This window comes from Frieseomelitta varia, unplaced genomic scaffold (genome assembly GCF_011392965.1).
Source record: "Frieseomelitta varia isolate USP_RPSP 00005682 unplaced genomic scaffold, Fvar_1.2 scaffold_214, whole genome shotgun sequence".
In the NCBI taxonomy this organism is placed as follows: domain Eukaryota; kingdom Metazoa; phylum Arthropoda; class Insecta; order Hymenoptera; family Apidae; genus Frieseomelitta; species Frieseomelitta varia.
Window position 1 is genome coordinate 401836 of NW_025109906.1, and position 70514 is coordinate 472349.

The window sequence follows — 70514 nt, forward strand, 5'->3', positions numbered from 1 at the left end:
TAATTATTATTTGCAAACGAAAGTGTTTAATTTTTCAATCGTGCAGTTGTCTGGAAAGTTCTCGTTGCATCTTTGAGATCAATATTCTCAATTTGAATGGCAAACAAATTTCAATTACTGATTTTTTTCCCTGGCTCTAGCAATCGTAACGTTCGATTTTGAAAACTTTTGACAATAACTAAAATAAGACTGACGAAACTCTCAAAAACTGTAGTAAATAATTCCTATCAAAATCAAACGAAGCTCGCTGATAAATTATATAATTTACTGCAAGTATGTATATATATATATCTTTTTGGGGAAAAATTTCACGGACATCGTATATTATATTTTCGTAGAGTACGAGCACAACGGTGTGCCGTTAAGTCGAGGCAGACGTAGAAACGAGACGAAAATATATAAAAAAAAAAACAACTATCCTCGACGAAGATAAGAAGAGTGAATCACGCGCGTTTCTCCTAATAACAAATCTCGTTTCATGCGCATCGTGTGGCCATGGATGGTAAAGTACAGCTTCGTGACTCTTCTCTACGCGGTCAGGTACCACCACCGGCCAGAGATATAATTTATTACGGTGTATACGTATCACTTGGTCCGAAGGGATCAAAACGGTAGCTCTCGCAACCACTTTAACAACATCAGCTGATGGTATTAGCCACAAGGGGACATGCTCTTATGCACAGTTATTTCTCAGAAAGATTAACTTTTCGAATGATCCTACATATCTCACGCTGTAAGTTGCATTTACTATATTACATATGTGCATGTCTCGTTGAAATTTTAGAGTAGGAAATACAATATTAATCACACGGGCCAGAATGAAAAGAATCATTTGTTCGATTACAAAACATTACAATTACATAATTTAAAATGTTTTTGATTGCAAGTAGTGATCATAAATGGAAAAATTTTTTTCGTTTCTTTTTTCTCTTTTTTTTTTTTCTTGTCAATTTGGTTACCATTATTGACGAGAGAAATTCGTTTCGATTGCTCGTGACAATGTTATCAGTCATAATTTAAATATTTCCAAAACAAGTAGCTCTATAGTTTTTACAACTTATGATTTCCAATCGTGTGCAAACTAATACTTTATACTTTACATTACAATCGAAATTTTGAGTTTAAATTGGTAACCAAAATTTCCTTCGTCGATAACGGTTATCAGCAACGAAAAAAGAAATGTTCGATCGCTAGTACTACAAATTAACATTCGTAAAATGTTTGACTTTTCAATCGTAACTTTTTTTGAAAAATTTCTTTTTGAGATCAACGATACCTCGACTTCAATAATAAACAGCTTTCGGTTGCTGACTTTTTTTACAAAAATTTTTGTGATTAATTAGAATATATTAGAATATATGTACGTGTTCAAAGTGATCCGAATAAATCATCTTTTTACGCCTAGTATCTGTATCAAGGACAGTTTCAAGTCATTCCTCGTTCGAGTAACAGGAATCAATGACAGAAGCGAAGATTGTCGTATATTAATTGCGTCTACCTGTATCATGAACATAATGGCGTACTTTACAATTACAAATGGCACACTTTATATCACGGCCAAATAAGGAAGACATTTAAGAACTGCTTAACGTACAGTTTACGTATGACAGAGTACGAAATAAACAAGATTCCACTTAACACAGCGTGAAGATTATTCTCCAAATCTGTTTTCAAAACTCTTGCAAACGACAGAGAGAAAACCTTAAGAACTGCATTTCGTTTTTTCTTTTTTTTTTTCCAATCTGATTTAACTGATTAAGCAAATTATGTTCTCAAGCTGTGCTCGAGAAACGATCATAACGGAAAGCTTCTCGTCAGACGAAATTTTCAATTCAACTTAAATTCTCAATTCAACAGAGTTATGTTACGAGGCGTGAAAAGTTAACGAATGGAACGCAGCGATTTGAAATTCTCGTGATAGAAGTTTTGCAAATCCAACGGTCCAAATGACAATCTACAGACCCTTTCTATATACACGTTTTCCTTAGTGATTCAGCACAACCGATGAACAAATCTCGAATCTCCATCATCGCTGGAATTGCTTTACCGTAATAGCGAGTGTTATGCTACAAAATTGACACTGATAGAGAAAAAAAAAAATGAATACCTACGGACCACACGCAGTTTTAGACACGTTATTATCACCTCAGCCGTGTAATTCGACAAATTTTCTACTTTTTCCTCGTCTGTCGAGCATCAGACAACTTTTTCCTTCGAATTCAAGCCAAAAGATATCGTTCTCATTACGAAAGCCTCCGAAGATGCTTTAAAATGCTTTATAAATTGTAAATTTGTTGTTTTGTAATTGCAAACAATTATAGAATTGTAATTGTAAAATTGTAAACATGTTTCTGTATTGTATCTCTTGGGAAATTATTATAGAAGATTGAAATTTATCGCACGATCCCCCTCGGAAATCTTAACGCTAGAACTACCGGTGATTAAAATTTCCATCAGAGATGTTAAAGTGAAAGAAAAATAGAGAAAATTAAACAACAAAGTAGACAAGTTTTTATTCATACATTTTGCGACAAATTATTTAAATCTCTGAAAATACATTGTTTTACATCTGTAAAATTATTGGAAAATTATTGAAGAATTGGTCCTTTTGACCATTTTGGTAGTTTCAATGTTCAATAACGTGAGAATAAGATAGAAAGTCCAGAATCAAACGTCAAAATTATTAATTGAACACCAAGAGGAATATCAAGAACATTAATTAAGAATATTATTGATTAATTGATCATTCAAATCTCTGAAAATACACTGTTTCACATGTGTAAAATTATTGAAAAATTATTGAAGAATTGACCATTTTGACCATTTTGGTAGTTTCAATGTTAAATAATGTGAGAATAAGATACAAAATTTAGAATCAAACATTGAAATTATTAATTGAACACCAAGGGAAATATCAAGAATATTAATTAAGAATATTATTGATTAATTGATCATTCAAGTCTCTAAAAATACACAGTTTCACATGTGTAAAATTATTGAAAAATTATTGAAGAATTGACCATTTTGACCATTTTGATAGTTCCAATATTAAATAACGTGAGAATAAGATACAAAGTTTAGAATCAAACATTGAAATTATTAATTGAACACCAAGGGGAATATCAAGAACATTAATTAAGAATATTATTGATTAATTGATCATTCAAATCTCTAAAAATACACTGTTTCACATGTGTAAAATTATTGAAAAATTATTGAAGAATTGACCATTTTGACCATTTTGATAGTTCCAATATTAAATAACGTGAGAATAAGATACAAAGTTTAGAATCAAACATTGAAATTATTAATTGAACACCAAGGGGAATATCAAGAATATTAATTAAGAATATTATTGATTAATTGATCATTCAAATCTCTAAAAATACATTGTTTCACATGTGTAAAATTATCGAAGAATTGACCATTTTGACCATTTTGGTAGTTCCAATGTTAAATAACGTGAGACTAAGATACAGAGTCTAGAATCAAACGCCAAAATTATTAATTGAATACCAAGAATATTAATTAACAAGAAGAATTAATACGAAGAATATCAAGAATATTAATCAATCAATGTGAAAATATCGCAGACCGAAGCTTCTTTAAATTCGAAAATCGTTGAAAATTATCGCCTGGAAGCAAACGAGCGGTTTCGTTTCAAGGGAGGCTGCGGTACCCGGCGAACAATCCTTCGGCTCTAAATTGAGGGACACCGTCAGTAACACCGGATCCCTTCCGATCAATCCCTTCCAAACGGAGGGCGCGCACACACTGTTTACAGTGCGTGTACCTGGAAAGAAACGAATGCGTGTCGAGCGTGTGTCCACGACTTCTATCGTGATCCAACCACCGCCAAATACAAAACGCGGCGACGAGGCGGGGGGAGGGGAGAGGGGGGGAAGCTGTATACGCGATATACGCGGCGTGTGTATAGCGAATCATTTGAAAAACCACCGTGACGACGGGGGCCTGCCTTCCTTCCACACACGAGACACGAAACCGCATCCGAGGCGCGTGACGACGCACGGGAAGAGCCGAGAAAACGAACGGAACGGGATAGACGTAGAAAAAGACCGAGGGGAGGAGGGAAAAAAGAGAAGAAAGGGGAGAGAGAGAGAGAGAGAGAGAGAGAGAGAGAGAGAGAGAGAGAGAGAGAGAGAGGACGGCTGATGATGAAGATCGGCGACAGACCAGAGAAAATGAACCGACGAACTATAAGAAGAAGAGAAGAGAGAAGAAGTGCCTGCTGCTGCTGCTGTTGCTGCACCTCGCCCCGTTCTTCAAATCGTGCGCGCACACAATCACCTCTTTCGCGGCGGACTCGAGCCGGGGTGTCGAGCGAGCTGGCCAACTCCTATATTATTATCTGCTTCTAATGCCAGCGGCATTGTGTCAGCGGGAGACAGTGGCGCGGATGAAAGGAGACTTGTCTGCGAAAAAATGGCGAAAAGAAATAGTAGCGTCGAACTGGCGGAAAAAAGAAAAATGGGAATACACAGACGCACACACACGTATACAACACCGTCACTCTCGACGTCCTTTTCAACTTTGGTACAACTTCCTTTTCTTCCTGTACACGGAACGATTCGATACAGAAACCCGCGTTCTACGTTTGTTCTCTATCAGAGAGGCTTCGCCTTTGTCTTTTAATTGCGATCTTTCCTCCGTTTTCATCCTGACACTTAACTGTTCCCACTGACCAGGCTGTTCTAGTTTGATTTGAAAGTGAAAAATCTAGCTACAAAATCTGGTATTGCTTAATTTCGATCGTTTACTTTGTCACGATCCACTTTTACATCTATTTCGCGACCCGTTCCGTATATAGAATTCCTTTCAGAGAAAGGATTCGCGAACGATATTCGCTCGAGAAAGTCATAATTTTCCAATAGAACGAACTCTTAAGATTTATCAGTAAAATAAAAGTGATAAACGATCGAACGATGCAGGGGAGAATCGTATAGCACAACGTGCAAAGATAGTTTCTACATTAACAGAAAAAACAAATTAATAAAAAAACTGTCGCTCTTGGCAACATATTTCGGCATCGTTCTTTTTCTTTTTCCAATATTACCAGAGACATTATACGGTTAGCGCTGCGACAAAAGTTATTTCTCATAGCGGATTTCTTAACTTTCAGATAAATAATTTTATCAGATCATGTACATTTCTAAACATAAATGCCTATATACGCCTTTCTTCTACGTGCCTACCAAATTATCTCATAGTCGTTCGAAAAAATATTTTTCTATGATTGAGATTCTTCTTCTCCGTTTTTACATAGAAAAGTGTTTGAAGTTTAAACACAGAAACAGAAAAAAATGGACGTGAAAGAGGCTTTGGAAATGCCGCACGATGAGAAAATGACTGTTTTCCGAGAAAAAAAAAAGGAACGTCGATTGTTTTGCTTGTGCTACTTGCAAGCACATTTAAATAAAAGTTTTGTTCCAAATGTCTTATTAATTAATTGTACAGAGACTGAAAGTTTTGTTCCAAATGTCTTGTTAATTAATTGTACAGAAATTAAAATCTATTATTGAAGAGTTATGTCCGATATGTGCGAATTACGACGAGTTACAACGATTTATTTACGACAAATTTCTTTTTACTTCTTTAAGTTTGATTCTTATCGAGAATCGGCCAAGTTACAATGAACATGAACGCGAAATGAATTCGTCGTTTGTAAGAACATATCACCCACCAAATACGTTCGACGCGTTTCAAACGAAAAGAAATTTCAATTATCTATGAACCGATCCAACGAGATATCCGACCTCGGACAGTACACGTAAATTAAGACGGAACAAGAATCCAGGCGAGGATTTTTTTCCAACTCTGGAAATCTCGCCGCCTTCCCTCGCCCCGTGCAATTCAATTTCGATTACGTTACAAGTATCTTGAAATGATCAATAACGAAGCATCAATCTCAATCCGAAAGACAAGTGCGAAGAAAAGGCACGGCCGGCGCTTCTTGATTGCTCGTGATTGTATACAAATCAGGCACGACAATACGCGCCACACTTACAGAGAAATATTATTCCACTGTGCCTGAATGAAATGTCATTAGCAACCGTTGTGCGTAGCGAAGATGCACGCCGGTACGAACCGGTCGATAATCAATGTATCGACAATTTCGCCGTAATTTCTATTAGCCTCGTGATTATTTCCGCGACGTGGACGAATAAACCTACCTAGATGTACTATGCGTTACATATGTACATACGTTGGACTTCGTCCATCATTTTTTCATCGAGCTCTCCCGACCCAGGGAGAGCTGCACTATCAAGTCGTGAAACGAACTCGTTATTACACTACGTTCTTTCGCGACGTTGTTAGGAATTAGTCAGGCATGAGTCGTACCTAAGGTACTTTGACCAGGATCGATAGGATAAGATATATATCTTATATAAGCACAACAGAAAGGGTACCACAGACAGAAATAGTTTAGTACTGCAGCAAGCATAAGTTTATTATATTATTATAATATTATAATATTTAATTATTATAATATTATGTAATAACTATTTAATTTAATAATAATTTAATTATTATAATAGTATATAATAGTTATTTACCTTAACAATAATTTAATTATTATTATTATATTATAATATCATATAATAATTATATAGCGTAACAATAATTTTACTATTATTATGTTACATTATATTTGTTATTATATTTATTACTATTATTATTATATTGTAATATTTAATTATTATAATATTATATAATAATTATTTAACTTAACAATAATTTTATTATTACTATTATTATTATATTAAAATATTTAATTATTATAATATTATATAATATAATAGTAATTTAATTATTATTATTATTATATTGTAATATTATATAATAATAATTTAACTTATTAATAATTTTTTTATTATCATTATTATTATATTATAATATTTTTGTATCTACAAGTTGCGGAATGGAAGTCTCCTTTTGTTCTAATAAATATACTGCTCACAAAAATTAGGGGATATTTCGAAATGAATATGAAGAGATTAAAAAAAGAAGCATTTGATTTTTTTTTTCTTTTTTTTTTTTTTTATTGAACAAGAATATCAGAAAAGCAAACGACAAGTCAAATGTCTGATGTTTTTATTTAATAAAAAGAAAAAAAGAAAAAATATCAAATGCTCCTTTTCTTTATCGCTTCATATTCATCTTGATATATCCCCTAATTTTTGTGAGCAGTTATAGTTCTGTGAAACTGTAAAGCATAATTCTTAATTATACCCTTACAACGTAACAACGTCCCTCTTCGCAAAACATTCAGCCATACCCGGTTATCAAAAGGGAATTATGCGGCATATATCGCGGGGAGGATCTCTCCTTCTTTTTTCCTTTTTTTTTCTTCTTTTTGCAACTCCGTACCGCGCGCGCACCGAAGAAAACTCGTCCTGTCTACCGTCAAATCGAAATGTCAACACGCATGTCCATATCCTTCGAAAGAAACTTCGAAGGAAACTGACGTTGAACTGACTTCGGACAAAACCTCGTGAGAAAAACTCTTCCCTTGCTCTCGAGCCGGACATAATCGAATGGAATTAAAGAACGCCAGCAAGTACTTGCTCCGTACTGTTTTATCCTACGCTGTACCACTTCCATCGTGAAACATCGTTTTCCAACCATCTTTCTAATCATCTTCATTAATCTGCGACGCGCAGATTCAGCGTATAAATTCAGTTTCAATCGTACTGCGACTCCGTTTACAACAGATGCAAATGCAAAATCCCCGAAGCTTAACTCCCGAGAGAAGCTCTCCAGTCTCAGAACGATCGCAAATTAACAACGTACGCGCGGGTAGGTTTCGCTCGCAGGTGACCGGTGGTGAACGTACGATGCATGTATTCATCGTACGGCGAGGTGGAGCGCGTCGGGAGGGTGGCAGAACCCGGTAAAGAAGAACGGAAGACAAGAGAAGATGCATCGGGGCCGACAAAACGAAATGTTTTGGCCCGGGGGAAGAAGAAGCCGGCGGGTATAATGGATATCTTTATTATCGGAGGGAGAAGGCAAAGCCGACGAAGGGAAGTCAAGTCTTCCAAAGTGGTCGTGGTATCGCGGTTGCAACGAACGTAGCGTTCCGCTGTGGCAGGCCAACAGAACTTCGGTCCAATTGGTCTACCCCTCCTCCCCTCCTCCCCCCCCCCCTCACCACCCGACATAAATATTGATGAAAACGATACATTTATACGCGAACGACAAGTCCGTCCGCGGAGAAAAAGCCGAGAGATTTATTGGGACGCGGGCCCGCGACGACAGCCATTTCTGCGCCGATCATACATCAAGCAGAGAGCCTCCAGGCCAATTCTCGTCGATGGCGAAGAGAGGTGCCCTCCACCTTCCCGACCCCCCCCCCCCCCCCCCCCCCCCCCCCCCCCCCTCCAGGCCGATTCCATCCGATGCGATTCCTGTTTTCTAGACCGAGCCGCGCACCGAGCCGATTCGTTAAAGAGTGTCGTTTCAGGCAGCATTTTTTTCAAACGCTCCCGCCGGACGAGACTCGACGATCGTTTACCGAGCTCTAACCTCCCTTTCTTTCGCTGGTCGAGCCTCGGGGCCCCCTGAGCTGCACTTGCGAGCTTGAGCTTTTTGCCACGCGCTAACGCGTCCCGTTTAAAAAATTTTTATCTGCCGGCTGATTATCAGCCGCGTCGTTTGTATTCGATTTCGAGAAGAAACGATCGGATTCTTTTGGGCGGGGCTCTGCTCCGAGGAGGAACGGTCGGACGAAATTAGAATAAAAACTAGATAGAAACTAACGAATAAAATAAATATCGAGTTAAACGATTCGATTGTTAGCTGTGTCGCATTGAACGTCATAACGACGGCTATAAAAAAAGGGAGGCGAAACGAGCCGGCGATTGTGTTTGGGAAACGCTTCTTTTCCATCACTTGCGTGAATGTTTTGTAAGCATCATTAGAACCGGTTCCCTTGGACGCGTGGCGTCGAATGAAACGTGCCGGGGAATTATTTAAGGCCATAGTCTTGCTAATTTAATAGCGAGGCGTGCCGCAAAAAGAATATTTAGAAAGGAAGGACGGCGCGAGCGGAAATCAACCAGCGCACGCGTTGAATTTGATTTACGTGCATCGACGATGTATCAGTTTCGTATATCGCCGATTGATAATCGCCAAGTAAAAATCAGAAAACTCTCTGTATTCGAACGTTTCATTTGTATAACTCTTGTATCATCTCTGTCGCAGATTTTCGTCGAAATTTAAATTCATATTTTATTTATGAAAATAAATACAAATTTCAAATAAATTAGCAAATAAGCAATTCATTTTTTTCATGAAAATAAATACAAATTTCAAATAAATAGCAAACGCAAGATAAATCCCGATAAACTCTCGATTTTTAAAATTTGCCAAATTTCTTTTTACAGAATGAACAATATATAATTAAGATCGTCAAATTTCAAATAAATACCAAACGCAAGATAAATCCCGATAAACTCTCGATTTTTAAAATTTGCCAAATTTCTTTTTACAGAATGAACAATATATAATTAAGATCGTCAAATTTCAAATAAATACCAAACGCAAGATAAATCCCGATAAACTCTCGATTTTTAAAATTTGCCAAATTTCTTTTTACAGAATGAACAATATATAATTAAGATCGTCAAATTTCAAATAAATACCAAACGCAAGATAAACCTCGATAAACTCTCGATTTTTAAAATTTGCCAAATTTCTTTTTACAGAATGAACAATATATAATTAAGAGATCGTCAAACACTTCAAACCGAAGTAACAAATCTTGCCTTGGAGGAAGAAAAAATAATATTACGATCGAATAATACATATATTGCAATGCCCTGTACGCGATTGTACATATGTATAAATGATGAAGTCTTCAACGCGCCATCTCTCGTAAATACATCATTGATACCGATTACGATTCAACCGATCACCTCACCGAGAATGTTTTCTTACATCGTTGGATCCTCCGGACAAGCAGGGGGACCAGCCCCCTTTATTGGATTTAGTCCCCTAATGATTTTGTCAAGCCAGGATGAAAAGAACCTGCCAACATTCCGTCGTGACTCGTTCTGCATTCGAATTTGGCGCTGTAGCCACGCTTGGTTAAATTGACGGGGGATCCCCTCGTAAATTATGCCTCGCGGATCGTAACCCATCACCTAACGCAATTAACCACCGAAAATTAGCCGACAGAAGAAATAATTAATAAATAATCACAATTAATGTCGTTAACAATTTCAATCTTATCTCATGCACGATTACTCTTGCAAGTTGCTTATTTTGATTTACGATTACTCCAGTTGCTCATAACCTATTCAGTGCACACACTCGAATTTAACCAATCAAATAACCGAGATTTATTCGAAAAGCTGAAAGGCACAATTCTTATTCAGAAGAAATAGACAGACATTAATCAAGATATAAAGGTCCAATTATTTCCTCAAATAGCACGCGCTATCGTATCGTGTGCACATGTTAGCACATGTATGTATCTCGCTATTTCGCGAAACCGATAAATCTCTCTCGCTTAGATAGATACGCATTGCGTGTCGTTTTCTTTATATAGCGATGTTCCCCGGTTCCAAGAACGGGACCCTCGATCATACACCATTAATTATCAACACAATGCATGAGGATTAGGTTTTTCTGAGTGGCGGGCCGCCGAAAACGTACATGCGCCCACCGATGCATCCCCGCACGTCACCCGGACGTCAACTTTAAATGGAAATGTCTTAATTATCAGAGCACGTAGCGGCCAACAAAAACCGCTTGCCCGCTTCTGAATCGTGCTACATGCACGCTCGCAACGTGAAGCGGCGAGGTAAGATTCTCGTACGTAAGGGAGGATGCTGGTGACATTTATTAATAGCGGCGAACGCAAAGTGAATATAGCAAAAGGCACTCACGAATTGTTGAATTGTCAAATGTATGATGGCTGCCCGTCCCCCCTACCTTCCAGTCTCGCGGCGTCTGTAATTTTCAAAAACGTTGTCTCTCGTGCAATTTGAAATTCGAACAAAGAAATCCATCCACACTTACCTAGTCGTCTCGAAGTTAATCATCGACATCACGTTTGCAACATATACGACATTTAACAATTAAAACGATATAATTCATAACTTTCGGTTACACGATTGAATCGTAACGACCGGACACTACGACGTCACATTTTCAACCGAACGCGCGCTGAAATAACTGACACGCGCATGCGTAGTCCGCGTTCGGTGTCTCTTTTTTGAAATGATTTGCAGTGATTGGTCGAATCGTTTCGACGTTTGTACAACCCGTGCGGGAAACATTAGCTGCTTTGTCAGAACGACGAGAATTGGCCAATGATCGTCACTAGTTTTTGCGCAAGTGCAGTAAGCGGAGTCGATGCGAATAAACCTAATGTCGACCGACGTGGATAGACGAGCAGCAAGTAGCACGGCGTGCAAATTAATTCTGTGCAGAGTTAAAGGGATAGATTCATGGCTGCTGATTTATTCCATCGACAACACTGCGATAACATGTGACATACAGGAAAATGATAACGGTTGAAAGTCTGCGATCAGCAGCAAAAATGAGAATGTTTTAAACACTTGTAGCATCATCTTTGGATCAGCTGTCATAAGCAGACGATACAGAGGTAAAGTTTACCTTTCAACACTCAATCTCGTTTTTAATTTTCATTCTTACTTTCCGAATACAACGCGCACTTCAATTTTAACCGTTTTCATTATTCGGCTATCTTTGAAATAAATATATCCCAAAAATTATCGTGCGTAAATTTTCCGCCTATCTCTACTATTCTGTTTACCTTTAAAATATTTCAGTGTCTAATGGCATTTATCGGATTGTAAGGTCATGGAATTGACTGAAACTAGTGTGCAAATAAGAGATTGTTCCATAGACTTTATTCCTGTTTACATTAAACAAGAGAATGACGAACATGAAACGGATTTCAATGATATTGAAATAATCAACGCAGCTCAAAATTTCTGTGCTATTGAAATTAAAGAGAGCAAAGGATGTGCTACAATCAATAACAACGAAGACTCGAATGTAAACAGCAAAGACGACACAGAGAACACAAATAATCTAAACAATTCAAACTCGACGTTGAATATCTCGCAACAGAGTGAAACCTGTAACATCAATGGTATTTTAAACAGTTCAGTCTATCTGCAAAACTTGGACTACGAAAACATAAATATAGAAATACAAAAACCAACGAGTCAAATAGCTGAAGTTTTTATTGATCAAAATGAACAACTACAAACGACCAATTACAATGTCTCGACAGTTACTATACCAAGTGAACTGTTAGGACTGAATCTTAATATAAAGAAGGAGAATGAATTAGATCAAGAAACGGTTTATACCACGGAATGGTTGTGCAATGTAAATAATGAAACTGACCTTCGATTGAAAGTCTCAAAAATCAAGGACAAAATTCGAGAAGCCCCTACTAATATTGATGATACAATATCATCAGAGAATGCTGGTAATGCAAAGACCAAGGAAAGTAAATCTGAAAGACCTAAGAAACAATTGAAAGTAAAATCAAATTCACTGCAAGATTACAAAGAGAAATTACGAAGGAAAGCAGAGTGCATGAGAGAGAAAAGAAAGAAATTGTACGAGCAAGAAAGTGAAGAACAGCGTCAACAAAGATTAGCAAAGGAGGCAGCAAAGAGACGAGAAATGAGAATGTATTATGAAACACCAGAACAAAGAAGAAAAAGGTTGGACGCAGAGGCTGCAAGGAAAAGAGAGTATAGAATGTACAATGAAACGCCTGAAGACAGAAGGAAAAGATTAGATCGTGAAGCAGAAAGAAGAAGAATGAAAAGACTTTCACTATATGCTAGTGAAACTCCTGAACAAAGAAGAGAAAGATTAAATAGAGAGTCGGCAAAAAGAAGAGAGGCTCGACTCAATCAGTATGCTAAAGAAACGCAGGAAGAAAAAAAAGAAAGATTGAAGAGAGACGCCTTGAGAGTTAGAGAAATGAGATTTACTAGATCTGCTATTGAGACAGAAGAGGAGCGCAAACAAAGGTTAGTAAAAGATGCTCTTCGAAAAAGGGAGGTAAGAATGCATGGACGTCATTCAGTGAATAATAATTTCACTGAGCTTCAAACGGTTCGCAATTTTGAAGAATTAAACAATGTGCAGATAAAGGAGAATCCTGATAATCAATTGGGAGGTCATTACTTGAGTAACTGGATGATGTGGTTCCAAAATTCGTTAGTCCAACCTGTTCATGTTGGAGAACAAATCATCAAATCTCAATCAGAAAATAATGGATAAAAAATTTATGTAATAAATTTTGAATACTGTACATATTCTTCCTAGACATCTATATATAAAACAAACATTTATCTCAATCATTTATGATGATTTGTACATACTATTTATACAATATTTATGCTTGAAATACAGTAGCAAAATATAATATATTCTATAGCAACTACATCGCATAATGTTTGGAATGTTCAACATATGTATGTAATAATTCTACACTGTACAATTTTATTATTAATATTTATATATTTTACAATCAAGTATGATTATGTTATTAAATACTGTCAAGAATGTAAAAGCTTATTGTTTAGTATATTTATTTGTTAATATAAAAAAAATTCGCTGAATAATGAAATGTTCAATACCATTGAAATTTATAAATTTATAAAATTACAAAATATTCGAAAATTTTACTATTTAAAAAAAAAATGTACAAAGTGTGAAATTATTAAAATGTTATTATTTATATTTAATATAAATAGAAGGAAAATTTGTTAAGGCATTAAAATTGTAAGGAATTAAAATGATACATTTGTAAGAAAAAAAAAATATATATATATAACAGTGCCTTTTTGTTTACTGTTTACAAAAGCAATTTCTAATGTGATTCAAACAATTTATACATATGTACATATCATTTATCTATGAATGAATGAATAGTTCTGATGAAAATGTGACTGTTTCTTAAATTATACTTACATACATTGTCATTCAACTTTTCCTACAAGTTCCTTTATATGGAGTAAAATAAAATAATACGTTATCGTACAATTTTGTTAATAATAATTCTACATTAATCCATATATTTATATTCTGTATCCTATCCTTCTTTAATCTCTTTTTCCTCCTCTAAGTATTAAGGTACGAGATCATTTTTTAAAATCCTTTCATTCTGTAATATTTCTTGAAAGTAATTGACTGTATGTTAACCAATCATGGTTTTTTTCTCTAGTTGTACGTGTGTGGTAGTAAATGCTAACCACGTGAGTTTCTAACCTAACTTCTGAAAATAGAGTTTTCCAAATTAAACAGTCAAAATTGAATTGATATTTTGAAGAATAAATTTGGATGATACAGTAAACACCTTAATATAGTAAAATTTATCACAAAATATTAAATATCGTGCATTTGCTATATAAAAAACAAAAGATAAAAATAAGTAAATAAATGTTTGATCTGACATTTCTTTATAGTTCAATTTGTAGAATTAATGTATGTATATAAATAAAAAATGGGTATAACAAAACAGTATTTAAGATATGTACCAGCCGGGAATTTAAATATAATTGTCAGTTCTTCATGTAATATTGTTTTCGTAACTTTACAAGAGCAAGAAGGTAGATTTGTAGCAGTTGGAGCATGTGAACACGTTTTTATATGGGATTTACGCCTTGGAGAAAAGGTAAATTGTGATTTATTTTTTATTCTTCTTCTTACAATGAATCATAATATAATTATTCTAATTTCTGATACTTTAGGCACAAGTATTATCAGGCGATAAAGTAAATGTAACATATTTAACTGCATCTCCTAATAAGCAACATATAGCAGTTGGTTATGCAGATGGTACTATAAAAACATTTGATTTAAAAACAGGAGAAAATATTAGTGTATTTGTAGGCCATAAATCTGAGATCACAACTTTGACGTATGATAGAGAAGGACATAGACTAGCTTCAGGTTCAAAAGTAAGATAATTTAATAGAAGAGACAAAACACAAGTGTATGAAATAATCACATTTAATTCCATCTTTTTAGGATACAGATATTATTCTTTGGGATGTCGTAGCTGAAACTGGAATATGTAGATTAACTGGGCATAAAGGTGTAATAACAAAGCTGGCATTTATGAAAGATCACAATATTATTATCAGTTGCAGTAAAGATACATTTGTCAAATTTTGGGACTTGGATACTGAACATAATTTCAGAACACTTGTTGGTCACAAAACAGAAGTAAGTGTAGTTGTAAATGTGTATAATAAAAATTAATTTTGTCATATTTAATTATAAATTAACTTTGTCATTGTTTAAGGTTTGGAGTTTAATCTTGGCAAAAGATGATCAATATTTAATAACTGGTTGCAATGACAATGAATTACATATATGGAGAATGTCTTTTATCGCAGATGACACTGCAGACTTCAATACTAATTTACATGACTTAAATATCGACGATGCTGAAATTAGTGATGTGGTATATTAATTTTCGATTTAATTAATTTATACTCGCATTTAGGATATGTTTGTCAGATTAATGCTTAATGAAAATATTATATTTTAATAGAAACATCCTTTGAGGTGTGAAAAAGTTGGAAGTATATTAAGAAGTGGTCATGGAAGAGTTGTGTCTCTTGAAACTGACACCACTCATACTATTATTGGATGTTATGGTTTGGACAATACTGTAGAATTATTTCAAGTATTATCTGACGATAAAATAAAAGATAATGTTCTTAAACGATTACGAAAAGAAAAGAAGAAGGCAAAAAAGTATGCAAAAATATTTTTCTACTATCTTTATAGGAACAAGACATTTAATGAATATAAATATTTATTTTGTAAATAGAAGCGGAGAAACTACAGAAACAAATTTCTCGGAAACACCAACTGTAAAAGACGAAATTATTCGTCTACCTTTTATTAAAATATCTGCCAAGGTTAAAGGATTATGCTTAGTTATGGGTAGAAGTGGCGAACTTAGAGTAAGTTAATATGAATATCTTTCTCTTCTTCTAATTAATCTAGTCAATTAATTTTTACGTGTCATTATTATAGATATGCACAGGATTAAATAACAATTCCATTGAATTATATTCTTTATTTATACAAGAAAAAGATGCCGAAGTAAAACATTTAAGATCAATAACAAATTATGGTCATCGCTCAGAAGTTCGTGCCGTTTGTTTTAGTTCTGACAATTTAGCCTTTGCAACAGCGAGTGGTGATTCAGTGAAATTATGGAACAGGTATTAAAGTAAAATTGATGTTAACTTGCGACATAAGTTAGCGATTTCACGAAAGTTTCTATTATTCTAGACCAACTCTGGCGTGCTTACGCACCGTACAATGTGGTTACGCTTTGACAGCAACATTTGTACCAGGAGACAGACATTTGATTGTAGGTTTAAAAGATGGTAAAATGTTAATCATTGATATTGCTTCAGGTGATATTTTAGAGGAAATTCCTGCACATTCTAAGGAACTTTGGAGCGTTACGTTACTTCCTGATAAGGTAATTTAATAATATTCTTTGTTATTTGCAATGATTTCATAATTCATGATTATTTTTATAGAAAGGAGTAGCTAGTGGCGGCGGAGATCAAACAGTAAAGTTTTGGAATTTTGAACTCATTCAAGATCCTGATAGAGAAATAAAGGCGAAAGTTTTATCTGTTTTACACTCTAAAACCTTAAAACTAGAAGACAGTGTATTATGTATAAGAATAAGTCCTAACAATAGATTTGTTGCAGTTGCATTACTCGATTCTACTGTAAAAATCTTTTTCCTTGATACATTTAAGGTAATTACATTTAAAAAAAAAGACGCGCTATTATTTGTGCTATTAAACAATATACGATATCCCTAAAAACTTTATAATGTCATTTTAGTTTTTCGTTTCTCTGTACGGGCATAAATTACCAGTTTTGTGTATGGATATATCGAGTGATTCAACACTTATTGCTACTGGTTCTGCTGATCGAAATATAAAAATTTGGGGTTTAGATTTTGGAGATTGTCATAAATCACTATTCGCTCATGATGACTCTGTATCAGGACTTTCATTCGTACCTAATACACATTATATTTTTACTTGTGGAAAAGATGGAAAAGTAAAACAATGGGATGCTGATATTTTTCAAAAAATTGTGACATTACAGGTAATAAATATCTTTCAAGATTATTTCGAAATTATAAACTAACAGCTATGATATTTAAAATCTCTTTATTCAGGGACATGCAGGTGAAGCATGGAGTTGTGCTACTTCACCAAATGGAGTTTATGTTATTTCTTGTGGATCTGATAGGGTAGTTAGATTGTATGAACGAACTTCAGAACCTTTAGTTCTTCAAGATGAAGAAGAAGAAGAAAGAGAACATCAAGAAAATGAGTTAGCTACTGGAGAGAGCACTGCTGTTCCAGGACAAAAGCAACAATCGTTACCTTCAAGAAAAACAGTATCCAGTGAAAAAGGGGTAAAAAGAAATAAATTAATTAAACATAAAAATTGATTTATTTAAGTCATCATGTATGATTTAATTTATATAATTTTCAGGCTGAATTGATATTAGAATGTTTAGACGTATCCAAAGAATATAATGAACAATTATCAAAAGCAATAGCAGATAAAACACCTCCTATTCCTTTGCAAATGCAAGCTTATAATTGTACAAATACAGAAGATTATTTATTAGAAACGGTTAAACGAATTAGAGGAAGGTAAGAAATATATATGTGTTATATGCGCAAAAATTTTGCTCAAATATAACAAAAATTAAATATACGTGATGAAATTATTTTACAGTGATTTAGAAGAAACATTGTTACTATTACCATATTCAGCTGCTTGTGAAATTCTGAAGATGCTTCCTAAATTATTGCAATCAGATTATCACACGGAATTGATTACAAAACTAGCATTATGTTTAGTACAAGCTCACCATGGTCCAATTACAACTACAAAAGAACTTCTACCTATCTTAGAAACTGTAAAAACACTTGCTATTGAAAAAATTTCTAAACTAAGGGTAAGAGCAGTTTTATTATAATAAATTTTATTTAAGTAAATATTGAAAGAATGTAAATTCAAAGCTAATTTCTTTAGGATATAATTGGATTTAACTTACACGGGATGATGCATATGCAACGAGTTATCGAAGAGAAGGAGGGAGTACAACTTTTCAGAGATGCAACCCAAAGTAGTAAGCGTAGAAATAAAGTTAAAAGGAATAAAGAAAAAGCATTAAAAAGAGCAATTATGGCTCTATGAAATTTTTTACTTAATAACAATTTATTATTTAATGATTTGTAAATAAAAATTTTGGAAAGAAATAATATAGTATATAATGAAATAATAAAAATTTTATTAATATACAACATGTTTGATGTTATCATTCAAATAACTTTTGATTCTTTTCTTCTTTACAATCTTTGGTGGGATTTTAACATTTTTTAAACATATCTATATAATTCTTCATTTTGATAATTTTAACGATTCGTATATTTTATTACATCTAATTTGCATGCACAAGTCTGTCATAAACGATGCTATATGAGTTTCTTTATCCTTTTGTTTACCACTTTCAAATACAGTGACTAAAGTCATTCTAGGATCAGTATTATACATGGCATATGTACATATTTCCTAAAAGAATATCAATTTATATTGAAATGTAGAACTTAGCAAAAATAGATCTATTAACATACTTTTACATTTTTACAATATATAATTTTATCCATAGCAAAAAGTTCCGTATGGCGTTCTTTAATTCGTTTCTGTATATTATCTAAGTGAATTGATGGCTTTTGTATAAATACCTAGAAGGTAATATTTTTCTTAGAAAAAATTTAGTAAATAATAGAACCGTGCACAAAGTGATCAATTTTTTTGTATCAATCATTCATACTCAACATAGACTTACACTAGGACAACAAAGAACAACAGGAAATTGTTCAAAAGTATTTGGTTCTCTACATGGATGTCTATAACCTGAACCTGCATCTTCAACACCCCTAGAGTCAAATATTATTAAGACTGCTAGGACATCGTGTTTTCGTTGGAAGCTTTGTATTCTAAAATAAAAAATGTATCAATACCAATTCAATAGCTTTAAATTATTGTAATTAAAGTGATTAAAAATGTTACTTGTGGTAGTAATCCACATTTTGCTTGCTCATGATACTTCTCATTTCTCCTGGACTAGCCTGCTGACTTAAAGTAGTATGAAAATATAAAGAGCATTTAGCCAATATGCTACCACGTAATTTCACTAACCATTGATACAATGCTGGTTGTTGATTTGCTTTTAAAAACGAAGCACTGAAACCCAGTTTCCATGACTAAAAGTATGTTGATTAATTAAAAAACATTTAGCTTTTACCTTCTATATCCTATCCGCACTTTTTACCTCTTTATTTTGTAAAGTTCTTTCCCAAGCTGACATTCGTGTTTGTGCACCATAAAGAGCCATTAACGTTGACAAGAATCTCCAATGTTGAAGTTCAACTTGTGCCTTTGTCAATTGCACTAATATTTCGCACTCTAAACTGATCAAAACATATTTTAATCTTAAGAAGAATGTATTGTCCGTAATTTCTGGCTTTCAATAACATTTTATTTTTATTTGTACCTACGTTAAACTTGTTTTAATAGCAGTTAGTGCAAGATGAGAACAAGACAAAGAATGAATTTCTACTATTCCTTCGATGTATTGCAATAGTTCCTGATATTTCATAGTCTTACTATTGATACTCATATTGTACATTTTTTCATAACTATAACAGAATAATATCATATGAGACCTCTAACAACAAGTTAAATTAACAACATACTAACAAATCTATCAGTTGTATTTTTGCAGTAATATATTGACACAGCTGATTAGAAACCTCGGCAACTGTTGCACCAATTGAATTAGTTCCTCTGGTCATTTCCTCTACCCTTTTAATATCAGACTTCAAAGATTCATATACTGTTCTTAATGAATTCTAAAAAAAAAATAATTAAATAAATGTCACTGTTATTTCTTAATACAGTCAATCAAATTAAATTAAACATATTTACATCTTTCCTCAAAAATCCTTTATTTTTAGTATGAAGAAAACCTAGATCTGCATAAGAATGTTCTGCCACTGCTATTTGTGGTAAATGCATAAGTAACATTCCCCATGGACCCATTTGTGTTTGACGACATGATCCACGTTCCTTTTCCTAAAATAAATCATTAAAAACATATTTTCAGGAAGGTATTTAAAATTTTACTAAGACATAAATAAAAATTTCAAGTTTATATATTTAAAAATCCTACATATTTACGAACTATTATTGCAATTTTTATATATTTCTCATCATACATAATATATTCTAGAGTAATGTATGTTATTAGAAGAAATGTTAATACTAAGTTTTACATGTATTATAACTTTACATTCAATTGTATTCATGTCAGTCGAACAAATTTTCATTTCATACTACTAATAAATTTATATATATTTTATATAAATTACTTACAACTAACTCTTTAGCTTTGTCAGTACATAATTGAGCAACGTGAGTAAAAAACATATTAAGAAATTCTTCTTCACGATCCATTTTTTTACCTGTTTCTATTCTGATCGCGACAAGATTGTTTACATTTATTTTCATTACGCATGTTTTTAAAGGTTATAAAATCCTAAAATAACGTACGTCATATCACTTCGATGCAGACCATTCTGATACTAATTTATGATCGTGATGGCCTCTAAATTCCGCAGAGATAACCTAAATCCGTGCCGAAAACCGATTATCTAAAGTCTAAATGATCTTAAGGAAAAAAAGATAATATATCAATGATACTATTCTCAACAAAACGTTAAGCTTACATTCATGTAACACAGATCTCGTAATATAACTATTCTTATTCTAAAAGTATTCGTGTTTTATAACACGAATTAAATTTATTAAGTTCATGTTTCTTAAATGTAAATAATTTTGACTATCAAATTCTAGAATCGTAAATTTTGTAGCATTAGAAAAGTTTGCTAGACTTTCACTAGACTTTACGTAGGAACAATTTTCAAGTATCGAAGTGAAAAGGATTTTTTCAGTTTTCACTTCGCACGACCTGAAGAGATTAATTTTTTTCTTTCTAAAAATGCTCCGTAAAGCAATGAAAACCGCATCAAAATCTGCTCAGTGGTTCTCATACTGTAGATAAGCTTATTTGAGATAAACATCTATCGAGAACTTTATTCCGAACCACATATGTAGAGATTTTATAGAGATAAATAACTTAAAAATTACAAATCTAAATCTTTCAAAAATTCAACATATCTATACTGATCTGTATGAAATACACGAGATAAACGATTCAGTCATATTAAATATTTTTATATGATAAATATAATTTGTTTTTGAAGCAATTAAATATCCGTCACATATCCGTGTGCATCATACAGTAGACAAGTATATAGTCATGAAACGTTATAGATAGATAGTATACGCTTCCGTTATAGATAGATAGTATGCTTGACATCGGAGTACGTATATTCCATGCATTGCTAACGTGTACAAAGAAAATCAAAGCCCTCAGTATTATAATAAATTAGAAACAATGGGCTTTATCCAATCTCGAGTAACAAGCGAGTATTTTTTCTACACATGCCTAATAAGCTATTTTCTTTTATCCACGGTGTTAGGTGAAAGTGAACCTATATATGATGGTAGATTTCAAATGATAATGACGTCTATGGTAATTATATGTAATTCAATTTATCTGTATTAAGCATAATATGAACTTCTTGTGTATTAAAAACTTATTGTGTTTATAATAAATTCTAGAAACCTGAGAATGCAATGCCGTCGCAGGCCAAGGATCTTGGTTTTTTACATGCATTTATAGCTTCTTTATCTGTTATTGTTGTTTCTGAACTGGGAGACAAAACTTTCTTCATCGCTGCTATCATGGCAATGAAACATCCAAGATTGACAGTTTTCGTAGGAGCGATTAGTGCTTTAGCACTGATGACTCTTCTGTCAGGTATTATCATTTTTATTAAACTGTATGTCACTATAAGTGAATATCTCTTGAATGAAACTGTACTATATGCTAGAAGATATAAAAGTAAAAAGATGAAATGTAAATAAGACAGCAAAACTAAAATGAACTCAGCGTACTGTATACTTGTAAATTAAAATGACCTGAGAGTACTGTACATATTATAATTTATTGAGAGATATTTGTTTATTAATAGCTTATATTGTATTTATTTTTATACGAAGAAAATTAAAGGAGAAAGAGTTAAAATATGTTTACATTTCTCTTTAATCTTCAGTCATTTTTGGATACGCTGCAACCATAATTCCTAGCGTTTATACATACTATATTTCTACTGCACTTTTTGCTTTATTTGGTTTGAAAATGCTAAGGGATGGCTATAAGATGTCTACAAGTGAAGGGCAAGAAGAATTAGAGGAAGTGCAATCTGATTTAAGGAAACGAGAGGACGAGGTATCAGTATTGAAAATATAAATTAGCTGTGAGCAATTTTCATTAGATTTTATATAAGTGTTTTGAAACTATTCCTTTAACATTTTTGCAGGAATTAAATAATTTTTAAATGTCATCACTTTCAGTATGAAAAAGAAACTGGAAGCACTTTAGTACAAGATCCAGAAACTGGTGTTGTACGGAAAGCAACAAAAATTAGTGCAGTGATGCTCCTCTCTAGGATATTCCTTCAAGCATTTACATTAACATTTCTTGCAGAATGGGGTGATCGCTCACAACTTACCACTATCATACTTGCAGCAAGAGAAGTAAATAACATTATATATTTAGCATTTATATAGTATATTAAATTATTGTTATAGAATTAAGTATAAGGCAATGTTAAACTCTACTTGTGAAAAAGAGTAAAAAAATTTATTATTTTTAGGATGTTTATGGAGTTGCAATAGGAGGAATATTAGGACATTCATTTTGTACAGGATTGGCAGTATTAGGGGGGAGAATGATAGCTCAGAAAATTTCAGTACGAACAGGTAAACTATACTTTTTTATATTAAAAAATAGATAACATTACTAAAAAGAATTTTAAATTATATATAATACATATATAGATTATGTAGATTATATGTGTATCGTTAAATATTAATGATAGTAATGTAACTGAAAAAAAATCAGATTATCTTTATTATTTATAGTGACCATAATTGGTGGAATGGTATTTCTACTATTTGCCTTGACAGCACTTTTTATAAAACCTACAGACAACCTATAAAAACAATGTACAGTATTCATATATATATGTATATATATATACATATATATATGTATATATATATACATATATATATGTATATATATATATATATATATACATACATACCTATATGTCATAAAATATATTTTGTTATAAGACAATGTACATATTTTTCATATACTGTTAGTAAGTAATAGTAAAAATCATAATGTACGCTAAATTTTTGTCTAAAGAGTACTTATGTATATAATATGTACATTATGCTTGAAATTATATTGATATAAATAATTACTCCATGTGTGAATAAAATTATCATGAGATTAAAGGATACTACATAGTAAGCATTAAACAACAATATATAGTGTAAAAATAATAAGTGGTAATATTATAAGTTATTTTATTGAATATTTTAAATTAGAATATATACAATCTACTTACACTACATAAATTCTTCCAGAAATTTTTAAAGATATATTAAATTACTATTATTACTATTCGTTACTTCACTAATGCTACATTATTGAAAAATTAACATATTAAATCTATATTCATATACCGGGATTATTAATATGGAGAGACATGCTGTTTATCTGTTTTTAATGGTATGATTGAGTTTTAATCAATTAAACAATAGAGACATGTAATACTTCGTTTATAAATATAGAATTAACGATATATATATTTATATTAATGAGTGAATTTATTTTAAGAGAAGTAACAGAATATAAATCGGTTGCGTGTAAAATCAGTCTAAAGAGAGCATAATACTAGTATCTTATAGCTTAATTACCGTTTTCAAATATCAATAAATACGAATAATGTAACATGTTCGCAATTATTTTAAGAGTTTTAACACAAACTTCCGGTAATTAGCGTTATAACACATGTAGTTATTGAGAAAATCAAGACAAATGCTACAGTTAATTTTCCACTGAACAACGTAATACGTACAGTAGGTACAAGATTATTCTTCATGATCTATGTACTATTTACTTCATATGTATTGTATGTATTATTGGTTCTTAATCCAGTTATTTAAGCACTGCAATCCTGTAAAATATAATTTATCTGTTCATATAGACAATAAATATATAAATATACATCATTTTTTTTTATAAAAAATTAATTCAAGAATGTAATTTGATTCATAATTTCAGAATCTAAATAAAAAAAAACATTTTAAAATGTCATTAAAATCAATTCTTTCAATATAAAATGTAATTTTGTACTCAGAAATCTTTTAAAACACACTGAATGTAAATGAAAGAATTAAGAATTTTTTTAAAATTCATCAATATCTAATTGTATGTTCAAATTATTAAAATACAAATCTTTATCTTTACTTCTAACAACATGTTTTCAATATATATATTTTTTTTAATATACTACAAACCATAAAAGAATACAAAATTATATTTTAGACTAAAGAATTCTTTTTTATATTTTTCTCAAGTTTCAAATTCATTCCTTTTTTCTACACTCTTAAACATTCTACTTACTTAATAAATATTAATAGAAGTTAATTCATGTTGGACTTGGCTGGCTAGTAGTTCTACACTGTGCTTCTGATGCTCGAAGTTTCTCGAGCCTATGCAATGGATCCATTAGGCTTTTTTCTTCAGAACTAGCAGATTCAGCTATTTCTGTAGCATATCATTTATGTAAAGGCAACAATAAACTTATATTAATATTTTATATTGTGTATTTACCTGTTGAGTATTGATTATTAGTTTGTGTTATAAGATTTTGATTTTTTCTTGCTTGATCAATATCTCTTAATCCTTGTTCTATAAAGTCTTGAAAGAATTGATGAGATTTTACTAAGAAAGGTTGTACATCCGCTTCAGGATATTGAAGTTTAAAATCATAAAGTTGTGTTAAACCCTGTTACAAAATAAGTATATTCATGAAAGTATCAAAACATTAACTAGTATGTAATGGATATGTATTATCTATTATGTAATATATTATTTATTATATAGTGGATATATATTATCTCCATTAAATAATAAAATATGTTATTTATTGACTATATACTTCTTTTGTATGTTCTTTTGATCCAATCTTCTTAAATATTTCGGACAGTTGTTGATGAGTAAATTTTGATAAATGTTCTTGAGTTTTTCCAGCGCTGCTGGATTTCAAACATGTTTTTGGGTTACTATTCATTTCATCTGGTTTAAATGTCTATTAAAAATTATTATAAGAAATGAAAATTTTATACATTTTACAACATTGAATATCTCATAATATTTAACTACTAACCGCAATTAGCCTGATAAGATAACTTTGTAACTCTGATTCATTTGTATTGTTTATTCGTGTTAAATGACTGAGTATTGTACTGCCTTTTACACGGGTCATACTATGAAGAATTGTCTTAATTGTACGTAATGGAGTATCAGACTTTCGTTTCTTCCACCATACACTTGGATAATCCTGTAAAAAACATATGTAATAAAATATCTTCACAGATTATTATAAATGATATTCACAAAAAATGATTGCAACAAAAAACGTCTACCTTGAGGAACCGATGTACTTCTAAAAGAATAGTATCATAATCTAAGTCTGCAGCCCAATTAGGAATCGTTTTCACTATTTTCCATAAGCACTTCATTACTAGTTCTTCATATTTGGATGGAGCAGTAGATTCAGCACATCCATGAAGTAATTTTATTAAAACACTACATGGAAACATGAGAGGAATCAATGAATTAGCTCCGTTTAATGTTTTAACGTTTTCAATGAAAATAAGATTTTTATAATTATTACCATATAATAGTAGTATGATTTGAATTGTCTATTATTTTACAAACAATGTTGTTAATAACGCGATAGTATGCATCTGCCTGCTGCAAATGATTCAGTTTGTTTTCTGCTAGCAAGCTGATCATTTGATCCACAAGTTCTTTTAAATGAATTAACGGAACATTTTTTCCAAGAATTCCAGTATCGTAAAACTGTAGAAGATAGTTCCACAATAAATATAATTTACATCTTACTATTTTATATGTATTATACAATTTGTCCTTACCGCTAATAAAACCATGAATGTATTTCTAAAACCTTTAGATATATCTGCACCTCCTTGTTGTAAAGGATAGGTTTGTAAAAGTTTTAACTGCATATTTATCGAACCGATAAATTTATCTTCCTTGGATTGTAAACTCAGAATCTGATGAGATTTTATCAGCTATAAAATAATAAAGAATTATAAGTATGAGATTTATAAGTACAATTTAATATATAAATACGAACATTATCTATGCTGTTCATCGACTGTATTGCAACAGCCAAGTCCAGACTAGACATTGCAAGAATTTTACGTTCAAGACTGTCTTCTTTGCTAGTATTAGCAGCACTCAATTGCTGCTGCGTCATTGTAGCATTTTTCGATACTAATAATTTTGGAGGAGACATAGGAATTACTCTGAAAAAAATTTTAACATTAAAATTTAATATTTAAAACAACTTATTTTGATAGTTTGTATCTTAGATTTAATCCTTACTCCATAAATGTTTTTTACAAAATATATGTTTACTTACTTGCTGTAAACTATAGACGCAGATCGTAAGCTGGGGTCATTTGTGTACCGTATCTAAACAAATTGACAAGTGTTCTGTTCTGTATGATTAAAATTCTTATCTTTTAACTTTTTTTTTTTAGAAAAGGAATTGAAAGTCCGTTACCTGTTTATCATTTGAGTGAAAAAAACTTATATTTTTTTTAAATTTGGACTCGGACACGAAAGACCCCGATTTATGGAGTAAGGGTTAATAGAAAAATTATTAATTATGTCTTCTATTACTGTTAATTAGAAAATATGCACATATAGATAATTATTATAATAAAAATTGATTAATAATTACTTACGGTACTTCGTGTATATTTGTATTGGGATTTTCATTTAAATCCGTTAAATCAATTTCTACAAGAACTGGATTGCTATACTTCACAGGTGCATTTAATTCAATTCTTTGTAAAAAGTCCATGTCAAGTCCAAACGGACCCGAAACTTTTGGTTGTGCCAATGTTGGAGAATTTCTAAAAATTTATTACAATTATAATCTTAATCTAACATTACTCTTAGATTATCTCACCACCTGACAACATTGAACCAATTTCAAACTATAAAATTTGAAATATATCATTTTTTATATAAAGTCCATGATTATTACTCCTACGAAATAACAAATGTTGAAAAAGACAAAAACAAATGTGTATATGTATTAATGACATTAAATAAATTTATACTATTATAGTGGAATTCGAATAACTAATTAAACATGCGCTTGCTATTTCCCATGTACCCGCCACCACACATATACAATATACTGAAAACAAATCACAAGAAACAAACGTTTTAATATCATCTTCGTGATAATTTGAAGGCGAAATATTTATTTCTTGTGGAGTGTTTGAAAGAGGTTCATTAATTTCATTAGATTCTGCTGTTACGTTTGTAGCCTCTATTAATTGTGTCCTGGAAATATTAAAAGCAAATTCGTTCAAATAAAAATAATTAAAAATAAAGACAGATAATAAAATATAGTTACGAAAGATATGTTTTGTTTAAGAATATTGGCAATAGCATTAAATATATATCAATGTCATGGCTTAAAAAATTATAATATATAAAATCGTTTGTAGACACTTACAGTTCATTTGTTTGAGATGATACAGGTGGCTGTGGTTCAGGTATTTCATCACTTTCTTCTTCATACTCTTCATTAGAAGTTTTAACGTCTTCATTAGAAGAAATAGGTATTGCATTTGAAGGTACAGAAAGTCTATTGGTAGAAGCTGATTTTGTTGGATAATTTTTAGCAGCTCTTTTGATGCGCTCATCCAGTAATGATTGATCTTTTTCAGATATCTAATAATCAATAAATTAGTTTGTACAATCATAATCATCTGATAATAAATACATATAAATTATAAAATTATTACCTGACCAATAAGTTTATATATTCGTTCTCCTTGAAGAAAGTATGCCTGAACAATACAATTTAAAGCGGCATTTCGAACAGAATTATCACGATCTGCTATTTGTTTAGCAATTTCTTTTAATGCTACAGATGTAGATGGTTGACAAACGGACAGTCCATAATTTTCAATAAGAGAACCAAGTTGGTCCAAGCACTCTAAAAGCAAAATAAATTGTTACTTCAACTTTTGTTAATTACAATTTCAATTACAATACTTTTGAATTACATTTTATTTACCTGTTCTCTGTCGAGCATTTTTAGACTTTAAGCCTTCCATTACATAAGAAAATAATTTGCTCACTGGATATACCAATGCTATTTGTTTAAATAATGCACGAACTCCATTACGCACTGCGTCTTTTGGATCGCCAATCTAAACAAATATGTATAATATATATAAGAAGTAAAATATATGTTGAAACAAATATTAAAGTAATATTATAATATTAAGTATAAAAATATTTACTTTAATAATGAGATATGGAATAAACGATGCAGCTTCATTTTCCAACATATGATACTGGTTTTCTATCAATAAGTTGAATACCATTCGCAAATATTCTAAACCTTTTAATAATACTGAAGGATTAGTGTCAAAAAATCTTAGTGTCAACCATTTCAGAATTAAGTCTAAATTCGATACCAATGCTTTGCTATTGTCAGGTAAATCCTAAAATTTATGAAAATATTAAAAAAGAATATTATTACAGTAGAATATTAATATTTACAAAAATAAATAAATAAAAGATTTAACATGTGTTAAAATACTTACCTCAATTAATGCTTCAATTGCTTTAAGGTGATATCGAAAATCTGAATGAAACATATTTGCTAACAAAGTTTTATTTACGTTTGCAGCGGTCATAAGTTCTTTTAAAAGTTCAACAAATTCTTCTCTTGGAGTCGTAAAATTCCATTTCAAAACTTTTAACTTCTGTTCGTCGATGACTCTCTGATGCTTCAAATTATTGGTAGCCAACAAAGGACTTGTATCCACATCATCGTCCTTTTTACGAGCACTACCAGGTTTGGACGTTGGTTGCTTTTGATTGGGCTTTACTACTGCTTTTGCGGCTTTTAAAGCTCCTGCACTTTTAACAACTTTCTGGTTATTTTCCTTCGGTGGTTGTTTCTTCGGTAAAGGTTTCATAGGTAGATTCGGTCGAGACTTATCTAACGCAGCAAGTACTACTGTTCGTGATCCGGGTTTCAATTTCTCTGTATTTCTAGCCATTACCTCATAAGAAAGATGAATCATAAATCCTAAGACTGCTTCTTGAGCATTTTTCCGCACATCAGAATTGCGGTCCTCTAAATTATTGTACAAATACGGAAGACATACAAGAAGTTCTTCTTTCGGTATTTGTTTTATAGGAATCAATGGTAATTTTTGTGCTAACCAACTCCAAACCTCGGCTCTAAGTATTGGCGATCCAGATTTTAATGCATCTCCGATCATTTCACCATCAAAAAATTCTTTATACCCACACTGATCTCCCCATGTATTTATGCAAGAAATAGCTGCAGTTCTAATCCAATTTTTATTGTCACCCAAGCATTGTATAAACCCAGGAAAAAGAACTCGTATATGCTGTTTTGCTGGAGGACCCATTGCAACAGCCAAAATTTGACATATGCCTAAGGTTGACTGAGCTATTTTACTATTACTATCAATTAATCGTAGAGCCAAAGCTTGCGGTAAATCACCAATAGAACCTTTTATAAATTTTGTCTCAGATATAATAGCATTTACTTTTTGTAAACCCTCATTTCGTACCTAATTTAAACAAAAATTGTTTTATGTTATTAAATAATTGCATATTTTAAAATATAACACTAACCTTCCAATTTTTATCAGACAACTCATTAAGAAGACCTTCTGTAATTTGATTACTAATATCAACACGAGGAATAAGATTGTTAATGTCAGGTTCACTGTTAGTAGTAGATTTTTTATCTATTTCTACATCTTCATCATCATCACTTATTTTGTCCTTTTTGTTCTTTATTCCACGAATTGGAGCGGGTGGTGATTCACCGTTGTGCTGTAATATAATAACTTACATTAACACAGTATTGTCATTGTTAACATAAGGTTCAATTTTCGTAAGATAGCAAAAATATGTATTTTGAAACAAATAATTTATCATAACAGATTACCTTTTCACATTCTTGTTCAATTTGTTGGCGTAAAGCTGGTTTTTCATTTTCGAAGAACATAAGTAGTGGTTTACCCATGAATAAATATAATGTACCTAATAATGCAATAGCCGAAGTACGAACACCAGGATTTGTTGCAGCAACTGCCTTTTTTATATTTTCCATTAAGGACTTTACATTGATGCTAAAATATAATTATTACAAGTTACATGCACATTATTTAAAATGAAATATATTAAATAAATTATTACTTACACACAACCAAATTCTATGAGACTTCTACATAATAAACCTAACGTTTCTTGCTGAACTTTAGGATTTTTTTGATTAAAAGCAAATGCCACTATTTCCTGTGCCACATACTCTAAACTTGTCGCTTCTGCTATTGCTAAAAGAGTTTCACCGGCAACTGCACTATTTTTTGTATCTCCTAATTTTTCAGTTATATCCATGATGCAATATTCACAAACAGTACTGTAAGGAAATATAAGCATATCACATGCATGACATAACTGTAATATGAAATTAAATATGAATTATCTTACGTTGAAAACGGAAAATTTTCTGCCAAAAACTTTACTATTTCTAATCGCAATTTTAGAACTTGAAAATTTGTGTCTTTGAAACCTGGTTTCCTTGCCAAAGTACGTACAATCACTTGTATAGGTATTTCTGTTGGATCTATTTGTTTTACAAACTAAAACAATACATTGTTCGTTAATTACATCTAGTGTAATGTTATTACTTCATTTATGATTAAAAATAGGTTACATAAAAGCTTTAATTACCTCCAAAAGTTGTTCAACTGCAGCTAATCGAGTCTTCCAATTACTATCGACAAGACCATTAAGAATATCGTTTGGTAACATTTGAATAGCCATTTCTTCTATTTCTTCAATACTATAATTTTTTTCTGCTTGAATTTTGGTGCTAGTTGACTTTTTAGAACCAGCTGCAATAAATAAAAATTATTAAGAGTAAATTAGATTAAACAATTAGATTAAATTACCATAATGATAAACTTTGGGAATTATATATACTTACCCAAATTAGTCAAAGATGAAGCAGATGGTTTCTTAGATGGAAGTTTCTTAGCTGTATTAGGTCTTTTTGCTTTTGGCTCCGATTCTTTACCTTTTGCTGTTGATTCAATTTTACTTGGAGCAGTATTTGGTCTTTCTACACTCACTTTTGATGTACTAGGAACTTTAACGTGAATTACGGTTTTTTCTGCACATTCTTTTATCTAACAAAAGAAAATAAAAATAGAATTTACACATGTAACCTAATTATTTTCTTATAAAATTGATCATACTTTAGTCATTTTCAAATTATCTATATCTGTAAGGAATGGCATCATAGATTTTTCACCAATTAATTTCATAGCTGTGCCAAGAGCTTCTGCAGAACTATCCCGAACAGTTGGATCTAAAACAAATGAATTTAACAATAATAATACACACAAATATCAAAATAGTGTATTTCAAAACATACCTGATTCGTTCAAAGTTTTTAAAAGTACACTAGTATAAGCCTTTAATAATTTTTTATTTAAAGTTGGTGGTGGTGTACGAGAAAAGCATCTTGCTAAATAAGTAGCCGTTTCTGCTTTTACTGCAGGATTTTTGTTTTCTAATGCAGCGAGCGTATCGTCTAATATTAAATCAATAGAAACCTAATGTATGCATAAAACATTATTTTTAATAATTATAATCTATATCTTAATTTGTATTTTACTTGTACTTACACTAAGAAAAATAGCATCTGCAGCTTCCCTAAGTGCTTGAACAACGTTTTGCTTTTTTTCGCGAAACTTTTCCAAAATTGATGACAAACACGCAGTTGCATAAGGTTGAAATCGTTTTTTTAGACCAATTGCTAGCCCTGCCAAGCATTTTCCAGCCAATGCAACCACTAGTACGTTAGTATCTTTGGATATAATCTGTTCAGAACATTTAAAAAATAAATGAACTAGAAATAAAGTAACATAATAATAATGTAGATACTCATACCTTTTTCAAAGCCCTTACTACATCTCCATAATCACCATTTTCCAATTTAGGATTTTTTACCAGAGACTCTAATGCTTCTACGGCTTCTTTTCGTTCTTGCCACTTTTTAGCTTCAATTTTCTCATAAAAATCTTTTGGAAGTTTAGAAAGTATATCAACAGGTTCCAAAAATTCATAAGGATCAACATCAGGAGCAGAAACGCTATCACCATCATCTTTGCCTTCTTGAATATAATACAAACTTTTCGTTAAAAAGTGGAACAGTAAAAAAATTATAGTGTACAATTTCAAAACTATTTACCTTCACCGATATCACTTGTAGAATCTGTAATACATATCGCCTTTGTTTTTTGCGATTTCAAAAATCGTGTAGGAATAACTTTTTCTTCTTTTAGATTATTAAACTCTGCTTCCAATTCCGTAATTTGTACTGGTTTTAATGTATTCAACTGTTGTTTTAAAGGAGCACCAATCCATCTAAATATGGCAAAATAATAGAATTTTGAGTGCTACAGAAAGAAAACGTGCTACACAATATTATAATGTTTGTACAAATAGAATTAAAATAGTACCTATAAATTTCAACAACCATAAATTTGCCTTCTTCTCTGACAGTTTTGTCTCTATCTTCAAGAAAACCAGGAATCTTTTTTATTAAAGACTTTATATTAATTACTTTTGGTCCAAATTGTCTATAAAATTAAGAACAAATAATTACATATTGAGGTTTAATATGTATTAAGATTAGGACAACTAACATACATTAAGATTAGTACAGTTAATAATTAATACAGTTAATAATAAGTAATTACCTCAAAGCCAATGTCAGGGTAGAAATGCATGCAGCAACAATTTTTGGATTTTTTGCTTCAGTTCCCTTCAATAATTCTTCTTGAACAGCTTCATGTTTTTCAATTTCAATATACATGAGTGTTATTTGTACTGCTAGCTCCTTTGTTTTAGCTTTAGGTGCAGCAATGCATTTAGTAACAATTCCATTCATAACTTCGCCAACAGTTCTAAAAAATTACAAGTATATAATTTTGTTGGATATTTATTAATTATGTGCATGATCAGCATAGAAATAACAGTAAATTTTTTCAACAGATTAATACATTTATTTCGATACTCACTTTCCTGCTACTGCAGCATTTTCAATGAAAGCTAATGCTGCCTCCAATCCTTTTTCCTGAGCAACTGCATTGCTGTCTACCACAAACTTTTTAATAAATCCCAGAAACTTGTTCCATTCTGGAGACTTTTCGTCATCAATGCATTGAAATGTATTTACGCATTCTTTATAACCATGCAAACGAGCTCTCCATAACTGAATAGTATAAAATGAATAAAAATATTATTTAAAAAATCATATTTGTTAAATATTAAAAATTATAACAAGAAAGGAACATATGTATTACCTTATGTACACATCTTTCTTCTAGTGGTAATTTCACATATTCTGTGTCTTGTTCCATGTTTCAAAATCTACAAAGATAATTATATTTTACTAAACCATACAGTTTACTAAAAACTTCAATGATAAAGTGTTATATGATTTTTTCATAAGTTCTTTTCAATATTCAATTTTATCTATAGAATTTATGAAAAATATTAACATATTAAAATATATTTTTATTAAATACACTTAATTATTAGTAGGAATCACAATAAAACATACATCACGAATAGAAATAGATATAATCAATATGCAAAACACTGAACGGACAAAACATATAAAACATAAAATACAGTCATATGTTTATCAGAAGCAATTCCTGTCAGTATTTACATATATCTTTAAAGACATTTAATTTCTAGTTACTAGACTAGGAAAAGAAACTGTTAAAAGCAAACGATATAACAACAATTGGATATTTTTGAAATCTCCAGAGTAACATGCAAAATAAAAGAGTGGAAGCTGTAATTCTAACTATAATTACAATTGATACAAAAGATCATTTCTGTCAAATGAATTTCGGAAACGAAGATCAGAACTGTAATTCAGGGATGTCATTTATTGCAAATAAATTTATTGCACAACGATATATTTTAGTACTAACGATTTGCATGTGTCGTATATATAACGGAGTAATTGTTAACTTGTCACTGTATGCGTTTCTCAATAAAACACAGCATTACAAAAAATATATTGCCCTGCGAGGCAAAAAAAAATCTCAAACATCAGAGCGTAATAGTTGGCAAGGATTTGTCATTAAAAATTCGAACCTACCTTACAAAACGAAGATACAGAAGGATGTCTTTTGACAAGGAGATCAAGAGACTTAGGAAAAATTGTCGAGTTCAGTTCATTCAGTCTGTTCACGTAACTAGATTGCAAGGTCTATGATGACCTTTCAGCGGCCGTTAAGCCTTCTACATTTAATTTTCAAATATAAATTCTCTTTACAACCGTCAAGCTGAACGCAAACAAAAAGACAGCTATATCTTTCGAAACTTATGAATTTCTGAACCCGGTCAATGTTGCAGTTCACCACTTTCGTCAACAGATGGTACTAAAAGCCAATTTCTTTTGTTCTCGATCTCTCACGCTTCATTTCATTCATTTTATATTTGGAACTTTTTTTTTGTAACTTCGTTTATTCATTTTTGTCTCTGATGTATTTTTATATAACGTCGTACGACTGTTAAAATGGTCGTTAATATTACAGAATATTTCTAATATTACGAAATCATACATGTATTTATATATATATATATATATATATATATATATATATATATATATATATTCACACATCAATACATCTTCAAATTTATCTGGCAATATTAATTTGTAAACTTACTTATTAATAATACGAAATTTATCATATATTAATATTTTAATATGGAGTAACATTATGTTTTACTTTGCTCACCAAATACAAGCAAAAGCTAATAGAAAAGTTTTATAACTTCACTTGTATTAGAAATACTTACCTACATATCAAATAAGATGCTGAATACGTATTTCGTTAAATTATGCAACTTTTTTCTTTACAAAATTTAAAATATACCATGTTAAGAGCAAGAATTTCATAAAGATTCTGTAACCAGAATAATGTAATATTATATCTAACATTCATCATAAATTTGTATGTTTTTATAAGCTATTTATAACTTACAATTAGTATATTGTACATTGTTGTACAATCATTTTTATTAATGTTATTATTAAATTAATTTAATGTTAGTTACATGGATTCTAATAATTGCACTGCATGGTTTATATACAAAATTAAAACCATGTTATATATATATATATGTATTTATATACACTTTTTCAACATATATATTTATATTATGTACCTATAACAAACACAAAATCCAGTTATAGTTCTAGTAATAGAAGCTGGAAAAATTTCATGTAATAACGATTAATATATTGCAATAACATAATTAAATATTGATTTAGAGCCTGATATGTTACAGATTATCCAGAATTAAATTTTTATACAGTGAATATTTTGAATACATAATTTCTTTTAATTATAATTAAATGCAACAATAAATCTTGCACACATTTCGTTCGCTGGTTTATTATAAGAAGATTATAAATCAAATGAATATTATGTATTACATTTATTAATGTTTTATGCTTGCCATTAAATCATAAATTATAGGTTTGAAATAATGAACTGTTTTAGCAGATTATGAATGAAAAAATTTATATTAAGTGTAACAATTATTCATCTATTATTAGGAATACTATAGGTATCAATGGTACATTTATAATCTATGGTAATACTTATATAAAATAATAGAAAATTATTTCAACCTACGAGATACATATAAAAAAGTACAATAACATCTTTTTGCGTTGAAATATGTAACATGTATAACATGAAATAAGTTAACACATTACTTCTGATTCCAAATTAATTGCTAATTCTTATGTAATTAGCACCAGCATAAACTTGTAAAGTGCACATGTTTTATATTGTATAAGAAAGCAGCGTGAAAAATAATATTTTATATCATAAACAAATAGATACCATATATACTTACTTTTATATAAATATATATAAATGTTAGTACTCTAAATCTAGTACTGCTTTGAGAATTAAACATTTCGGACATATACATGCTTAAAAACAGGTTCGGAGCAGTACCAGAAACATATTCACATATTTTTTTAAAAGTTTATTTATCCTAAGAGATATACAAAACAAACATTTCTTTTGTAACTGTCGTAATTCCCCTATAATAACACAGAAAATTCTGCCGTAATTTTCAATATCTGTTTTTATTAATTACCTCCATCAAATGGATACCTTTCAGTACAATTCATTTTAACCAGCTATGTTAAAATTATGCACATCTGCAAATCAGTATTAAAATATTACAATTTCATATTTTACAGTATTCGTCCTCTAGCTCCCTCTAGAACAGGTTTTGCTTATATAATCACACAATTATCCGTTACATGACAATGTGCAGGGGAGATGAAAAGCTTTTACGTCAAAAAGTAGTGGTTACCTGCTGAGCCAAATCAAGGTGCAAGTCAGTCTGACTGTAAAGAAGCCTCTTGTATATTCATTTTGCATACCAATCTTGGCCACGAAATTCATATTTGTATTACTTAGCCTGCTTCTTTTGGTATGCTTCTTACACAGTTGACTCTAATCTCAATGATTAAGTTCTGTACATACTAGGATCTAGGAATGTTAATATTACAAGAAACCACAATAATTTATTATAATACAGCCTGCTGTACACCAGATGACTCGAGGCAATACAAGACACGCCTTATCTTACTTTCTTAAACAATGAACGGAATCACATGTTTCTGAAAGAATTTTAACGTATTCGTTTTATTGGAAAATGAATATGAGAGGGAGAATGACGATGGTAAGGGCAGGGACCACTTCAATTTGCTAAAAAAATCAAAGTACATTTCTATTTTAACTTGTCTTTAGCGACTGTCATTAATTTCGATAAGAACAAAAATTAATTATTTCGTATGATTATAAAAAATTGAAATTATAATTATTACTAAGATAACATAAAAGCAGAAATTTTATCAATTATATAAAACAAATTGGTTTGTTTGTTTTTTACTTTCTTGCAAAGTAATAAAAATTAGTTTTATCAGTTGTAGTATTTGTCAAATACCACTGCTCCATGGCTGGGTTGTTTCCCCAATTTTGATTTTACCAAGTTGCGAATTAGATATTTTGTTTTCGATTTCAATCACTTATAAGCTATAAGGCTCAATCTCGTGGTTTAGAATACATCATTTGTGGAAACTATCACATGTTGACGCAGATGTAGAATCGAAGTTGCATTAAAATATATACTTATCCTAATACTTACAACTATACGACACGTACTTAAATCAATTACATTCATACAAAGCAGCCCCATGCCCCACCTGCGACAGATTTGATTTAAAGAAATATTCTGTACAAGGATATACAATAAGTCTTCTTACACTGGCAGCGAATGAACTGAACTGATAAATACCAAACTATTTTATTTCGAATGATACCGCCCAACTATGGAGCCGCCGTATCTTGATTTACGATTAGCTATCTTGATTAGCTACGATAATCTTTAACGTAGTCTGGAGACAATGTCAACAATGATTGAGCCCCTGCGCCTTCCACCTGATAGAAAGTGGGCACCATATTTTTTTTCATTCTGCTATCCTACGCCATTTTACATGTTACTATCAATATGTTAAAATACAAATATCATTCATACGATCTTCTCTCGCACCTCTCATACATACAATTTTAAAATAATTATTATAATCGCGGGTATTTAATTATTATTGTAAATAATCAGGGACTGGTGATTAGTTATTTGTTTTCCTAGTGGTGTAAGTACGCTCACGCTAAGATCAATGGTACGTACAGTAGGTGAGGTATGCTTTCAGGATCAAGGACACGGGGTGATAGATGAAATTTTGTCGTGCATCCGCTATTCATCATCTTCTTTATACTCTTCTTCACTGTCACTTTTTACAGTATTTGCTGGAACTCCTACTACAGGTGCGCCATCTTTCATCTTCTTTTTGTACGCAGTCATTTCCTAAATAGCAAGGTATAATGTATAGAATTTACGTAAATCATTGCAAGTATCTTTAGTATATACTATAGTTGAAATATTCAAAACTTAAAATATTTCTAATATTTAATAATACAATGAAGAATGGCTAATAAATCCTACATAAACATTATACGTACTCTTTCATATCGTGCCTTATCCTTTTCCGCCATAGCCTCATACTTCGATTTGGTTTCAGGATCTGCATCTGACCATTTCTTACCAAGTTCCTTAGCAATGTCACCTACACCAAACTCGGGATTCAACAATTTCACTTTTCCACGTTCATCATTACAGAACCAGAAAAAGGCAGATCTATAGGATAAAACATCATATCATTTTCATATTATTTTATGAATATAAAAGCAAATAATAATTATTTTGGGATAATTAAAAACTATCTGAAGACATTAAACACTTTTGTTACAATTACTTACAGCGATCTTTTAGGAGCATTATGGTCCTTGATGTGTTTACGTTTTTTGCCCCTGCCCTTACTTTCGCCTTTCGGTGGTGTATAATTTTGCATTTCTGTATCGTATCTTTTTTTATCTTTCTCGGCCATTTCATGAAAACGCTTCTTTTCTTTGTCTGACATAGTCTATAAACACACACGATTATAAAAGGCATATGTATTTGCCACTCAACTCAAAATGTACATAAAACAATAATAATAATAATAATAATAATAATTTAACACACAAGATACTATAAAATATAAACATAATATAAATATTTATAATATTCATAAAATTAACCATATATTCATATAAATTGACTATTACTATGCTATGTTACACTATAGTTCCTAATTGTATTCTTGAAAACGAAATAATTCGTAAAAAAACATTTTACAGCTACTGAGACCAATATTTTAGTAAGATAATGAAAGGTCAATGTCTTTAATCCTAAAGACCATCTGGTTAGCAGTCTAAAAGAGGAGTGCACAGAAAGTGTCTCGCTTTTCGACGGGTAGGATGGCCAGATGTTGGAGTAGCACCTGTTCAATGTGACGTTATTTTATTATACATTTGCAAAACTTCTTCCATTGAAAAATATATCACAACTTTTTCATTTATTGGAAAATTTGCGATATGTATTATTATTAGATAGTACTTTGAAAAATATCGTCATTACAAATGCTAGTAAACTACTGTGGGTATTACTTGCTAAACTTTAGTTGCTATTTTGAAGATAGTAATTTGATATGTTCCAATCCAGTCTACAATATTTTTAATGAATAAAGCGAATAAACGATTAGAAAAACGAAAGATAATGAACTTTATGATATGATAATATAATGAACAAAGATATAATAATATAAAAAACAAACTCTAAGGGACAACGAGTTATAAACCGGTCCTCATTCTAATTTTAATATTGACAAGTTCCCAAGTCGGTGCAAATACATGATTAACCATTAATCCGAAATATTTCTGATCTATTTACACTAAACCTTGAATTTTAACAAGACTCGTATAATGAAAAATTGAATGAGTTTCATATTGATGGTGTATTATAAAATGGTTTCATCGAAATATTTTAATATTTTGTATTACAAAAAAATAAATTCGCTGAAATATATCAGTATTGTGTATCGATTAAATAAAAATTCCATTCATTGAAATCGACATTTAGGTATTGCTTTTTTCGCTCATAAAAGAAAATATGATGTAATATTTCTCAAAAAATATTATATTAAAAATAAAAATATCTTTCTATGATATTTTCGTTTCTTACTAACTGAAATATTTTTCGATAGTTTTATAAATAATTTTGTTTTTAAAATTTGTAAAGTTATCACTATCAGTTTTTTTTATAAAATCTCCTGCACTTAAAATGATTCTCCTGAAGCCAGCCTCGTGTATAAAAAGATACGGACAAGTTATCTTCAAAGAAATCAACGTATAGCAACTTCCAGATGAGGTCAGTTAACTGTAAATTACTACTTAAATTAGTTACACTTTTACTCCGGCGAACAACGCGAGAAATCATTATTTCCTGAAACATATTTAACGAACTAATTATGATAAACAAACATTGCTTATACTGTAAAAGAATGTAAAAAAATTCCATTAGAAATATATATTCTAAATCCATTTTATCGCTTCAAATAGCACAATAAGTAAAGATCATGTCTTTTTACGTCTTATTCGCCTTTACTGTTCATTTTTAAACAAATATAAAAATACATATACGTATTTATTATATTTTTATAGACGTTGATATATATATATATATATAGTGGAATGAAGTATTAAAAATACTTGGTGAATAAAAAAGAAGTTGTTTCAATAATTACTTTCTCGTTAATAAAAGACTATGCGCTTAAAAATGAGTTAGAAGAATAAGATATTCCAATATATACAAAAAAGGAAAAAATATATATCTTTAATGTGATATCTAGACAATTGATAAATCCAAGTCTATGTTCAAACTCTTCAAACGCCGATATTTTAACAACTGATACAATCAGTTTAATCAAGCGATCCTCTAATATTAGCCTGAGTAGTTTTTTATATAATTAATCGAAAACGTACGTCAATAGAAAAATGCTTTTTTTTTTTAAATAGTCTCCAAAAAGATAAATATGTTATAATAACATTGCATATTTATAAAAATACAGATACATTCGTAGCAATTGTGCAAATAATGAATATTGATGAATATTTTGTTGGAAAAACATTGAATGTTTCTTCGTTTTTTATCCGACCCTAATTTTGCATCCTGGATCGTCAAATGAAAAGTTGAACAGCTGATGCTGAAAGTGAAACAATAACAGATGAAATTATAAAAATTTCTTACCTTCCACCTCATCGCACACTTTTTAGAAAATTCCCGAAAGACGATTTTCTCCTCGGGGTGTTTCTTTTTGTGTTCCTGACGACATGTTTGCACGAAGAATGCATATGCGGTCATCCGTCCCCTCGGCTTTGAATCCTTTCCTCTCGGCATATTGTCTCGCTGTTGTACACTCTGAGCGTTATTTTGCAGAAGATTATTTTGTTGCTGCGACAACTGTTGTATCTGGTGCTGCAATGAAAGGATCAAGTCATCGTTATTAAAAATTCGATTGTAATTATTAGTGTCCTGTTAACTCTCGTTTAAAGAATGTTAAAAAGAAAAAAGGGAAAAGAAAGAAAGAAATTCGTTCTTCTCGTTTTATTGTGAACGCAAAACGAGAAGATCAAAAAAACTTGTCGTTTCTCTTTTTCTCCTGCAGAAATAAATTCGCGATGCAGATCAATTCAAAGTTACAACATTCGAGCCGTCATACTTTAAAATCTTTGTACGTTCGTGCGTACAATTTCCATTTGTTTCACGTTTGCGTTAAACTTCCACGCTCTAAACGTATATGTGTGTACTTGTACTTGTACTGAATTGCTAAAATGTCTGAATAGACCAGAAACTTCTGGTCTGAAGAGTCTAAAGGCGTATTTTCGAACGAGTATTATTCAAATTGCTTTCAAACTTCTTCGATACTCTTATCAGGCTGGAGTTTGCTTAAGAGCAAACGCATTTGTTGAAAGATATCGATTAATTAGTCCATACCGAGAGACGCATCTACACGTATAGTTTATGTTAGTTTACACACCTATTGCTACTATAGCAATATATCGGTAATGATCGTTTCTATTAGAACTGGAATCTAATAAAGGGATTCTGAAAAATAAAGTTTTTTATTTCTAATCAGATTTTCTCTCCGCCCCTACGTTGCTTCGCAGACGAAAATAATACCAGGCGAATACTAATAGTGTTGAGCGCAGCTATGTTATAATTCTAAGAGACAGCTGCCTGAAAACACTTTTATGATCAACATATTTAATTATTTAATGAACGTAATTTTGTCGATCGTTTTTTTAAGTAAATCTCAAACATTAATTTATTGCACGATATCTAGTACTATTATCTTTTTGTTAAAGATAACATTCACTAGCATCTTATACATTACTCGAACAGCGTTCACTAAGTCAATATTTTGTACACCAGTTCATTAAAAGAGCATAATTTCCCTGGCGAGATAATACAAGTTGAAACGAATGTTCCCAGATATTCTAAGCATTCTAAATGTGTAGTTTACTAATATCTCACAATTATAGAAATTGATGGATTATCACTATTTGTAGATTGGTCGATAACAACTATCGTTAACTATTTGTTAAATTTTAAATAACATCAAACACATATACCACTATTAATATCGTGCTATACATTATTAGTTCACAGTATCTATTTTAAACCGCAATTTCATTATAGTTCAAAATAGAAACAAGGAACACATCTAATATGAGAATATCAATTCATTTTATTATTATACTTATGTGATATATATATGTATATGAGGCGTATATCTTGAGACGTGCATAACGTAACATACCTATTAACAGGTAAATTATTTTCGTTTTCCAAGAAATAAATTTTCTTTCATAATCATAATCGAATTTTCTTTTTCTTCGTAATTATAAAGAGAAAAGAGGGGAAGGAATATTTTAATAGAAACTATGTTACTCAATATCCGTTAAAATGAAAATGATAAAAAGGGAAAATTAATAAATTAAGCGCGCGCTTAACTTTATCACGTGATATCGTGAAATACTAATTTCACTAGCAACGCATATTATACGAAAAAAAAAAAAGGGAATTACAATTCGTATCTTATGATATAACAAAAACGGGATATTTCAGAAATATATTTCCAAAGCGGACCAAGCGAAGTATGAGAAAGTTGAAATTTTGCGAACATCGTTAGTGTTCGTAATGAACAGTGATGTACAAACTTCGTTAAATGAGATCGTGTTTTCGGCATCAACTAAAATTACTTCTAGATTGCATGTTACTACGTGTACCCAACAAACATTTACCTGTACGATCAAACGGAAATTGATATCCCATCTGTTTAATATTAGGGTTCAGTCCAATTATCGAATTTAATTGGCAGTAACTATACGAAAAACATTTGAAGCGGTTTAAATATAAAAAAAAAAAAAAATACAGAACGCAATGTGCGTTGTATTTTTTTTTCATAGAAAAAATTATACTTTTGCACGTAATTTTGATTAATATCAACAAATTATATCAGTACCAGGATTTATCAATGATTCATCAATGAATCTAAAATTATTGTTTGTGCTGCATTTTACATCAATTTTAACATTATAGACAAAATTGGATAAAAAATTGAGATAATCTTTTACAAAATCAGTAGAGTAAAAGACAAAAATTTCAAGAATTTTTGTGTAAGACTTGCTCGTGCACTTGTAAATGGAAATCTGGTAATGTGTATTTTATTTAAATACTTGTGAAAAGCGTTATTTGCATAATGATAAGAATTCACCTTAAATTATGAAACTTAATTACGAGATCCATTTTTCCGCTTGAAATGAATTTTAAATTTGTTATTTAACCACGCTTAAATTACGTAAGCAATTAACTATACAAATAACTTTTCATTGTACCGCTATATATATACACACACTTTGCATAATTTAATACACTTTAACGAAACAGAACAGAAGTAATTGTTCAAATATATTACAGAAAAGATCGAGAGATAACTTCTTTCTTTCAAAAAAAAAAAAAAGGAAATAGACGTATTAAAGAGTTTAATTTGATTAAATTAAAAACTAAAATCAGTTGTTTCAAACTTTCTCAAATTGCAAATTACATTTCCTTTGCGAAAAAAAAATAATGCTCTGCAATTAGCGTTCAAAATAATTTAACAATCAACAAAGTTTCGCTCGTTGAAGCAAGAGAGATAACAGTATGAAAAATTCGAGGACCATATCAAAGTTAATATAAATTACTCCATCAACCACTCGAAACTCTATAGCGCGACAATTAAAAACACGTTGTGGACAATGACAAAATTTTTAACTAAACATCAAAAAAACGATGGAAATATCTTTCCACGTTCTTCGACGTATCTCTATCTATTTATGTTTAATCATTTGTTTCTCGATTGCGATACACATCTATAACTATCGTTTGTAGTTATGACACGTTTCAGTAAATCTCCTGTTTGATCACACATCAATTCCTAACAAATGCTAATATCACATAAAGGCCTACTAATATTTTTTATATAAGCCTCACTAATATTTTTTGTACTGTTGTGAATTATACGGCTCTAAAATTCATTGCCAGTTTACATTACACGCCGATATGTATCGTCGAATAAATACTTGGAATTTCAAATATCCCGTGGCTCAAACTATTTTTTTTTACTGATGAAATCGGAGCATCGATTATTGCCCGATATCGAGAATCGTTCGGAATAACTGAGACTGTCTTAACTTTTTAAGTTTGTTGCAACTAACGCCGAAACGAAAAAAGGAAAAAAAAATTCAACGGAACGATATTACGAGAGAATTCTAAAATCATAAGTCCGAGAGACGCGCGAGTCTTCTGGGATTTTAAAAATTCCTGAATATACAGGAATGCATTGTGCATAATGTATTCAGTGTTTATTTTCCAAATTCTTTCCAAAGTACGTTTTACTGAAATAATCTGTCGTGTAGGACAGGTAATATTTCTGAACAAATATTGTCCACGGTTTCACGAAAAGAAAAAAAAAAAGAAAAAAAACTCAAAAGAGAAAATTGCAATAAAGATTTTCCTTTAACGACAACGCGATACATTCGAATCATTTTATCCGAAAAGAGAAAGAACGTAAAATTTCCATCACTCAGTGTAATCTGAAATTTTCGGACCACTTTCTGACTTTCTCTCCATCTTATAGATACAGAAACTTTAATCTTAACTTTCATTCGAGGCTCTGGCTTTTAATATTGCTCCAAATACAGTTTTCAATGCTCCGCGAGTATTGAATGCTCTTTATTATTGGAATATCGAAAGAAAAAAGAAAAAAAAAAAGACGAAGGGAAAAAACGCGGTATTTCTGAAGAGAGGCGTTCTTAGCTGATATTCTTCAATATTGCGACTCCTGTCGCAATAAGAATTCGCAAGAAAGTAATAATCTCACGTGTTTCGTACACAATTTCGCGTTGTAACATGCTATTTCGTACCGTGTTTTTGAAACGAAGCGATTTACTACTTTTTCAAATTACGATTCCGGAACAACGGAAGCAGTAACTTCGAAATGTTAATATTATTCGCTGAACTGAAAGTGCTCTGTGACGAGGCACTTGTCAAATAAATTTACATTGAGCGCCGTACAAGAAATCTATTTTTTTACGTATAATGCGTAGATTAGGTTTTAACATCTCAGGCAAATTTGACTGTGTCGCACCTTTAATATGTGACACGTGTGTCTCTATATTCTGTATCTACAATGTTGTTACCAAGGTACGCAGAAAAAAAACATTGTAGTTTGAAACAGTCTGATTAACGTGTAACGTTTTGCTTGCCAGATGTTGAATAATTCATGGACTGACAATTAATTTTCCCGTTGAAAGATACGCAATATTAAAATATTAAATCGTGTTGTTAAATAGGTGCAGCTCATCTCGAGTCAAGCTAAAACGTAAATATGGATAAAAAAAAAAGAACTTGCTGAAATTAGGACAGACAATTATCGGACTAGCATATACAACCGATATATCGGGGAGAAGTAATTTGAAAAATTCGAAGGATTTTGCAATTCCTCCGAAACGTTGAATATATCCAGTTTCAATATTGCTAATATTAATTTTATTATTCCTTGGGAATGCGCAGCTCGTGTTCATCGTGCCTGTAGGCACGTTACAGTGCACATTGCTTATTATTATTTATGTTGAAAGTGTTGAAGTTGAAACATGAAGTATTGTGTGTTAAAAATACGAAATATAATTTCCCTGACATCCGAAGTCAATTTTAAAACTTCAACAAGGCTGAGACAAACTTTAGACATCGTCTTGGAGAAAATAGAAGAGATTGAACATCGTTGAATATTTTCCGACAAATTTTCGAAGAGGACTTGTGCAAGGAAGAACGTAACAATAAATGCAATCATAAATTCCACTAGAATAAAACGAAATTTTTTAACTTCCACAATCGCTAAAAAGCAAGGAAGAATTCTAGGGAATTCCTGAGAAAAAAGAAAAAAATGCCTATAATTTCGTTAATTCGTAAATGAAGTAGAGAGTTGCCTAGCTTTTATTGAAAAAAAAAAAAACTTTCTTTTTTTCCGTTATAAATGAATAAAACACGAGGCAGCAACACGGAGATATGAATTTCATATTTGATTCACGAAATCAATTCGTATATCTTTCAATACCGGACAAATACGATTGCTCGGAACTTCTTATTAATAATATACGAATAAAACGGACGACGGGGAAAGTATTGAATCATTGAAAATTTCTGAAAAAAAAAAAAGTAGAATTCCCTCGTCTCGTATTTAATCAACGAAACCAATTGGAGAGCGGCACTTCTTTGTCGTCAGACGTAGATGACGTTGTGAATTGTAAAATTTTATCCATCGACGATTAAAGCCCCAATCGAGAAGATCAAAAGACCGAACTGCAAATCATTCGAAAAGTCTTAAAAAAAAAAAAGAGAAAATAACAATTACAAGGAAGTTCTCGAACAGAGTCGAAAGCAATTGAAATATCTGGTAAAATGCGACAGTGAATAATTGGAAAAAAGGGAGACAAAGACGAAGCGTTCGAAAGTGCAAAGTTTCGTAAAATGAATTCTTCTTTTTTTTTTCTTCTTCTTGTGTCAGAATGAAAAAAAAAAAAATACTGAAATGAAAAATAAAGTAATTCTTCATGAAAGGAACCATCGATCAATCAGAATTTCTATTTCCAATCGTGAATGCCTAAAACAACTTCGATCATAGGAATCGAAAAAAAGAAGGGAACCGACACGGCAAGAGCCGCTGTACGAACGTACGTACGAAGAAGGCCGCACGAAACCCGGAATCAATAGCGGACAACGGTCGGTGGGGCAAGAGACGCGGAGTCAGGATGAAACGCAGACGGTAGTACGAAAGCAGGCATGATAGAATCGGTTATTAAGATTTTTCTTCAATGCGAATAGAACCGAAAAATTAATGACCAACTTCGCTCAATTACCATCGAGTATTTTGCCAACTAAATGCGCAATATGTAAGACAATTTTTTTTTTTTTTTAAATAACAACTTAATACGTTGTAAAAGAACAAAGACTTAACAAAGAAAAATGCGAATTAACAGAAGTAGGGAATATTCTCGAGTACACTGGCTTAGTTAGTTCAATTATTAGATACTTGAGACTAAATATAAATCCGTCTAATTATTTCCTGTTAAATCCTTCTCTTGATATTACCAAAGTAAATAGCTCGACGAGATTATAGCTGGCTACGTGTATAATAATTCATAACATTGTCCGTGTCAAAGCATCATCGTTGCGATGACAATCATTTAAACTTTTATAATCGAAACAAACAGAGCTCGAAATTCTTCGAATTATGCCGATATATTGAAGCATGTCTTTATGAAGATATTACACAGCTAAGGCGGAATCGACGTACAGTCACGTGTTACCATAATTACCGTAATTGTGCTCTTTGTTTCGCTTCTTTCTCTTCGATTTGAAAAGAGAATGAAATACTGATGCTTGCCCAGCTAGTCGAAATCGATTAGTCAGTTCTTCCCAAAACAAAAGAGAAAAACTCGGATATTTGCTGTAATTATTATTCCATGTACGTACATACATATCTATCATTAAGCGTACGCTGGAGAGATGAAATACTAGAAAAAAAGTATTTCTCTTTTTTATGTTTTTTTTTTTCCAATTCACTAAAGAATCCATTAGTAGATATTTCTCGCTTTATCTACGACAAAGAAATGAGAGAAGAAAAATGATAGTCGAAGAAAGAAATGCAACAGAAATTTGCGAATTTTTTTTTTTTTTTTTTTAGAGAAATTGCAATGTGTTTGATACGGTAAAATAAAAGAAGTGTTAAACTTATCGGTTAAAAAGCAATACCGATTGACTGATTGATAAGAAATATTCAAAGACCGTAGAATAGACTTTTTTTTCTCAAAGTGCACAAAAGAATCCCGCGCAAATAGAAGCAAAAAAATGTATATGTGTGTACACACGCACACGCACGCACACACACACGCGCGCGCACACACATATACACACAAGCACATATATATGTATGTGACACAGAGGGTAAAAAAACTAAGAATATAGTCGTACAAAATTGAAAAGCAGGCAATATAAAAAAGAGGAAGCATAAAGGGGGTCGATCGTGGTCGCAACATACCGGGGACATAACGGGGGGCGTGGACGTTTGTGTGGTAATGGGCGAGAGGTGCTGCTGCTGTTGTTGGCCCTGCAATTGCTGATGCAGGTTGTTCTGTCCGGCGTCCATAACTCCACCTGGGTACCACCACTGTACGCCAGGCGGTGGCGCGGAAGGTGTACCAGGTACACCTCCGCCTGTTCCGGGCCCTGTTCCTAATCTATAATCATAGCCTCCCCTCATGCAGGAGCCAACCGGCGTAGACGTCGAGACGGGATTCGACTGCGTGCCCGTGGTGGCTGGGTTCTGAAAGCTGGAGGCCATCTTGTAGGAGAAAAGCTGCTGGGTAGCGGCAGCGGTACTCCTAACGATATCCTGATGATGCTGTTGCTGCGATTGCTGCTGTTGCGTTAGCTGCTGCTGTTGTTGATTCATCAGGTGCTGATGTAAATTCTGTTGTTGCTGCTGCTGTTGCTGCTGTTGTTGCTGTTGTTGTTCGGCAGAGACGGTGTTTAAACCCGAAGGCCACCAGGCGGTACCACCGGAGGCATCCTCGCGGCTTCCTGGGCTCGCTGTGCCCCAGCCACCGGCTACGCGGTGGTGTTCCGACATATCGTACACGCGGACGATCTGTCTGTCACTTCGGCCTTCGTTTACCAAACGAGGTACCAAGGAAAAGAAAAGGATGCACGAAGGAATTACACGACACGCACTCACGCACCACACACACGCTCCTCTGTCTCCCTCATACAGGACATGCACACATACGCACGCGAACGCTGCGCGCGCGCGCACGCACTCGCTCGCTTGCTCTCACACAACAGGATATCTCTCTACACACACACACGCACACGCACACATATATGTATATATATATATACGTATATGCACACGCACCCTCACATTCGTACTAGGGGTCCTGGCTTCGTGACCGTCGTGTATCGCGCGACACGCACCGCACGCGCTACCGTGCTCTCACTGTCACACCACGTTCCTCTTGTCCAGCCGGCGCACTACACGATCACTACTAGTACTCCTGGTAGCACAAGCGACTTCATACACGCTGCTTTTTCCACGATGTATAGAAGAGGTCCTCGTGAATACGTACGTTATACTTGGGATGCGGTCTACTCGACGCTACGCTCAACCGTTCGTTAGCTTCGTGAGTAGGTATGGCGGGTAGAGGAGGAGGACGGGCGGGTGGGTAGGGGAGGGCGCTCTCTCTCCCCTTCTAGCTCTTTCTTTTTCCCTCTGTCTCCCCACCATCGACAGATACACTGCTGCGTCTTTCCGTCTCTCTTTTTCTCCCTCTTTCTCTTGCCTTCTGTCTCTTCTTCTCTCTTCGCTCTCGTTTTCCTTCTCTTTCTCTTTCCCTTTTCTTCCCGCCCCTAAGTATTCATGGAACCTTTCATTCGAGAAACACAACGTTTCTTTCCAACAAGTCACCAGACGATAATATTTAATATAGATCTGTTATTTTCATTCATTTATGCGTACACTATTCGCTTCCCTTGCGAAAAAAAGAAGAAATAGCATACATATGCATGCATATGCACATGTATATCGCCCTTTTCTTCCACGGAAACGTGACGTCTCCTCTCTCTATGCTTGCTCGTACACACGGTGCTAATTACGCACTCTATGCGACACCGCGCTCGCGTAGAGACGCAATGCTTCTTTTACGTGTATATACACACAGATGCTGACTGGTTGCACAGTGGTAGTGGAACGCGTAATAGCTTTTTCACATGGAGAAGCTTACGCGCGGATTGCTTCTCTCGCCACCGACTCTACACTCTACACGCGATGCCGCACACACAGAGGGCGAACCTGGCGAGGACGGGCTGGCTGGACGCTTGTATATTCTCTCTTTCTCTTTCTCCAACCCAATCCCCTTCCATGCCGACCCGAAGTCTCACTCACTACTTGTCTGTTTGTCTCTTTCTCCGCGTTCCTCTATCTTTTTTCCACTCGCACGGGCTTAGCCTTCCTTCCAGCGGACGCCGGCGAACTCGTACAGCGTTGCCAAGCCACGCTTTCACCCGCCCGCTCACAAAGGAAAACCCGAGTACGCCGACCAATCGAACTACATTTCAACGGTGGTGGGGATGGCGGGAGTCTACCACTACTGACGTCGAGGCAACGTCGCTTTCTCTCTTCCGTTCGTAGAGAATTCGAGAGCCATGGCTCGTAGTCCCTGGTAAGGTAGAGGGGCAAACGACTGCAAACCCTTCTCTACCCTTGAAACTCGAGGTCAACTTTTAGGCAGAGAAAGAGAGCGAAAGGGAGAGGAAGACACCAACTCTGACTTGTCGCCGTGCGCTCTTTCTTCTCGCGCCTTTTTTTACCCTTCTTAGTTTCGTTACACTGCTACGGTCACTGGAATTTGCTCCACATTGGTACTTCCTGCTTTTCGCGCACCCTTTTTCCTGCGTGTCAAGTCGGCTTTACCGACCGAAGAACTCTCACTTCTTGTCACTTGTCAGTCGATATGGAAGAACTTTTAAAATTACCGAGAAAACAAGATGAAAAAGCCATCTTCCACGATTCCTTTCGATTGGAACGAACTCGTGCATACAAAATGCATGCAAACGTATAATAGCTCGTCAGTATCGAAGCATCCTCGTTGTTTAACAAATCAATTTCTTAAATTGTATCGTTTTCTACGACAGACTTTTTACTTTTTTAGAAAAGCTTGTTGAATTTTTAAATTTTAACAAATCTATCTCGGGAAGTCTTCCGGAAAATTGAAGTTTGAACAAGAGATAAAATAGTATAGTAACAAGTATACTCCTGACAAGTTTAAGAACAATGTAGCTTCGCATTAATAAGCTTCATTTTTATAGAGAAACGAACAATTCCTAACGTTTACGAGATACTGAATACATTTTTAATGTTATATCAGTTTTTTTTCTCATTATTTGGTACAATATTTCGAAAAATATGATTATAACGTTCTACGATGTATATATTGGAGCTTCGATATATTAAAACGGAACATAAACTGTAATGCCACACATGGAACGTAATTTCTAGTGTATACTCCATAAACCCATACCCCCATAGCCAACGCATACCCCGTAATTTCTAGTTATCAGATGAAAGATCAAATCTATTAATATGGAAACGTATCGTGGGAACGATCACTGTGCAACGCTGTTATATAGCAACTCCACGAGGAATTTCTAACGTAGCCATGGCAAGAAGCAACGTGAAATTGCGCAAGCTTTTGGAATTCCGATTTTTTAAAATCACGCACAGACAAGACAAAATGAAAATGTATATCATAGGATTTGTACGTCGGGCTTCCTTTCTTTCCACTCAACCCCCAATCAAGAGGCGGGTGAGTCGGAGGTAACCCGGCAAATCGAGAGAGAGAGAGAGAGAGAGAGAGAGAGAGAGAGAGAGAGAAGGAGAGAGACAGAGACAGAGAAAGAGGAGAAGAGAACCGGGTCCGGGTCAATAAGACGCATGAGTGAGTGAAACAGAGATGGAACGAGAGAGAGAAACCAAAGGAGCGAGTGAGCAAACAAATGCGTTGGAGAAACAGAGAGGAACAGAGACCGCGCATTCCCAGGGCTAGGCAACGTAACGAACGAACGAACGAACGAACGACCGAACGAACGAACGAACGAATGCAAGAAGGGGAACGGTGAACAAGGAAAATGGTGGAATGGTAAGAAAAAGAGAGGCACCGATAACGAAAGGAAGGAGAAAGAGAGAGGGAAAAAGAAACATACGATGAAAGAGAAAAGGCACAGCAGGCAACGCTGGCTTCAAATTCTCGGCTCGTGTTGGTACCGCGATGTTCGTTGGAGCGAGGCAAGCCGATTCCGTCCGAAACTAACCGATCTCCCTCGATTCCCTCAGTGTGAAAAAATAACCGAATAATTTTACGACGAAACGTCAAAATTAGGAAATAATAATAATAATATAATGGGCTTTGTAAATTTACATAAATTCCGTAAAATACAAAATGTTTTACGTGACTTTGGCAACTGACCTAAGAAAATTTATAAAAAGAAATTTTCAAAAGTTTCGGAAATATGTAAGAAATAGTAAATATATATACAGAATCGATTGTAAATTGAACACGAAATTGTTAAATTAGAAATGTGTGAAAAAAAACGTACGAGTAAAAATCTCAGGATTATGAAAAAGAGTATACAAGTCCCACGCATACATACAAATATACATGTATAATTTGCTGAGCTCACATTAGTATTTCAGTTTAAGCAGCTTCGGAAGTATTTGTAAATTCATAGATGATACGAATTAAAACAGAAGAAATTGTAGTATTTTCCAATGAAAAATTTTCTAATGGAAAATAAAAATTTAGAAACGAATTCAAGCTAAGGAATGTTTTTTTCAAAATTTCAAAATTAAAAACAAAATTTAAGTTTTTCAATACGTAATTTCCAATTTATGTTACATATATCCACGTCGTATGTGATAATTTAAATATATAAAACATCTAGACGAAACAATTAAATGATTTTATATATATATATATATATATATATATATGTTTATTCCCCGGCCCTAAAAACGAGGTAAAAAATAACCAAATGACCCACTAAAATAGAAAATGAATTCCACCTCTATCCTTTTTTATTGTCTCAATGTTTGACAAATTTGTAGGCTATTTAAAGCACAAGTAAGATGATTTTATTATTTTAACTGCTTGTTGATCAATACTATCAAGAATGACTTTATCATTTTATTTGAAACATTCTTTCATTTATTCGTCTATATCACGACTTTTAAGAATGCGATACGAAATTTTAATATACGATGTAAGAAAAGGAACATGATATATCTACTATGGACCAATGCCAAACGCGCGTATGTATGTACATACATACATAGATACTTCATACCATGTATATAAAAGCATTATATTTGCATTTATCCGATACATCTGTATAAAAAAACAATGTGAAATACTTAATATCCTTTTTCGCGTAAATGTATATTTTCTCATGCACATATGTACATCTATAACGTTCTCCCGTTTTTTCTTGACATCGAATAAATGGTAATTGCGAGCTACACGTATATAACGTTGAACGTGCCTGTCAGTATTACGCAAGATCACTTTCAATTTTATTATTCCTATATTTGAAACTGCTCTTGCGTTTCGTTATAATTCAAGTGGAATATTTTTACACAGAAACCTAAATGCCTAACGAAAAAGAATTGTCTAAGAAGTAATGAGTAAATTAGATTTTTTTCTAAAAAGAGATTAAACTATTTACAGTAAAAAAAAAAAAGAAAAAAACAGACACTTTACATATATTAAACTGATACTAATAATGCAAGGTTTACTTTCTTATGAATTAATATTCAGAAATACATCTTTCAACTTATTGTTAAATGCAAAGATTACTGGCTCTCTAAATGACCTAGCAACCCTGTTTAACATTTCTTTAGAAATTTATTAACGTGTCTGAAAGATCTGTTTCAGATCATTCACAATAGTATATTCTTTTTTACGCATTTCCTTTTTTTAAATATTCCCATTAAAAGATCAGATGTTGCTAGACAATGTAATCTTACAATTAATGAAAATTCAATATGCATATCCATGCATGCTTATTCAATCCAATAATTAATCGAGGTTTAATCATATTCATTGATTACTTGTTAAGAGAATCACTTTTTTCGAAAACACATTATTGAAACAAAGTAACATTTTTTTAAAGTAATGGATATTTAGTATAATTAGTTAAGTGTCAATAAATTAAAAAAAAAAAAATACGCGAATAAATTTTAAAACGATTACTTCAAATTTTTAAATTATTTTAAACTTTACTGATATTTTTAGGGATGAGTAATTGTACAAAAGAATTTATTCCTAATAATACTATTCACCAATAGACGTTTCGAAGTCGGTTCGATTAGTTCTGACAATTACCGTAAATATTCTTCTAGCTTCACCCACATACATATTGGCAGTAATAATACATTGAAATTGCCCAAATAAAAACTGGTCAAGCAAGTAACTAGGAGAACGAGCAATTGTAAGTGTAGAGAAGAAACTAGAATTACTCATATTCCTATCTATAACACTTCCATCGTAAGTTCTTTCTCATGTTCAAATTTTAAAACTAAATATTTTTCGAAAATTAACTGTACAATTAGAAAATTAACAACGTGCAAATTAGAATTTTATCATTGTAAAATATTATTGTATATGTATATCAGTAGACAATACATACTGTTAATCATATCTATAACAGAATTACTACTTTACATATTGAAAAATTAATGAATTAAATGTGATGTAATTTGTCTTGTTGCTAAGGATATTTTTTCAGTATGAGTTACTGCTAAAATTACATAAAACGTTATTACCATCGAATAATTAAAGTTTCTGCTAAAAAATTTAATATTGCAAGCTGGTGTAATACTTCGAAACAGTTGAAATATTAAATTACTTTAAAACTACGATCTTCGAACAGATGTACACCATCAATTAGGAAGTATCAGGAACTCTTATGTGGGTCAATGGTCCACGGGAATATGAAAGTATGTCTTATAGCAGTATAATAATTACGATGTGGCAAAGATAGCGTGTTTCGAAAGAGTAAAATTTATTGACCCAAAGTACGCAAAATTTATCGACTCGTTAAAAAATAAATAATAAAAAGATGTTTCAGCTCTATTTTTATTTGGTGTAAAAGTTCGTTCTTCAACTGCACGAATAACAAATAAAAAAGGAAATAATAAGGAAAAATATGTTGAACTCTATAATGATTGTAGTAATTGTTTCATAATTATTTTCATAGAAACTGAAAAATATGTTTTGCTATTTTCAGAGATTTATTTGTCGTCATAGGAATGCACGTCGAATAGAATATTTGTTTAGAATATTTTTGTATAATTGATTAGACACAGATATCTTCAATTCTTCTACATATGAAAAATTCCAATGCTTATTTTTTCTTTTTAAATGCAAAACCATAAACGTTATATAAATATCACCGATTTTAAGATAAAATCTACATGATTACGTATGCAAATTAAATGATAAAAATCTTCGATTGAAAATTTCAATTAAAAAATATTTTACTTAAAAATATATAAGTGAAACTATCTGAATTTTGTATTCGTTGTAATTAAATATCTCATCATCAAAGGCTATATATTCCACTATAATTACTAGTCCTCTGAAATGTACAGTGGCTCATAAATTCAAATGCTATGAAAAATTGTTACGTCCATAATATTTTCAAATTTTATCAATACTATAATGAGACATGACTGTCATGATTGTATTGATAAAATTTAAAATATATATTGCGAAATATTCATTACAAGCATACATTTAATAAAAAAAATTCGCGTAAATAGCTATTGTAAACATACAATAATAAAACTAATCCCATTGATTATTAGGTCTTACCATTATAATAAATTCTTTAAATAATTTTACGGTCTCTGTACGTATCTCTACATTTGTTTTATATTATATTTTACCAATAATGAATCATAATAGTTTCATCACAATGCTGATGAAATTTCGAAATATTTTGTACAATCCATTTATAAAAGCTCTATACAAGTGTTCGATTACTTTCGTATTTCGTATTTTGTAAGCAACTGTATTTTCAAACGCAAAATTAAATAATACTATTATCTAACTGATTACAAATTGTGTAAATTTTTTTAAATTCTTATACTTGTTTTCATTTTTATTTAAATAACATATTACATACAACGTGATTGTTGTAATTTGATAACGCTTTGTTTTGCACAAAATTTTATGTAAAATTTATAACTTTAACTACGTAAGCAGAATATTAATAGCAGCCACACAGAAGTTTTATAGTATATAAACATTGGTTAAATGTTGATACTCGATAATCGATTATTAATATACATAACATGTAGAGATATCGTGTCGCAGAATAATGCTCTATATCACGCAGACGTCGTACAAGTGTTAACGGAATAACAGGGCAACGACAATAAAATTTAATATATGTAATCAATCCATCATATCATAGTAAATTAATTTCCACTACTTCCTATCTAATAGTAGCATTCCAAAAATAAATGGAACAAAAACACTAGTTATTTTTGAAAATATTAGAAGACACCTACTTAAATTAAATTAGAATTTTTTTCAAATGATTGCAAGAAAGTGAAAATTTTTAAAAATCTATAGAAACGGATAATACGACTTCATTTTTAATTATCCTATTTTATTATAGTATACAAAAATTATATTATTTAGATATACGTATTGATTCCTACATTACTGATAATTGCTGAAAAATTTGTATATTTGTAAATTCAATATATGTATTGCAAAATCAACTTTATATTTCAATTTTACAATTGTGAAAATTCTGTTTTTATAACCGAAATAGATTAAAAAAATGACGTAAGCGTTATTTTTTCACTCGTATCTCTACATATTACTTCATTCATAAAATCATATTCATTGACACGTCTGGTTTATTTTTTCTTGCAATTTTTTACACTGCAATGTATAAAAATACCATTGAAAAAATGACGTTCGATACTTCACTGCGGTATGAACAAATGCAAGCTATATTGAGAATACAGTGTATAATGAGAATACAGTAATATAATGTATTTACAATTAGTTTTCACATTGTCCTGACATTGATCCATTAATATTCTGTAATACTGACTCAATAATAAACGTATTCGTAGTATAAAAGAGATGGTGATTTATGTGGATAGTAGTAATATTATACTGTCCACAGTATATCTACGTAATATGGCTGCGTCAAATACATGTACATAAAATCAAGTAACTGGTTTGCTCCTGATTTCATAATATTGCATATTATGTGTCAAGTGAATTTTTTTACATGTAAATTTATTACATTTTTCAAATAATGTAACATTGATTTCAAATACAAAATTATGCAACGCTAGCTGGGCATTCATACTATATTTCGTCATAGATATTTTATATTTTGCTGGATTCTATCTTATGTTTTTGAATACGATTCTAATTATAGCAAAAAATGATTTAGTTGGGAAAAAAGAGAAAGAAGAGAGTGAAATTAATTTAATTCCAAATAGCATTAAAAATATTTTACTTACTAGACGTGTTCAAATCAGAATCTTATCTGTGGTTCATCGTTTGAAATACGGGGAGAACGACCATTCTCCGATATAACTATCGATGCATATTCAGAATTTTGATAAAAAAGAAAAAAACAAATGGGAACGAAAAGTCGTAAATTGGTGATATTATCCTTAAAAAAGATAGGTAAAAAAAATATACTTAAAATACGATGCGTAAATTTTTTTTCAAGTAAATTTTCTTAAATTTTATAAATAAAAGAATTTTGTAGAATATGCAAAACATCTACATTGGCTACAAAAAAATCAATAAATATAATCAAAATTAAAAATATCGAATATGTTACTAAAAAATAAAAGTTACTTTTATATATATAAATATAAAAATTATTGATAAATTTCTATCAGATATGTAAACATAGATGGCAGTATTGAAAAATTACTAATACTGTTTTATAAAAATTTCAGCTTCAACAAATAACAACTGTTCGAAATACATAAACATTAATAAATCTAAAGTGTATATATCTTCAAGAAAAAAAAGTCGTGACTCGATAACATGTTGTGAGTATAAGCAAAAGAGATGAATAAGTATAATATCACGTATACATCCTCACAGCTACATGTAAGCTCATATTACGCACACACAACAAGTACAGTGACGTTTGCGTATTGCAAACATGTCTTCCGTACATTGATTATATTCCCACCATTTTATATATAATCAACTTCACTCATTTCAATATAATGAACTAGTGTCTCACTTATGTTAAACCGTAGATAAAAAAAATAATGGTGACAAATTTTAGAAATCGGATGAAAATATTATGTTCTAAATGCAATATCAGTCGAGGAAAAAAAATAAAAAAGTTATTTTGGCGCCTTGTACAGAATGTACGTTTCATTGATGATATGGCGCACACAGTAAAAACAGACGCTTAAAAGACGCTTACGTGTAAACATACTACGTGCCATAATGCGCATTTTTGTCCTTTTCCGATACTTATACAATTCGATTGCCACAGACAACGTTAAATTTATAGTTAATTGCACTATATTCGTATTATTACGTAAAAATTAATCAAACAGAACGTACATATGCCACGGTCGATTCTGTGCATATAACTTTAATAGGATATAGAATTGGATGCGAGCGGGAAATCAAAAGCATTGCAATATATCGTAAACTACGTCATGGATAACAAACTAATGACTAAAAGTCCCTCTCATTTTTTACAAATTTTTCAATTACGTTACGCTTATTGCCATAATTAAAAGTTTAAACGGGAAATTATTCGTTAAAAGTTAGTATGACGACTACTATAGTGCAAGATCCCATATATGCCAATGCATGGCGCAAGTAGCCAAACAGAGACTGATCATACGCGGGCTATAGCCTTGACGGATGATTTATGATGAAACACTCGTGACAGAGGCCACGCCGACATTTTACATTATGAATGTAGCATATTTACATTTTCACGACAGTTAAAACTGTCACACAACGTTTCCTCGCGTATCTATACGTAATGATAACAAAATACACGAGAACCTTTTTGCTAAACACATCTCTGGGCAGCCATTTGCTATGACGGCTGTGTAGAAATAAAAGGTATATGCACAGTACGGAGCACAGTAGCACTTCACTAAATAATAGCCCGTGTTACGCTTATCATACAATGATGATAGCCTATTAATCAATTGTTGGTCACCAAAATCTGTCAACACTCGGAAAGAAAAATATTTAGATTTTTCTTACCTGGACGGTCCTCTACAGCTAAAAGGATTCTCAGCTTCGAATATCGCGACCCCACGCCACTTGTGCGGCATATGAAAGTACATGGGGAAAATCTGTATTACCATTGGCTTATTTCAGATAAGCCGCAAAAAGTAAGCCAATCAGCATCAACCTTTTATGTTTTGAAGCGTTTCTTTTTACCCCCCCAATAAAATGTCTGCTGGTGAAAAGGGCGGGAAAAATCATGCGTGGAAAACCATCTATACGATATCATTCCCTTTACAGTAAACAATATTTTGTTTTTATCCTCCTGAACAAATGCACTTTTAGCAACGAAATGTACTTATTACGTTTAACTAGAACAATAATGCCTTTTGATGTATAAATGATTTAAATCGTTAAGGTTAGAATTTATTATTATTGTAGATGGCGCTAGATTACGAAAGCTAAATGTTAAGGCGCAAATTACAGTACCGCCAACGTGATGCATGGAGTATCATACATGTGTGCATATATTATATACACAATATATCTTTCTAGCTAAACGAATTATTTTCTACTATACAGATTGATATGTTTGAACAGTTAAAACTTAATAATACAATTTTCTTCTAAATATTTTAAGATACATATGTTTAATGATATTTTATATAAAAGAATAATTGTATATTTTATTAGTAAAAAACTATTTATGAAAAGTTTTGTTAAGTTTGTAATGTTTATCATGAAATATAATATTGTTACCTGTTTTTGTTATACACAGAACACTTGTCTAAGGGAAAGATTAAATTAGATATTATTATAATTAGATTTTAGAAATATAAATGTACATGGTATGTGAAGTTATGAATTTAAAATATAAGATTACTCAGATATGAAACAAATTTATATTGCATGTAAAGATATACATCTAATATCTTTTCTATAACAATTATAATTTTCAAGAAATGTGTTAATTTATTCGTAAAACATGTAGATATGTTTTATATTCTGAACATATTAATCTTTTTCAGTTATTATATATGTAACTAATATATTAGTTTTATTGATATGTATATATGTGACAAGCATACAACATATGAATAAAAAGAAACTAGAGTTTATCAAATCAAACTTTTTTTTTACTGATATCCTTTCTCGTTACACATTTTTATCTTTTCTACTCTGTAAACATACTACGTATTCAAAGTATAATGTTCAAAAATTTTACATTAGGTAATATCTTTGATTTGATAATAAATTAAATAAAAAACCAAACGAATCCAAGAAAGGAAAGAGAAATAACATTAACGACATAAAATATAAAGTATAATTATATTCACACGCATAATTGTGTATAATTAACTACTTTAATGAATTTTAAATGTCATTTCGCCAGCAATGAAATTTAAAGTTAGAATTCAAAGTTGGTGGTACTGACTTTATTGGCTAGGAATTTCTTAAAGTTAAACCATGTCGTTCATGTATATATACAAGCATTTATATATTTGCATTATATATACACATATATATACATATGTATATCTTCACGCAGTATTGTCCGAGTCAATGTGAATGTGTAAATAATAAAACGCGGTGAAATGCTGTAGCCGTAGTACGGAATTTTAAAGAAATCTGTATAAACATAGACGTATTGTGAGAAAATAATAGTGTTAAATGTTTGTCTTGTAGCGGGATTTTTGGGAACGTTTTACAACAACAGATACGTATAAATAACTTATACGTTAAAATTGTTTGAGTGAAAGAAAGTGAAACATTATACGACATCGTTTAACATTGAGGTCTTTGTAATACGCAAACTCTGCTATTTAAATTATCGATTTGTGTACTTGAATCTTTGCATCGAATAAAAGTCTTTCTGTGCCGGCAAGGAACGAATTACATTTGGAAAATTATCAATAACAAATGAAATTCAATGGGAAATTATGAGTGTGGAAAGTAAACATCGCCGAGTGTATTTTACTTTCGGACACGCCGTTTTTTGACGCAAAACACATCGAGAGGTTTCGAGGTTGTTAAAGTTCTAAATACTCTTCATACCGATTTAGTTGATGTTAAGAATAAAAAAAAAAAATGAATGGATTCAGTACCGGTGAGGAAGATTCCAGAGGAGCTGCTGATCAAATCTGTTGCCTTGTAGATGAGGGTGAACGATGCACTCGACCAGCTGGCAACGCTTCTTATAGCAAACGTATTCAAAAAACTGTAACTCAACGACGATTAAAGCTTAATCTTGATCAAGTGGTAAGATTAACGACAAAAACTACACACACATACTTGTCACTTTCTTTCAACCATAAATTGAATTTTATTTTTTTTCTATTATTTCAAATGCAATATGTCATTTATGAAAAAGTAAATTATTAATCTTATAGAGTCGCATAATTTTAATATTTACAGTATGTAAATTTTCAAAATCCTTTATGAATGACTTCTTTTAGGTCATGATTGATGTCTATTTATTAAATATTGAGAATACATTTATGTAATTAAATGTTTCATCTACACCTACATTATTAATAACTGTTTTAAATGTTGATGATTTATGTAATTGAAAGAGCTAATAATTTATAATATTTTAAGACTAATATTTTTTATAAATATCTTATATTTATGCCTTAGATATAACTATCTTGTATTTAAAAAAAAAAATTAAATATCAAAATCTAATATATGTGATAATAATGTCATCATGTATCTTATCTATCATTAGGCACGTCATATATACATTTGTGATTACCATAAGCAAGTGATACAATGTGCAAGATCTAAACAACAGCAACGTAGACGTAAGGATTCTGAAGAAGATTCGGGTGAAACGGATAATGATCTCCCTGAAGTTGACCTTTTTCAATTACAAGTGGGTACACTTAGGCGGTATAAAAGACATTATAAAGTTTCCACGCGTCCAGGTTTAAATAAAGCTCAATTAGCTGATGTAAGTATTAAATAATATATTTACAAAAATATAAAATATTGAGTAGATATAAATTTTAAGTATAAATCCTTATATTTTTTCAGACTCTTATGAAGCATTTTAAGACTATCCCTGTAATTGAAAAAGAGGCATTAAGCTTTTTTATTTACACAGTAAAAACTAATGCCAATAAATTGGATCAAAAGAACGGTTTAAGTAATGATACCACATAACCTAGGCCTCATTTAATAAGTTCTGTTATTATACTAATATTTTATTAGTGAGATCAAAAATATATGTATGAATTTTTACTTGTTAATAGGCATAGGTATTTTATAAGAACTATGTATAAAATATATTAAAAAATATATGTACAACAATACTTAATAAAATATTGTTTATTTACTCCATACATATTTATTTTCTTTATTATATAAATAAGATAATTAAACCTTTATATAATTTATTATTCATTTACTGCATTAAATCTTTTGTCTCTAATATTTCGATGTTTTCTTCTTCACTATCTCCATTCAATTCTAGAATGATTAACAGTTATTATTATCATTTCAAGAAAATGTTATAAGTAATTATATAGAATACCTATATTTTCTATAGTTTTATTTTCTTTCTTCTTTATTACAGTAGTAATTTCAACGTCGCTGATTTCTTCTTCTGAGGATTCTGACATATTCCATGTATTAGGACCGCCTTCGCCAAATGATATATTCTGAAGTAGTTTTAAAATATTTATTACATTATCCGTAGCAAATATTAATTAGACCTTTTAATGATATAATTAATAAATAGATATTTACTGTATTTGGTATTAATTCAGCAGAACCTATTCCAGGTTTTATAATTGTGCAATTTTCAGTTTCTTCCTCTTTTTTCTCCATATCAACTTAAAAATATAATCAGATATAAATTTATGTAAGACTGTACTAAAATTGCATTATTATAATCAAAGAACTATTTACCATCAGATTCTATGTTTTCTATCTCACTCCATTTACGTAGTTTAATACTGATACATTCACTGTTCATTGTAGTCAATTTTTTTGTCATTATACACTCTTTAAAACGATTTGTGTTACGATCATCTTTCTTATACCTAAACATGTATTTGCAAAATGAAAATAATTCAATTAAAATTAAAAAATAAAAATTTTACCTTGCTTCCACATCATAATTTACTGCTTCTTTTATTTGTTGCACCAATTGAACAGCATAATTTGTTGCATAATTAGAAACAGCTGATATCACATCTTCTACAGTCATAGTTTTTGTCAAATAATTAAAATGTAAACTACAAAGTTCTCTATATGAATTAATGCCAAGAGTAAGTTGAGCTACTCCAACTCTTTCTTCTAAGTATGTTGGATCCATAACTGTACTTCCACTAAAAAAATATAATTTTATAAAAAAATGCTGTTTGTCAGCATGCATTACTAAATGCAATTACATAATTTAAATAATGAACCTTTCAAATGTTATAAAAGAGACACACACTGGATAATGATACAACGTTAAAGGTAGAGGATCCTTTTCAGAAAATGGATGAACTATAATATCTTCACCATTTGAAGTTACATCAGGCCTATGAAAATGAGAGAGAGCAGCTAATGTTGCAATAGAAGCACAATCAATTAAGTTCCCATCATGATTAATGACATTGATATCGACCCTTAAATTCCATACCTGTATTAATTATTAAAATAAAAAAAAAATATGCAATGTCATTTTAATATAACAGTCAGGTAAGTATTAATCAAGTTTCAACATTAATAAAACATTCTTTACCTTTTTATCAGCTATAATACATAAGGATTCTAGATCTATACATTTGGAATCTTGATAACATTTTTCAAGTTGTCTGCTGATCAATATTGAAATCTCAGATTGTCTACCGCTATCAAAATGTTGTGCAGCCATTGGATTAAGTTCAACATTTATATGCAACATTCCTTCATTAGGACGAGAAGTTTTAGGTTGTTGAATATCACATGTTACTTGTGCTACAACTCTATAATAAGATTATTATACAATATATAATTGTTAGCTACATTTTTAAGTAAATATCACATTATTCAGCTTGAGGTTACCTAGTTTGACCAAGTAGAACCATACAACTACCCCAATTGGATGCAAAGTAAATTTTAACATTTCTTGCTTCTAATAAACTTCGGCCATCTAATCTCTAAAACATATTTTAACAAATCATCTTTCATATCTGTACAATTTATAAAACAGAATATTTAGAAATGCGTACCGTGCCTTGTTCCACTGATTTATTTACAAAATTCTTTTCACAATTTGTTAGCAAAACTTCTTTCATGATTCTAAATATTTATTTACAAACAACGAACACGTGTAAAACACAGCAAAAATATAACCTTTAATTCGAATAATATCATACGAATTTTATTATTTTATTGTTTAAATGCACAATATGCTTGTAATAATGTACATGTAATATAAATTAATGTCTCTCTCATTAATAAGTTGTAAATAAATATTTTTAAATACTACTTTAAATTACTTCTTTTTTTACTATCGATACGTAATACGAAAACGTCAATTCATCAATCGATATTTTATTTTTGAGATGATCACTTTAGAATTACGATTCTAACAGGATAATTTTAACTTTCATATTTTATTATTAAATCATGCCAGAGATTAGAAAATAACTATTACAAAAAAGCTAGTAATTTTCCTAAATTTTTTTAAATATCAAGTCCATTTACATGTGACATGTTTTTCCTTGGTTAAAAAAGAGAATTTTTTTCTCTAACTCTAACGTAATTCTAAAAGTAAAAGTATCTATTGTAAATGCAATTCAAAAATTATATGTAACTACCAACGTTTTTTATACTTTGTATTTTATGCAGTTTGTGCATATTTTCGGTAGATGAAAGTATAATTGACATTGAAGCACTTTCTATCTATTTACATAAGATACAAAAAAAAAAAGATATATTAAATTGCCGCTATAACGTGTAATTTCATTCCAATCAATATTTTGTCAGGAAATATATACATATATCGATGGACATTTGATACCATCTGTCCGACATATGAACTTCCCTTAATATCTTCTTTATTGAAGAATCGTTCATCTCTCGATTCTTTCGATATTTTAACGTAGCTTGGAACACAGAGGTCGAAACGAAGGAACAGAAACGCTTGCTACCAAAACGACAGGTTGAAAAATTATTGCAAAATAAATGATATTAAAAAGTTGATGTATTAGTGCAGGTGCTCGCGCGTATTATATATGTGTATACACAGCGCACACAAGTGGCCATGCCCGGTCATATCTGCTTCAATCAGCTTGGTTTATACGATCTGTTTTTTAACGTTCACTCTTGCCGTCGATAATCCGAGCCCTATGGTTCAATAACTAGCGAATATCGTGTCTGTGGGTATCCTGAGTTATCGAGGTGCTTCAATATCGAGTGTTTATACGAAAGTTGCAATTTAAATAACGTATAACGCTTCATACATAACGTTGATCGCGGTACGCGTGATACGTATAGATAGGGGCCGATCTGTGGAATGGATGCTTAATAAGTTGTGCCTCGCGTTGCTTATAATTACCCTCCCTAAATCTTTTTGCCACATTTGCTTACAGCTATCATTGGTAAGTCTCGATTACCGTCTACGTCGTGCATATAATTTCATTCCGTTCGCTGCTCTCCCGTTCCTTCGAATCGTAATTTACATCGCTAGATGTGGCTTTTATATCGTGTGTTGTTGTAGCAGCGATTGTCTTTGTACGTCATCTGTAGGTAAATATCTGTTACATTATGACTCTTTCATCGCTGTTGCGTCTTTAACGCGTTTGAACATCTCGTTATTTTTCCGCTTTTTCTCTCGTCCAGCCATATTTTCTTTTGTGATTTTTTACATTTTTCGATGTTTCATCTCTCCGAGATGAATGTGCCCGATGTATGCGTGTCTTTTTTTCAGTTTACATTTATAACGAAAGAGTTCGATGTTTATACAATTTCGCAGGATTTTTTTGTTCTAATTCCTCTAATTCCTCGTACGAATATGGACTTATGTAAAAGTGTCGTTTAATCGCGTGAAATGTACATTTTAAATAATAGCTTGTAATATATGTAAAGACTTAAACGCGCCCTCTTCACGCAATAAAAATTCCTTCAAATTGCAAGATTCGATGTAAATTATGTGTAACATGTAATCGATGTAACAAATTAGAATCGAATTTTCTTTTTATCAGTAATTAATTTATTAGAAAGTAAAAGAAGATATTGTATATTATATTTATTACATAATTTATAGTATTTACATAATTATAGTACTTTAATAATTTTGTATATTCTCGTTTCAACAGAACTTCAAACAAGTATCTATGATGCTGTTTTATTAAGGTCATGACAACAATTTATGTGCTTTCTAAAAGTTATATTTGTGGTAAGTAATATATGTACAAAATATTTGAATGTTTACATTCTGCGTAATATAAAAAAAGGTTGATATAAGAATCAGATTTTCTTTGTTATAAACCGTAATTATAGTTGATTTGTGAAATTTTGTATTTTAATATATCTCTTTATTAAATTTCATTTTTATATATAAAACAACTAAAAAATAACAAATCAATGATACTATTTAGATTATTGTGGTTTTGGATAAATCATTCATTCCTTGGTCAAGTTGTGAAGTATTTCATATAATTATGGAATCAAATGACAGAAAAAATGTTTATCTTACGAAAACGGGTGATAATTCTTTGAATTCTGGAATGAGAGATACAATGATTGTTGGCCAAGCAAATATGGCACCAGGTAATGCTTTAAAATTTTTATTAAAAATTTACTCATATAAAATATAAATTTGATTAAAAATTTCAAAGTTGTTAGAAATAATTCAGGGGTATACAATTAAAATATGGACTTTATGTACCATTTACAATCATTTTCTTTGATGTCTTAGAATGTGGTGAACCTGTAATGAAACCTGGAAGTGTGTCCAGTGTTTCAAACAATCAAGCAAAGTGGTCAAATACTCAAAGTAAGAATTTTATAATCAATGCAGTTCCCGTGAAGAACGAGGTAAGTTCATTTAATGATTCATGCAATAAGAATACATATTAATGAAATCACATTGTATTTTTTAGATTGTTCATCTTGAAGATGGTGCACATTGCAATAAAAAAATGTATTATTATGATAGACATTACACAGGCCACGAAGAAACAGAGAGACCAACACGTAGAGGAACCAAACGATACAGAGACAAAGATGCACCTAAAAGAGCATTGTATGTATTTGTAATGTATTGTAATGCTTGATACCTGATGTTTTGTTTATAAATGTCATTTTAGGTCTGCCTTTTTCTATTTTTGTCAAGAATTACGTGGAAAAATGAGAGAATTGCATCCAGAAATGGGAGTCGGTGATATCGCTAAAGAGCTGGGCAAATTATGGATGAGTACAGATCTTCAAACTAAATCAAAATATATGGCAATAGCAGAAGAAGATAGAGCCAGATATGAAAGAGTAAATAACTCTCTTATTCAATATTTTTAATTATTTTTAAAATAAAATTTTTATAAATATCTTAATTTTTAATTATTTAGGAAATTATTGCATATAATAAAAGAGTAAAAAACTATGATCCAGAAGAAGTTGGACCTGTATAAGTTTTTGAATCTATTAAGAAAGAAGGGACAGTGTACTTTGCCCTACGTCAAGCACTCGCCAATTAAAAAAATATAACAATTTTATTAATAGTTTAGTATTGTCAATCGTTGTATATATTATGTACACTGTTGACATTAACGAATCTGAAGAAAAATTAAATGCTATAAAATTTGGTTATAATTCTTGAAAATAATATTTGTAAACAACTGTTTCACGTTTATTTGATAATTGGGTATTATTTTTTGTGACTAAGGTGTGCTAATATATTTACAAACGATACCTAATACAAGTAATAATATTAATATCAATAGTAATAATACCGAAAATAATAATTACAACTGATAATAATAATAATATTACTATTATTATTATTATTACTAAATGATAATGATAATCTGTATTACTATTAAATATGTTATACACAATTGAAGCACAATAACAAGTAAAAGTCAAGCAGAGTGAGCTTTGTACAGTGCACTTTTCTTGTCTAATTATGCATTATTCATGTTTATAATGATAAAATTAGATATCAGGGACTATTTATATCTAAAACCCTGTATAGAACATATATTCCATGTATTTTGTTCTTTTTCCAATAAAGATAAAATCATTTAAAGCATTTATAATCCTTATATTCTTGTTTTATTTCTATTTAAGTAAATAACTAAATTTTTATTTAAGAGGTAATATTTTATTATTATTATATTTTATTATATTAACATAACTTTAATTAAAAATTTATTTCATCAATTTATTTCACTTTTTTTGTGTAAAATTACACACCAATTCCCTTGATCATAATACACTTCTTTTATTACAAGATCTGGTACTTCTGAACATAATTGTGATAATTCATTTTCTTCAAACACGTGATAATATCTAAGATAGTTGCCTCCTCCCTTTCTTTTCCATGGAACAAGCATATCCTTGCATGTAAATTTTGTACGGTTTTCGTGTACAGGTAATGTGACACCATATTCTGTTAACTTTTGTGTACATGAACTATTATTTTTCTGTTTAGTTAAATTATATCGTAAATAAGCTGTCTGCATAGAATCCTTTTCTTGTTCTTTTGCCCATACATAAATTAAACATTTTCCATTTGGTCTAAGAACTCTTGCTAATTCAGAAATTGCTTGTTTTCTTCGTTCACGGGTCGAGAGATGATGAATTACAGCTATACATATTATTGCATCCAAAATATTATCCTTATAGGGTAAGTGTAAACAGTCAGATAGGGATACTTCAAAACCTTTATTCCGACATATTTTCATTAAATTGTAACTTCTGTCACACCCAACCTATATCGTTAAAGGTTTACCTTTATGACAGATTTATTATTCCCAAAAATATAAAGATGAGTGCATACCTTAAATATATGTGTATTTTGATAAAGGTATTTGCCATTTCCACATCCTACATCTAATAAGATATCACCTATATTTAAAGTTTGAAGGAATTTTGTTACATTGGGCCATTGTTTATGCCTTGTTTCATCAAAATGATTTGAGATTTTATCGTAAACCTGCATAAAAATAAGTTACAAACTTATAACTTATTGAATACAAATGAAATCATGTATAAAAAGAATTTCATAATACATACATCGTGTACATAAGAATTTTCTATTCCTAGAGCTATTTTACTATCAATAAGAGTAGTAGCATTATTTTGTTTCGTATCACAATATTCTGAAAAGTTGCAACAACAATCACCCTTGTGTACTTTTCGAAATGTAAAGGATACTCTTGTTCCCCGTGGTTGGGTAGTCACTCCACTTGAAGTTTTTACTATGTCATTATGTCTGGGGCAAATTCCATGTGACCATGCATAACGAGCTTCTCCTGACATAATTAATAATGAACGTGGAGGTAAAAGAACAGCAACTTTTTCATTTTCTCGTTTAAAATCCATTATACATGGGGACCCCAATGATAATGATAATATGCTATCTTCAAATGCACTATGTGTATCAATATGTGGAGGAATACCTTACAATTTAAAAGTATTGCTATTATATTTATAAAAAAAAGATTAATTATTAAAGAATAATTTTTGTGAAACATACCTTGACCAGGTAAATAATGATTAATCGTTAATTGATCATATTCATATGGAACATCATGATATTTTTTGAATAGTGTTTTTAAAAATTGATAATTTTTAGGTATAGGTGTAACAGGTTTATCTGGATCTACTCTATTTGAATTGTATTGAAATTCATATCCAAAATGTTTAACTTTCCTATGCTTTAAGTCAGATGATTCTAACATTTAAATGAAAAAGAAATTTACATTGGTTAAATTTATGTAATTTGATAATCTATAACATATTTTTATAAAAGTAAAAAAATTTCTATTACCTTCATTACACCAATTAATTGTGCTTAATAACATATTTTCATCATCTTTTGTTATAAAATTCTCTACTAATTTAAGTCCAGGAGGAAGATTTGAACTCCA

At 31.3% G+C, this 70514-nt stretch overlaps 10 protein-coding genes across 22 annotated transcripts in view; 5 read left to right on the top strand and 5 right to left on the bottom strand.

The window, feature by feature from the left end:
• Positions 1 to 11375: 11375 nt before the first annotated feature.
• LOC122527296 (trichohyalin-like) lies at positions 11376 to 13648 on the top strand. Of its 2 annotated transcripts, XM_043651344.1 has the most exons (3): positions 11376 to 11635; positions 11823 to 13049; positions 13168 to 13306. In XM_043651344.1, the coding sequence occupies exons 2-3, from the start codon at positions 11854 to 11856 to the stop codon at positions 13169 to 13171; spliced, it is 1200 nt and encodes a 399-aa protein (XP_043507279.1). In that variant the 5' UTR covers positions 11376 to 11635; positions 11823 to 11853; the 3' UTR covers positions 13172 to 13306. The 2 variants fall into 2 exon arrangements, with proteins under 2 accessions (XP_043507279.1, XP_043507278.1); XM_043651343.1 differs by having other exon boundaries at positions 11823 to 13648.
• Positions 13649 to 14233: 585 nt separating this feature from the next.
• On the top strand, positions 14234 to 18397 carry LOC122527294 (WD repeat-containing protein 3). The gene is made up of 14 exons (XM_043651341.1): positions 14234 to 14698; positions 14775 to 14984; positions 15055 to 15252; positions 15332 to 15493; positions 15584 to 15789; positions 15866 to 16001; positions 16075 to 16265; positions 16336 to 16531; positions 16593 to 16820; positions 16909 to 17178; positions 17252 to 17494; positions 17575 to 17738; positions 17824 to 18046; positions 18124 to 18397. Exons 1-14 carry the CDS (start codon positions 14528 to 14530, stop codon positions 18286 to 18288), a joined length of 2763 nt encoding a protein of 920 aa, XP_043507276.1. The 5' UTR covers positions 14234 to 14527; the 3' UTR covers positions 18289 to 18397.
• On the bottom strand, positions 18361 to 21123 carry LOC122527297 (KICSTOR subunit 2-like). 4 transcript variants are annotated; one of them, XM_043651347.1, is made up of 10 exons: positions 20530 to 21123; positions 20083 to 20229; positions 19855 to 20006; positions 19653 to 19793; positions 19427 to 19565; positions 19294 to 19358; positions 19165 to 19230; positions 18941 to 19091; positions 18726 to 18836; positions 18361 to 18663 (listed from the first exon to the last, which is right to left on the bottom strand). In XM_043651347.1, exons 1-10 carry the CDS (start codon positions 20662 to 20664, stop codon positions 18493 to 18495), a joined length of 1278 nt encoding a protein of 425 aa, XP_043507282.1. In that variant the 5' UTR covers positions 20665 to 21123; the 3' UTR covers positions 18361 to 18492. The 4 variants fall into 4 exon arrangements, with proteins under 4 accessions (XP_043507282.1, XP_043507281.1, XP_043507283.1 ...); XM_043651346.1 differs by having other exon boundaries at positions 18732 to 18836; positions 19165 to 19358; XM_043651348.1 differs by having other exon boundaries at positions 19165 to 19358; positions 20707 to 21121.
• Positions 21124 to 21257: 134 nt separating this feature from the next.
• On the top strand, positions 21258 to 24390 carry LOC122527298 (transmembrane protein 165). Its single transcript, XM_043651349.1, has 7 exons — positions 21258 to 21751; positions 21841 to 22039; positions 22335 to 22510; positions 22636 to 22818; positions 22938 to 23043; positions 23206 to 23310; positions 23383 to 24390. Exons 1-6 carry the CDS (start codon positions 21614 to 21616, stop codon positions 23280 to 23282), a joined length of 879 nt encoding a protein of 292 aa, XP_043507284.1. The 5' UTR covers positions 21258 to 21613; the 3' UTR covers positions 23283 to 23310; positions 23383 to 24390.
• LOC122527293 (protein mini spindles) lies at positions 23642 to 35009 on the bottom strand. 2 transcript variants are annotated; one of them, XM_043651339.1, is made up of 31 exons: positions 34659 to 35009; positions 33847 to 33913; positions 33562 to 33755; positions 33241 to 33447; positions 33001 to 33120; positions 32730 to 32905; positions 32429 to 32652; positions 32164 to 32358; positions 31911 to 32091; positions 31732 to 31844; positions 31461 to 31662; positions 31205 to 31368; positions 30962 to 31113; positions 30672 to 30890; positions 30417 to 30600; positions 30098 to 30301; positions 29029 to 30033; positions 28723 to 28926; positions 28494 to 28629; positions 28219 to 28412; positions 27927 to 28144; positions 27142 to 27312; positions 26526 to 26697; positions 26302 to 26460; positions 26040 to 26227; positions 25789 to 25951; positions 25530 to 25703; positions 25302 to 25451; positions 24974 to 25148; positions 24764 to 24907; positions 23642 to 24314 (listed from the first exon to the last, which is right to left on the bottom strand). In XM_043651339.1, the coding sequence occupies exons 2-30, from the start codon at positions 33901 to 33903 to the stop codon at positions 24789 to 24791; spliced, it is 5820 nt and encodes a 1939-aa protein (XP_043507274.1). In that variant the 5' UTR covers positions 33904 to 33913; positions 34659 to 35009; the 3' UTR covers positions 23642 to 24314; positions 24764 to 24788. The 2 variants fall into 2 exon arrangements, with proteins under 2 accessions (XP_043507274.1, XP_043507275.1); XM_043651340.1 differs by lacking the exon at positions 34659 to 35009 and adding an exon at positions 34489 to 34624.
• Positions 35010 to 36553: 1544 nt separating this feature from the next.
• Positions 36554 to 49755, bottom strand: LOC122527270 (high mobility group protein DSP1-like). The gene is made up of 5 exons (XM_043651281.1): positions 48675 to 49755; positions 41282 to 41509; positions 38914 to 39077; positions 38617 to 38791; positions 36554 to 38461 (listed from the first exon to the last, which is right to left on the bottom strand). Exons 1-5 carry the CDS (start codon positions 49263 to 49265, stop codon positions 38351 to 38353), a joined length of 1269 nt encoding a protein of 422 aa, XP_043507216.1. The 5' UTR covers positions 49266 to 49755; the 3' UTR covers positions 36554 to 38350.
• Positions 49756 to 60975: 11220 nt separating this feature from the next.
• Positions 60976 to 62789, top strand: LOC122527273 (histone deacetylase complex subunit SAP30 homolog). The gene is made up of 3 exons (XM_043651290.1): positions 60976 to 61704; positions 62174 to 62398; positions 62482 to 62789. Exons 1-3 carry the CDS (start codon positions 61534 to 61536, stop codon positions 62608 to 62610), a joined length of 525 nt encoding a protein of 174 aa, XP_043507225.1. The 5' UTR covers positions 60976 to 61533; the 3' UTR covers positions 62611 to 62789.
• On the bottom strand, positions 62780 to 65112 carry LOC122527271 (exosome complex component RRP45). The gene is made up of 9 exons (XM_043651282.1): positions 64650 to 65112; positions 64483 to 64577; positions 64181 to 64403; positions 63861 to 64078; positions 63552 to 63779; positions 63358 to 63491; positions 63196 to 63281; positions 62981 to 63107; positions 62780 to 62916 (listed from the first exon to the last, which is right to left on the bottom strand). The coding sequence occupies exons 1-9, from the start codon at positions 64713 to 64715 to the stop codon at positions 62852 to 62854; spliced, it is 1242 nt and encodes a 413-aa protein (XP_043507217.1). The 5' UTR covers positions 64716 to 65112; the 3' UTR covers positions 62780 to 62851.
• Positions 65113 to 65462: 350 nt separating this feature from the next.
• LOC122527272 (putative high mobility group protein B1-like 1) lies at positions 65463 to 68671 on the top strand. Of its 7 annotated transcripts, none has more exons than XM_043651287.1 (7): positions 65463 to 65584; positions 66741 to 66820; positions 67023 to 67194; positions 67343 to 67461; positions 67527 to 67669; positions 67734 to 67908; positions 67989 to 68671. In XM_043651287.1, the coding sequence occupies exons 2-7, from the start codon at positions 66794 to 66796 to the stop codon at positions 68049 to 68051; spliced, it is 699 nt and encodes a 232-aa protein (XP_043507222.1). In that variant the 5' UTR covers positions 65463 to 65584; positions 66741 to 66793; the 3' UTR covers positions 68052 to 68671. The 7 variants fall into 7 exon arrangements, with proteins under 7 accessions (XP_043507222.1, XP_043507223.1, XP_043507221.1 ...); XM_043651288.1 differs by having other exon boundaries at positions 65491 to 65584; positions 66748 to 66820; XM_043651286.1 differs by lacking the exon at positions 65463 to 65584 and adding an exon at positions 65655 to 65801.
• A 123-nt stretch (positions 68672 to 68794) lies between these two features.
• LOC122527302 (alkylated DNA repair protein alkB homolog 8) overlaps positions 68795 to 70514 on the bottom strand; it is a 2813-nt gene continuing 1093 nt past the window's right edge. For both annotated transcript variants that reach the window (XM_043651354.1, XM_043651356.1), the window contains exons 4-8: positions 70415 to 70514; positions 70121 to 70318; positions 69658 to 70043; positions 69422 to 69577; positions 68795 to 69353 (exon numbers count right to left, since the gene is read on the bottom strand). The exon at positions 70415 to 70514 is cut by the window's right edge and continues 20 nt beyond it. In XM_043651354.1, coding sequence (XP_043507289.1) covers positions 68799 to 69353; positions 69422 to 69577; positions 69658 to 70043; positions 70121 to 70318; positions 70415 to 70514 — 1395 coding nt within the window. In that variant the 3' untranslated portion in view covers positions 68795 to 68798. The remainder of the gene's footprint in view (positions 69354 to 69421; positions 69578 to 69657; positions 70044 to 70120; positions 70319 to 70414) is intronic.

Coding starts and splice junctions, on each gene's coding strand:
- LOC122527273 (XM_043651290.1), top strand. CDS start 61,534: ATGAATGGATTCAGTACCGGTGAGGAAGATTCCAGAGGAGCTGCTGAT. Junction 61,705..62,173: donor AGCTTAATCTTGATCAAGTG/GTAAGATTAACG, acceptor ATCTATCATTAG/GCACGTCATATATACATTTG. Junction 62,399..62,481: donor ATAAAGCTCAATTAGCTGAT/GTAAGTATTAAA, acceptor ATATTTTTTCAG/ACTCTTATGAAGCATTTTAA.
- LOC122527270 (XM_043651281.1), bottom strand. CDS start 49,265: ATGTCGGAACACCACCGCGTAGCCGGTGGCTGGGGCACAGCGAGCCCA. Junction 41,510..48,674: donor CGCCCCCCGTTATGTCCCCG/GTATGTTGCGAC, acceptor CTTTCATTGCAG/CACCAGATACAACAGTTGTC. Junction 39,078..41,281: donor AGTGTGCGATGAGGTGGAAG/GTAAGAAATTTT, acceptor GTGTGTTTATAG/ACTATGTCAGACAAAGAAAA.
- LOC122527272 (XM_043651287.1), top strand. CDS start 66,794: ATGTGCTTTCTAAAAGTTATATTTGTG. Junction 67,195..67,342: donor CCAAGCAAATATGGCACCAG/GTAATGCTTTAA, acceptor TTGATGTCTTAG/AATGTGGTGAACCTGTAATG. Junction 67,670..67,733: donor GATGCACCTAAAAGAGCATT/GTATGTATTTGT, acceptor ATGTCATTTTAG/GTCTGCCTTTTTCTATTTTT.
- LOC122527293 (XM_043651339.1), bottom strand. CDS start 33,903: ATGGAACAAGACACAGAATATGTGAAATTACCACTAGAAGAAAGATGT. Junction 28,927..29,028: donor CAATTGAAGCATTAATTGAG/GTAAGTATTTTA, acceptor CATAAATTTTAG/GATTTACCTGACAATAGCAA. Junction 28,413..28,493: donor AAATGCTCGACAGAGAACAG/GTAAATAAAATG, acceptor TTTTGCTTTTAG/AGTGCTTGGACCAACTTGGT.
- LOC122527296 (XM_043651343.1), top strand. CDS start 11,854: ATGGAATTGACTGAAACTAGTGTGCAAATAAGAGATTGTTCCATAGAC.
- LOC122527294 (XM_043651341.1), top strand. CDS start 14,528: ATGGGTATAACAAAACAGTATTTAAGATATGTACCAGCCGGGAATTTA. Junction 15,253..15,331: donor TTGTTGGTCACAAAACAGAA/GTAAGTGTAGTT, acceptor TCATTGTTTAAG/GTTTGGAGTTTAATCTTGGC. Junction 17,739..17,823: donor GTTAAACGAATTAGAGGAAG/GTAAGAAATATA, acceptor ATTATTTTACAG/TGATTTAGAAGAAACATTGT.
- LOC122527298 (XM_043651349.1), top strand. CDS start 21,614: ATGGGCTTTATCCAATCTCGAGTAACAAGCGAGTATTTTTTCTACACA. Junction 22,040..22,334: donor ACTGATGACTCTTCTGTCAG/GTATTATCATTT, acceptor TTTAATCTTCAG/TCATTTTTGGATACGCTGCA. Junction 22,819..22,937: donor TCATACTTGCAGCAAGAGAA/GTAAATAACATT, acceptor TATTATTTTTAG/GATGTTTATGGAGTTGCAAT.
- LOC122527271 (XM_043651282.1), bottom strand. CDS start 64,715: ATGAAAGAAGTTTTGCTAACAAATTGTGAAAAGAATTTTGTAAATAAA. Junction 64,578..64,649: donor AATCAGTGGAACAAGGCACG/GTACGCATTTCT, acceptor AATATGTTTTAG/AGATTAGATGGCCGAAGTTT. Junction 63,492..63,551: donor AATTATGATGTGGAAGCAAG/GTAAAATTTTTA, acceptor ATACATGTTTAG/GTATAAGAAAGATGATCGTA.
- LOC122527297 (XM_043651345.1), bottom strand. CDS start 20,664: ATGAAAATAAATGTAAACAATCTTGTCGCGATCAGAATAGAAACAGGT. Junction 20,007..20,082: donor AAGGATTTTTGAGGAAAGAT/GTAAATATGTTT, acceptor TTTTTTTTTTAG/AATTCATTAAGAACAGTATA. Junction 19,566..19,652: donor GCTATTAAAACAAGTTTAAC/GTAGGTACAAAT, acceptor TGTTTTGATCAG/TTTAGAGTGCGAAATATTAG.